Genomic DNA, 71,056 nt, shown 5'->3' with positions numbered 1-71,056 from the left:
GGTCGGTGGGGTCCTCTCTCTCTCCTGTAGAGTGTAAGCTCTTATGGTCAGTGGGGTCCTCTCTCCTGTAGAGTGTAAGCTCTTATGGTCAGTGGGGTCCTCTCTCTCCTGTAGAGTGTAAGCTCTTATGGTCAGTGGGGTCCTCTCTCCTGTAGAGTGTAAGCTCTTATGGTCAGTGGGGTTCTCTCTCTCCTGTAGAGTGTAAGCTCTTATGGTCAGTGGGGTTCTCTCTCTCCTGTAGAGTGTAAGCTCTTATGGTCAATGTGGTCCTCTCTCTCTTGTAGAGTGTAAGCTCTTATGGTCAGCGGGGTCCTCTCTCTCCTGTAGAGTGTAAGCTCTTATGGTCAGTGGGGTCCTCTCTCTCCTGTAGAGTGTTAGCTCTTATGCTCAGTGAGGTCCTCTCTCTCCTGTTGAGTGTAAGCTCTTATGGGCAGTGGGGTCCTCTCTCTCTCCTGTAGAGTGTAAGCTCTTATGATGAGTGGGGTCCTCTCTCTCCTGTAGAGTGTAAGCTCTTATGGTGAGTGGGGTCCTCTCTCTCCTGTAGAGTGTAAGCTCTTATGGTCAGTGGGGTCCTCTCTCACTCCTGTAGAGTGTAAGCTCTTATGGTCAGTGGGGTCCTCTCTCTCCTGTAGAGTGTAAGCTCTTATGGGCAGTGGGGTCCTCTCTCTCTCCTGTAGGGTGTAAGCTCTTATGGTCAGTGGGGTCCTCTCTCTCTCATGTAGAGTGTAAGCTCTTATGGTAAGTGGGGTCCTCTCTCTCCTGTAGAGTGTAAGCTCTTATGGTCAGTGGGATCCTCTCTCTCCGGTAGAGTGTAAGCTCTTATGGTCAGTGGGGTCCTCTCTCACACCTGTGGAGTGTAAGCTCTTATGGTCAGTGGGGTCCTCTCTCTTCTGTAGAGTGTAAGCTCTTATAGTCAGTGAGGTCCTCTCTCTCCTGTAGAGTGTAAGCTCTTATGGTCAGTGGGGTCCTCTCTCTTCTGTAGAGTGTAAGCTCTTATGGTCAGTGAGGTCCTCTCTCTCCTGTAGAGTGTAAGCTCTTATGGTCAGTGGGGTCCTCTCTCTCTCCTGTAGAGTGTAAGCTCTTATGGTCAGTGGGGTCCTCTCTCTCCTGTAGAGTGTAAGCTCTTATGGTCAGGGGGGTCATCTCTCTCCTGTAGAGTGTAAGCTGTTATGGTCAGTGGGGTTCTCTCTCTCCTGTAGAGTGTAAGCTCTTATGGTCAATGTGGTCCTCTCTCTCCTGTAGAGTGTAAGCTCTTATGGTCAGCGGGGTCCTCTCTCTCCTGTAGAGTGTAAGCTCTTATGGTCAGTGGGGTCCTCTCTCCTGTAGAGTGTAAGCTCTTATGGTAAGTGGGGTCCTCTCTCTCCTGTAGAGTGTAAGCTCTTATGGTCAGTGGGATCCTCTCTCTCCGGTAGAGTGTAAGCTCTTATGGTCAGTGGGGTCCTCTCTCACTCCTGTGGAGTGTAAGCTCTTATGGTCAGTGGGGTCCTCTCTCTTCTGTAGAGTGTAAGCTCTTATGGTCAGTGAGGTCCTCTCTCTCCTGTAGAGTGTAAGCTCTTATGGTCAGTGAGGTCCTCTCTCTCCTGTAGAGTGTAAGCTCTTATGGTCAGTGGGGTTCTCTCTCTCCTGTAGAGTGCAAGCTCTTATGGTCAGTGGGGTCCTCTCTCTCCTGTAGAGTGTAAGCTCTTATGGTCAGGGGGGTCATCTCTCTCCTGTAGAGTGTAAGCTCTTATGGTCAGTGGGGTCCTCTCTCTCCTGTAGAGTGTAAGCTCTTATGGTCAGTGGGGTCCTCTCTCTCCTGTAGAGTGTAAGCTCTTATGGTCAGTGGGGTCCTCTCTCTCCTGTAGAGTGTAAGCTCTTATGGTCAGTGGGGTCCTCTCTCCTGTAGAGTGTAAGCTCTTATGGTCAGTGGGGTTCTCTCTCTCCTGTAGAGTGTAAGCTCTTATGGTCAGTGGGGTTCTCTCTCTCCTGTAGAGTGTAAGCTCTTATGGTCAGTGGGGTCATCTCTCTCCTGTAGATTGTAAGCTCTTATGGTCAGTGGGGTCCTCTCTCTCATGTAGAGTGTAAGCTCTTATGGTCAGTGGGGTCCTCTCTCTCCTGTAGAGTGTAAGCTCTTATGGTCAGTGGGGTTCTCTCTCTCCTGTAGAGTGTAAGCTCTTATGGTCAGTGGGGTTCTCTCTCTCTCCTGTAGAGTGTAAGCTCTTATGGTCAGTAGGGTCCTCTCTCTGTTGTAGAGTGTAAGCTCTTATGGTCAGTGGGGTCCTCTCTCTGCTGTAGAGTGTAAGCTCTTATGGTCAGTGGGGTCCTCTCTCTCCTGTAGAGAGTAAGCTCTTATGGTCAGTGGGGTCCTCTCTCTCATGTAGAGTGTAAGCTCTTATGGTCAGTGGGGTCCTCTCTCTGCTGTAGAGTGTAAGCTCTTATGGTCAGTGGGGTCCTCTCTCTCCTGTAGAGTGTAAGCTCTTATGGTAAGTGGGGTCCTCTCTCTCCTGTAGAGTGTTAGCTCTTATGGTCAGTGAGGTCCTCTCTCTCCTGTAGAGTGTAAGCTCTTATGGTCAGTGGGGTCCTCTCTCTCCTGTAGAGTGTAAGCTCTTATGGTCAGCGGTCTCCTCTCTCTCCTGTTGAGTGTAAGCTCTTATGGGCAGTGGGGTTCTCTCTCTCTCCTGTAGAGTGTAAGCTCTTATGATGAGTGGGGTCCTCTCTCTCCTGTAGAGTGTAAGCTCTTATGGTCAGTGGGGTTCTCTCTCTCTCCTGTAGAGTGTAAGCTCTTATGGTCAGTGGGGTCCTCTCTCTCCTGTAGAGTGTAAGCTCTTATGGTCAGTGGGGTCCTCTCTCACTCCTGTAGAGTGTAAGCTCTTATGGTCAGTGGGGTCCTCTCTCTCCTGTAGAGTGTAAGCTCTTATGGGCAGTGGGGTCCTCTCTCTCTCCTGTAGAGTGTAAGTTCTTATGGTCAGTGGGGTCCTCTCTCTCCTGTAGAGTGTAAGCTCTTATGGTCAGTGGGGTTCTCTCTCTCCTGTAGAGTGTAAGCTCTTATGGTCAGTGGGGTTCTCTCTCTCCTGTAGAGTGTAAGCTCTTATAGTCAGAGGGATCCTCTCTCTCCTGTAGAGTGTAAGCTCTTATGGTCAGTGGGGTTATCTCTCTCCTGTAGAGTGTAAACTCTTATGGTCAGTGGGGTCCTCTCTCTCCTGTAGAGTGTTAGCTCTTATGCTCAGTGAGGTCCTCTCTCTCCTGTAGAGTGTAAGCTCTTATGGTCAGTGGGGTCCTCTCTCTCCTGTAGAGTGTTAGCTCTTATGCTCAGTGAGGTCCTCTCTCTCCTGTAGAGTGTAAGCTCTTATGGTCAGTGGGGTCCTCTCTCTTCTGTAGAGTGTAAGCTCTTATGGTCAGTGGGGTCCTCTCTCTCCTGTAGAGTGTAAGCTCTTATGGTCAGTGGGGTCCTCTCTCCTGTAGAGTGTAAGCTCTTATGGTCAGTGGGGTCCTCTCTCTCCTGTAGAGTGTAAGCTCTTATGGTCAGTGGGGTTCTCTCTCTCCTGTAGAGTGTTAGCTCTTATGGTCATTGAGGTCCTCTCTCTCCTGTAGAGTGTAAGCTCTTATGGTCAGTGGGGTCCTCTCTCCTGTAGAGTGTAAGCTCTTATGGTCAGTGGGGTCCTCTCTCTCCTGTAGAGTGTAAGCTCTTATGGTCAGTGGGGTCCTCTCTCCTGTAGAGTGTAAGCTCTTATGGTCAGTGGGGTTCTCTCTCTCCTGTAGAGTGTAAGCTCTTATGGTCAGTGGGGTTCTCTCTCTCCTGTAGAGTGTAAGCTCTTATGATCAATGTGGTCCTCTCTCTCCTGTAGAGTGTAAGCTCTTATGGTCAGCGGGGTCCTCTCTCTCCTGTAGAGTGTAAGCTCTTATGGTCAGTGGGGTCCTCTCTCTCCTGTAGAGTGTTAGCTCTTATGCTCAGTGAGGTCCTCTCTCTCCTGTTGAGTGTAAGCTCTTATGGGCAGTGGGGTCCTCTCTCTCTCCTGTAGAGTGTAAGCTCTTATGATGAGTGGGGTCCTCTCTCTCCTGTAGAGTGTAAGCTCTTATGGTCAGTGGGGTTCTCTCTTTCTCCTGTAGAGTGTAAGCTCTTATGGTCAGTGGGGTCCTCTATCTCCTGTAGAGTGTAAGCTCTTATGGTCAGTGGGGTCCTCTCTCACTCCTGTAGAGTGTAAGCTCTTATGGTCAGTGGGGTCCTCTCTCTCCTGTAGAGTGTAAGCTCTTATGGGCAGTGGGGTCCTCTCTCTCTCCTGTAGGGTGTAAGCTCTTATGGTCAGTGGGGTCCTCTCTCTCTCATGTAGAGTGTAAGCTCTTATGGTAAGTGGGGTCCTCTCTCTCCTGTAGAGTGTAAGCTCTTATGGTCAGTGGGATCCTCTCTCTCCGGTAGAGTGTAAGCTCTTATGGTCAGTGGGGTCCTCTCTCACACCTGTGGAGTGTAAGCTCTTATGGTCAGTGGGGTCCTCTCTCTTCTGTAGAGTGTAAGCTCTTATAGTCAGTGAGGTCCTCTCTCTCCTGTAGAGTGTAAGCTCTTATGGTCAGTGGGGTCCTCTCTCTTCTGTAGAGTGTAAGCTCTTATGGTCAGTGAGGTCCTCGCTCTCCTGTAGAGTGTAAGCTCTTATGGTCAGTGAGGTCCTCTCTCTCCTGTAGAGTGTAAGCTCTTATGGTCAGTGGGGTCCTCTCTCTCTCCTGTAGAGTGTAAGCTCTTATGGTCAGTGGGGTCCTCTCTCTCCTGTAGAGTGTAAGCTCTTATGGTCAGGGGGGTCATCTCTCTCCTGTAGAGTGTAAGCTGTTATGGTCAGTGGGGTTCTCTCTCTCCTGTAGAGTGTAAGCTCTTATGGTCAATGTGGTCCTCTCTCTCCTGTAGAGTGTAAGCTCTTATGGTCAGCGGGGTCCTCTCTCTCCTGTAGAGTGTAAGCTCTTATGGTCAGCGGGGTCCTCTCTCTCCTGTAGAGTGTAAGCTCTTATGGTAAGTGGGGTCCTCTCTCTCCTGTAGAGTGTAAGCTCTTATGGTCAGTGGGATCCTCTCTCTCCGGTAGAGTGTAAGCTCTTATGGTCAGTGGGGTCCTCTCTCACTCCTGTGGAGTGTAAGCTCTTATGGTCAGTGGGGTCCTCTCTCTCCTGTAGAGTGTAAGCTCTTATGGTCAGGGGGGTCATCTCTCTCCTGTAGAGTGTAAGCTCTTATGGTCAGTAAGGTCCTCTCTCTCCTGTAGAGTGTAAGCTCTTATGGTCAGTGGGGTCCTCTCTCTCCTGTAGAGTGTAAGCTCTTATGGTCAGTGGGGTCCTCTCTCTCCTGTAGAGTGTAAGCTCTTATGGTCAGTGGGGTCCTCTCTCCTGTAGAGTGTAAGCTCTTATGGTCAGTGGGGTTCTCTCTCTCCTGTAGAGTGTAAGCTCTTATGGTCAGTGGGGTTCTCTCTCTCCTGTAGAGTGTAAGCTCTTATGGTCAGTGGGGTCATCTCTCTCCTGTAGATTGTAAGCTCTTATGGTCAGTGGGGTCCTCTCTCTCATGTAGAGTGTAAGCTCTTATGGTCAGTGGGGTCCTCTCTCTCCTGTAGAGTGTAAGCTCTTATGGTCAGTGGGGTTCTCTCTCTCCTGTAGAGTGTAAGCTCTTATGGTCAGTGGGATCCTCTCTCTCTCCTGTAGAGTGTAAGCTCTTATGGTCAGTGGGGTTCTCTCTCTCCTGTAGAGTGTAAGCTCTTATGGTCAGTGGGGTTCTCTCTCTCCTGTAGAGTGTAAGCTATTATAGTCAGTGGGATCCTCTCTCTCCTGTGGAGTGTAAGCTCTTATGGTCAGTGGGGTTCTCTCTCTCTCCTGTAGAGTGTAAGCTCTTATGGTCAGTAGGGTCCTCTCTCTGTTGTAGAGTGTAAGCTCTTATGGTCAGTGGGGTCCTCTCTCTGCTGTAGAGTGTAAGCTCTTATGGTCAGTGGGGTCCTCTCTCTCCTGTAGAGTGTAAGCTCTTATGGTCAGTGGGGTCCTCTCTCTCATGTAGAGTGTAAGCTCTTATGGTCAGTGGGGTCCTCTCTCTCCTGTAGAGTGTTAGCTCTTATGGTCAGTGAGGTCCTCTCTCTCCTGTAGAGTGTAAGCTCTTATGGTCAGTGGGGTCCTCTCTCTCCTGTAGAGTGTAAGCTCTTATGGTCAGCGGTCTCCTCTCTCTCCTGTTGAGTGTAAGCTCTTATGGGCAGTGGGGTCCTCTCTCTCTCCTGTAGAGTGTAAGCTCTTATGATGAGTGGGGTCCTCTCTCTCCTGTAGAGTGTAAGCTCTTATGGTCAGTGGGGTTCTCTCTCTCTCCTGTAGAGTGTAAGCTCTTATGGTCAGTGGGGTCCTCTCTCTCCTGTAGAGTGTAAGCTCTTATGGTCAGTGGGGTCCTCTCTCACTCCTGTAGAGTGTAAGCTCTTATGGTCAGTGGGGTCCTCTCTCTCCTGTAGAGTGTAAGCTCTTATGGGCAGTGGGGTCCTCTCTCTCTCCTGTAGGGTGTAAGCTCTTATGGTCAGTGGGGTCCTCTCTCTCTCCTGTAGAGTGTAAGTTCTTATGGTCAGTGGGGTCCTCTCTCTCCTGTAGAGTGTAAGCTCTTATGGTCAGTGGGGTTCTCTCTCTCCTGTAGAGTGTAAGCTCTTATGGTCAGTGGGGTTCTCTCTCTCCTGTAGAGTGTAAGCTCTTATAGTTAGAGGGATCCTCTCTCTCCTGTAGAGTGTAAGCTCTTATGGTCAGTGGGGTTATCTCTCTCCTGTAGAGTGTAAGCTCTTATGGTCAGTGGGGTCCTCTCTCTCCTGTAGAGTGTAAGCTCTTATGGTCGGTGGGGTTCTCTCTCTCTCCTGTAGAGTGTAAGCTCTTATGGTCAGTGGGGTCCTCTCTCCTGTAGAGTGTAAGCTCTTATGGTCAGTGGGGTCCTCTCTCTCCTGTAGAGTGTAAGCTCTTATGGTCAGTGGGGTTCTCTCTCTCCTGTAGAGTGTTAGCTCTTATGGTCATTGAGGTCCTCTCTCTCCTGTAGAGTGTAAGCTCTTATGGTCAGTGGGGTCCTCTCTCCTGTAGAGTGTAAGCTCTTATGGTCAGTGGGGTCCTCTCTCTCCTGTAGAGTGTAAGCTCTTATGGTCAGTGGGGTCCTCTCTCTCCTGTAGAGTGTAAGCTCTTATGGTCAGCGGTCTCCTCTCTCTCCTGTAGAGTGTAAGCTCTTATGGTCAGTGGGGTCCTCTCTCTCCTGTAGAGTGTAAGCTCTTATGGTCAGTGTGGTCCTCTCTCTCTCCTGTAGAGTGTAAGCTCTTATGATGAGTGGGGTCCTCTCTCTCCTGTAGAGTGTAAGCTCTTATGGTCAGTGGGGTTCTCTCTCTCTCCTGTAGAGTGTAAGCTCTTATGGTCAGTGGGGTCCTCTCTCTCCTGTAGAGTGTAAGCTCTTATGGTCAGTGGGGTCCTCTCTCACTCCTGTAGAGTGTAAGCTCTTATGGTCAGTGGGGTCCTCTCTCTCCTGTAGAGTGTAAGCTCTTATGGGCAGTGGGGTCCTCACTCTCTCCTGTAGGGTGTAAGCTCTTATGGTCAGTGGGGTCCTCTCTCTCTCCTGTAGAGTGTAAGTTCTTATGGTCAGTGGGGTCTTCTCTCTCCTGTAGAGTGTAAGCTCTTATGGTCAGTGGGGTTCTCTCTCTCCTGTAGAGTGTAAGCTCTTATGGTCAGTGGGGTTCTCTCTCTCCTGTAGAGTGTAAGCTCTTATAGTCAGTGGGATCCTCTCTCTCCTGTAGAGTGTAAGCTCTTATGGGCAGTGGGGTCCTCTCTCTCTCCTGTAGGGTGTAAGCTCTTATGGTCAGTGGGGTCCTCTCTCTCTCCTGTAGAGTGTAAGTTCTTATGGTCAGTGGGGTCCTCTCTCTCCTGTAGAGTGTAAGCTCTTATGGTCAGTGGGGTTCTCTCTCTCCTGTAGAGTGTAAGCTCTTATGGTCAGTGGGGTTATCTCTCTCCTGTAGAGTGTAAGCTCTTATGGTCAGTGGGGTCCTCTCTCTCCTGTAGAGTGTTAGCTCTTATGCTCAGTGAGGTCCTCTCTCTCCTGTAGAGTGTAAGCTCTTATGGTCGGTGGGGTCCTCTCTCTCTCCTGTAGAGTGTAAGCTCTTATGGTCAGTGGGGTCCTCTCTCCTGTAGAGTGTAAGCTCTTATGGTCAGTGGGGTCCTCTCTCTCCTGTAGAGTGTAAGCTCTTATGGTCAGTGGGGTTCTCTCTCTCGTGTAGAGTGTTAGCTCTTATGGTCATTGAGATCCTCTCTCTCCTGTAGAGTGTAAGCTCTTATGGTCAGTGGGGTCCTCTCCCCTCTAGAGTGTAAGCTCTTATGGTCAGTGGGGTTCTCTCTCTCCTGTAGAGTGTAAGCTCTTATGGTCAGTGGGGTCCTCTCTCTCCTGTGGAGTGTAAGCTCTTATGGTCAGCGGTCTCCTCTCTCTCCTGTAGAGTGTAAGCTCTTATGATGAGTGGGGTCCTCTCTCTCCTGTAGAGTGTAAGCTCTTATGGTCAGTGGGGTTCTCTCTCTCTCCTGTAGAGTGTAAGCTCTTATGGTCAGTGGGGTCCTCTCTCTCCTGTAGAGTGTAAGCTCTTATGGTCAGTGGGGTCCTCTCTCTCCTGTAGAGTGTAAGCTCTTATGGTCAGCGGTCTCCTCTCTCTCCTGTAGAGTGTAAGCTCTTATGGTCAGCGGTCTCCTCTCTCTCCTGTAGAGTGTAAGCTCTTATGGTCAGTGGGATCCTCTCTCTCCTGTAGAGTGTAAGCTCTTATGGTCAGTGTGGTCCTCTCTCTCTCTCCTGTAGAGTGTAAGCTCTTATGGTCAGTGGGGTCCTCTCTCTCCTGTAGAGTGTAAGCTCTTATGGTCAGTGGGGTCCTCTCTCCTGTAGAGTGTAAGCTCTTATGGTCAGTGTGGTCCTCTCTCTCTCTCCTGTAGAGTGTAAGCTCTTATGGTCAGTGGGGTCCTCTCTCCTGTAGAGTGTAAGCTCTTATGGTCAGTGGGGTCCTCTCTCTCCTGTAGAGTGTAAGCTCTTATGGTCAGTGGGGTCCTCTCTCTCCTGTAGAGTGTAAGCTCTTATGGTCAGCGGTCTCCTCTCTCTCCTGTGGAGTGTAAGCTCTTATGGTCAGTGGGGTCCTCTCTCTCCTGTAGAGTGTAAGCTCTTATGGTCAGTGTGGTCCTCTCTCTCCTGTAGAGTGTAAGCTCTTATGGTCAGTGTGGTCCTCTCTCTCCTGTAGAGTGTAAGCTCTTATGGTCAGTGGGGTCCTCTCTCTCCTGTAGAGTGTAAGCTCTTATGGTCAGTGGGGTCCTCTCTCTCCTGTAGAGTGTAAGCTCTTATGGTCAGTGGGGTCCTCTCTCTCCTGTAGAGTGTAAGCTCTTATGGTCAGTGTGGTCCTCTCTCTCTCTCCTGTAGAGTGTAAGCTCTTATGGTCAGTGGGGTCCTCTCTTTCCTGTAGAGTGTAAGCTCTTATGGTCAGTGGGGTTCTCTCTCTCCTGTAGAGTGTAAGCTCTTATGGTCAGTGGGGTTCTCTCTCTCCTGTAGAGTGTAAGCTCTTATGGTCAGTGGGGTTCTCTCTCTCCTGTAGAGTATAAGCTCTTATGGTCAGTGGGGTCCTCTCTTTCCTGTAGAGTGTAAGCTCTTATGGTCAGTGGGGTTCTCTCTCTCCTGTAGATTGTAAGCTCTTATGGTCACTGGGGTTCTCTCTCTCCTGTAGAGTGTAAGCTCTTATGGTCAGTGGGGTTCTCTCTCTCCTGTAGAGTGTAAGCTCTTATAGTCAGTGGGATCCTATCTCTCCTGTAGAGTGTAAGCTCTTATGGTCAGTGGGGTTCTCTCTCTCCTGTAGAGTGTAAGCTCTTATGGTCAGTGGGGTCCTCTCTCCTGTAGAGTGTAAGCTCTTATGGTCAGCGGGGCCCTCTCTCTCCTGTAGACTGTAAGCTCTTATGGTCATCGGTCTCCTCTCTCTCCTGTAGAGTGTAAGCTCTTATAGTCAGTGGGCTCCTCTCTCTCCTGTAGAGTGTAAGCTCTTATGGTCAGTGGGCTCCTCTCTCTCCTGTAGAGTGTAAGCTCTTATGGTCAGCGGTCTCCTCTCTCTCCTGTAGAGTGTAAGCTCTTATGGTCAGTGGGGTCCTCTCTCTCCTGTAGAGTGTAAGCTCTTATGGTCAGTGTGGTCCTCTCTCTCTCCTGTAGAGTGTAAGCTCTTATGATGAGTGGGGTCCTCTCTCTCCTGTAGAGTGTAAGCTCTTATGGTCAGTGGGGTTCTCTCTCTCTCCTGTAGAGTGTAAGCTCTTATGGTCAGTGGGGTCCTCTCTCTCCTGTAGAGTGTAAGCTCTTATGGTCAGTGGGGTCCTCTCTCTCCTGTAGAGTGTAAGCTCTTATGGGCAGTGGGGTCCTCTCTCTCTCCTGTAGGGTGTAAGCTCTTATGGTCAGTGGGGTCCTCTCTCTCTCCTGTAGAGTGTAAGTTCTTATGGTCAGTGGGGTCCTCTCTCTCCTGTAGAGTGTAAGCTCTTATGGTCAGTGGGGTTCTCTCTCTCCTGTAGAGTGTAAGCTCTTATTGTCAGTGGGGTTCTCTCTCTCCTGTAGAGTGTAAGCTCTTATAGTCAGTGGGATCCTCTCTCTCCTGTAGAGTGTAAGCTCTTATGGTCAGTGGGGTTATCTCTCTCCTGTAGAGTGTAAGCTCTTATGGTCAGTGGGGTCCTCTCTCTCCTGTAGAGTGTTAGCTCTTATGCTCAGTGAGGTCCTCTCTCTCCTGTAGAGTGTAAGCTCTTATGGTCGGTGGGGTCCTCTCTCTCTCCTGTAGAGTGTAAGCTCTTATGGTCAGTGGGGTCCTCTCTCCTGTAGAGTGTAAGCTCTTATGGTCAGTGGGGTCCTCTCTCTCCTGTAGAGTGTAAGCTCTTATGGTCAGGGGGGTCATCTCTCTCCTGTAGAGTGTAAGCTCTTATGGTCAGTGGGGTCCTCTCTCTCCTGTAGAGTGTAAGCTCTTATGGTCAGTGGGGTCCTCTCTCTCCTGTAGAGTGTAAGCTCTTATGGTCAGTGGGGTCCTCTCTCTCCTGTAGAGTGTAAGCTCTTATGGTCAGTGGGGTCCTCTCTCCTGTAGAGTGTAAGCTCTTATGGTCAGTGGGGTTCTCTCTCTCCTGTAGAGTGTAAGCTCTTATGGTCAGTGGGGTTCTCTCTCTCCTGTAGAGTGTAAGCTCTTATGGTCAGTGGGATCCTCTCTCTCTCCTGTAGAGTGTAAGCTCTTATGGTCAGTGGGGTTCTCTCTCTCCTGTAGAGTGTAAGCTCTTATGGTCAGTGGGGTTCTCTCTCTCCTGTAGAGTGTAAGCTATTATAGTCAGTGGGATCCTCTCTCTCCTGTGGAGTGTAAGCTCTTATGGTCAGTGGGGTTCTCTCTCTCTCCTGTAGAGTGTAAGCTCTTATGGTCAGTAGGGTCCTCTCTCTGTTGTAGAGTGTAAGCTCTTATGGTCAGTGGGGTCCTCTCTCTGCTGTAGAGTGTAAGCTCTTATGGTCAGTGGGGTCCTCTCTCTCCTGTAGAGTGTAAGCTCTTATGGTCAGTGGGGTCCTCTCTCTCATGTAGAGTGTAAGCTATTATAGTCAGTGGGATCCTCTCTCTCCTGTGGAGTGTAAGCTCTTATGGTCAGTGGGGTTCTCTCTCTCTCCTGTAGAGTGTAAGCTCTTATGGTCAGTAGGGTCCTCTCTCTGTTGTAGAGTGTAAGTTCTTATGGTCAGTGGGGTCCTCTCTCTGCTGTAGAGTGTAAGCTCTTATGGTCAGTGGGGTCCTCTCTCTCCTGTAGAGTGTAAGCTCTTATGGTCAGTGGGGTCCTCTCTCTCATGTAGAGTGTAAGCTCTTATGGTCAGTGGGGTCCTCTCTCTCCTGTAGAGTGTTAGCTCTTATGGTCAGTGAGGTCCTCTCTCTCCTGTAGAGTGTAAGCTCTTATGGTCAGTGGGGTCCTCTCTCTCCTGTAGAGTGTAAGCTCTTATGGTCAGCGGTCTCCTCTCTCTCCTGTTGAGTGTAAGCTCTTATGGGCAGTGGGGTCCTCTCTCTCTCCTGTAGAGTGTAAGCTCTTATGATGAGTGGGGTCCTCTCTCTCCTGTAGAGTGTAAGCTCTTATGATGAGTGGGGTTCTCTCTCTCTCCTGTAGAGTGTAAGCTCTTATGGTCAGTGGGGTCCTCTCTCTCCTGTAGAGTGTAAGCTCTTATGGTCAGTGGGGTCCTCTCTCACTCCTGTAGAGTGTAAGCTCTTATGGTCAGTGGGGTCCTCTCTCTCCTGTAGAGTGTAAGCTCTTATGGGCAGTGGGGTCCTCTCTCTCTCCTGTAGGGTGTAAGCTCTTATGGTCAGTGGGGTCCTCTCTCTCTCCTGTAGAGTGTAAGTTCTTATGGTCAGTGGGGTCCTCTCTCTCCTGTAGAGTGTAAGCTCTTATGGTCAGTGGGGTTCTCTCTCTCCTGTAGAGTGTAAGCTCTTATGGTCAGTGGGGTTCTCTCTCTCCTGTAGAGTGTAAGCTCTTGTAGTCAGTGGGATCCTCTCTCTCCTGTAGAGTGTAAGCTCTTATGGTCAGTGGGGTTATCTCTCTCCTGTAGAGTGTAAGCTCTTATGGTCAGTGGGGTCCTCTCTCTCCTGTAGAGTGTTAGCTCTTATGCTCAGTGAGGTCCTCTCTCTCTCCTGTAGAGTGTAAGCTCTTATGGTCAGTGGGGTCCTCTCTCTCTCCTGTAGAGTGTAAGCTCTTATGGTCAGTGGGGTCCTCTCTCCTGTAGAGTGTAAGCTCTTATGGTCAGTGGGGTCCTCTCTCTCCTGTAGAGTGTAAGCTCTTATGGTCAGTGGGGTTCTCTCTCTCCTGTAGAGTGTTAGCTCTTATGGTCATTGAGGTCCTCTCTCTCCTGTAGAGTGTAAGCTCTTATGGTCAGTGGGGTCCTCTCTCCTGTAGAGTGTAAGCTCTTATGGTCAGTGGGGTCCTCTCTCTCCTGTAGAGTGTAAGCTCTTATGGTCAGTGGGGTCCTCTCTCTCCTGTAGAGTGTAAGCTCTTATGGTCAGCGGTCTCCTCTCTCTCCTGTAGAGTGTAAGCTCTTATGGTCAGTGGGGTCCTCCCTCTCCTGTAGAGTGTAAGCTCTTATGGTCAGTGTGGTCCTCTCTCTCTCCTGTAGAGTGTAAGCTCTTATGATGAGTGGGGTCCTCTCTCTCCTGTAGAGTGTAAGCTCTTATGGTCAGTGGGGTTCTTTCTCTCTCCTGTAGAGTGTAAGCTCTTATGGTCAGTGGGGTCCTCTCTCTCCTGTAGAGTGTAAGCTCTTATGGTCAGTGGGGTCCTCTCTCACTCCTGTAGAGTGTAAGCTCTTATGGTCAGTGGGGTCCTCTCTCTCCTGTAGAGTGTAAGCTCTTATGGGCAGTGGGGTCCTCTCTCTCTCCTGTAGGGTGTAAGCTCTTATGGTCAGTGGGGTCCTCTATCTCCTGTAGAGTGTAAGCTCTTATGGTCAGTGGGGTTCTCTCTCTCCTGTAGAGTGTAAGCTCTTATGGTCAGTGGGGTCCTCTCTCTCCTGTAGAGTGTAAGCTCTTATGGTCAGCGGTCTCCTCTCTCTCCTGTAGAGTGTAAGCTCTTATGATGAGTGGGGTCCTCTCTCTCCTGTAGAGTGTAAGCTCTTATGGTCAGTGGGGTTCTCTCTCTCTCCTGTAGAGTGTAAGCTCTTATGGTCAGTGGGGTCCTCTCTCTCCTGTAGAGTGTAAGCTCTTATGGTCAGTGGGGTCCTCTCTCTCCTGTAGAGTGTAAGCTCTTATGGTCAGCGGTCTCCTCTCTCTCCTGTAGAGTGTAAGCTCTTATGGTCAGCGGTCTCCTCTCTCTCCTGTAGAGTGTAAGCTCTTATGGTCAGTGGGGTCCTCTCTCTCCTGTAGAGTGTAAGCTCTTATGGGCAGTGGGGTCCTCTCTCTCTCCTGTAGAGTGTAAGCTCTTATGATGAGTGGGGTCCTCTCTCTCCTGTAGAGAGTAAGCTCTTATGGTCAGTGTGGTCCTCTCTCTCTCTCCTGTAGAGTCTAAGCTCTTATGGTCAGTGGGGTCCTCTCTCTCCTGTAGAGTGTAAGCTCTTATGGTCAGTGGGGTCCTCTCTCCTGTAGAGTGTAAGCTCTTATGGTCAGTGTGGTCCTCTCTCTCTCTCCTGTAGAGTGTAAGCTCTTATGGTCAGTGGGGTCCTCTCTCCTGTAGAGTGTAAGCTCTTATGGTCAGTGGGGTCCTCTCTCTCCTGTAGAGTGTAAGCTCTTATGGTCAGTGGGGTCCTCTCTCTCCTGTAGAGTGTAAGCTCTTATGGTCAGCGGTCTCCTCTCTCTCCTGTAGAGTGTAAGCTCTTATGGTCAGTGGGGTCCTCTCTCTCCTGTAGAGTGTAAGCTCTTATGGTCAGTGTGGTCCTCTCTCTCTCTCCTGTAGAGTGTAAGCTCTTATGGTCAGTGGGGTCCTCTCTCTCCTGTAGAGTGTAAGCTCTTATGGTCAGTGGGGTCCTCTCTCTCCTGTAGAGTGTAAGCTCTTATGGTCAGTGTGGTCCTCTCTCTCTCTCCTGTAGAGTGTAAGCTCTTATGGTCAGTGGGGTCCTCTCTTTCCTGTAGAGTGTAAGCTCTTATGGTCAGTGGGGTTCTCTCTCTCCTGTAGAGTGTAAGCTCTTATGGTCAGTGGGGTTCTCTCTCTCCTGTAGAGTGTAAGCTCTTATGGTCAGTGGGGTTCTCTCTCTCCTGTAGAGTATAAGCTCTTATGGTCAGTGGGGTCCTCTCTTTCCTGTAGAGTGTAAGCTCTTATGGTCAGTGGGGTTCTCTCTCTCCTGTAGATTGTAAGCTCTTATGGTCAGTGGGGTTCTCTCTCTCCTGTAGAGTGTAAGCTCTTATGGTCATTGGGGTTCTCTCTCTCCTGTAGAGTGTAAGCTCTTATAGTCAGTGGGATCCTATCTCTCCTGTAGAGTGTAAGCTCTTATGGTCAGTGGGGTTCTCTCTCTCCTGTAGAGTGTAAGCTCTTATGGTCAGTGGGGTCCTCTCTCTCCTGTAGAGTGTAAGCTCTTATGGTCAGTGGGGTCCTCTCTCTCCTGTAGAGTGTAAGCTCTTATGGTCAGCGGTCTCCTCTCTCTCCTGTAGAGTGTAAGCTCTTATGGTCAGTGGGGTCCTCCCTCTCCTGTAGAGTGTAAGCTCTTATGGTCAGTGTGGTCCTCTCTCTCTCCTGTAGAGTGTAAGCTCTTATGATGAGTGGGGTCCTCTCTCTCCTGTAGAGTGTAAGCTCTTATGGTCAGTGGGGTTCTCTCTCTCTCCTGTAGAGTGTAAGCTCTTATGGTCAGTGGGGTCCTCTCTCTCCTGTAGAGTGTAAGCTCTTATGGTCAGTGGGGTCCTCTCTCACTCCTGTAGAGTGTAAGCTCTTATGGTCAGTGGGGTCCTCTCTCTCCTGTAGAGTGTAAGCTCTTATGGGCAGTGGGGTCCTCTCTCTCTCCTGTAGGGTGTAAGCTCTTATGGTCAGTGGGGTCCTCTCTCTCTCCTGTAGAGTGTAAGTTCTTATGGTCAGTGGGGTCCTCTCTCTCCTGTAGAGTGTAAGCTCTTATGGTCAGTGGGGTTCTCTCTCTCCTGTAGAGTGTAAGCTCTTATGGTCAGTGGGGTTCTCTCTCTCCTGTAGAGTGTAAGCTCTTATAGTCAGTGGGATCCTCTCTCTCCTGTAGAGTGTAAGCTCTTATGGTCAGTGGGGTTATCTCTCTCCTGTAGAGTGTAAGCTCTTATGGTCAGTGGGGTCCTCTCTCTCCTGTAGAGGGTTAGCTCTTATGCTCAGTGAGGTCCTCTCTCTCCTGTAGAGTGTAAGCTCTTATGGTCGGTGGGGTCCTCTCTCTCTCCTGTAGAGTGTAAGCTCTTATGGTCAGTGGGGTCCTCTCTCCTGTAGAGTGTAAGCTCTTATGGTCAGTGGGGTCCTCTCTCTCCTGTAGAGTGTAAGCTCTTATGGTCAGTGGGGTTCTCTCTCTCGTGTAGAGTGTTAGCTCTTATGGTCATTGAGGTCCTCTCTCTCCTGTAGAGTGTAAGCTCTTATGGTCAGTGGGGTCCTCTCTCCTGTAGAGTGTAAGCTCTTATGGTCAGTGGGGTTCTCTCTCTCCTGTAGAGTGTAAGCTCTTATGGTCAGTGGGGTCCTCTCTCTCCTGTAGAGTGTAAGCTCTTATGGTCAGCGGTCTCCCCTCTCTCCTGTAGAGTGTAAGCTCTTATGATGAGTGGGGTCCTCTCTCTCCTGTAGAGTGTAAGCTCTTATGGTCAGTGGGGTTCTCTCTCTCTCCTGTAGAGTGTAAGCTCTTATGGTCAGTGGGGTCCTCTCTCTCCTGTAGAGTGTAAGCTCTTATGGTCAGTGGGGTCCTCTCTCTCCTGTAGAGTGTAAGCTCTTATGGTCAGCGGTCTCCTCTCTCTCCTGTAGAGTGTAAGCTCTTATGGTCAGTGGGGTCCTCTCTCTCCTGTAGAGTGTAAGCTCTTATGGTCAGTGGGGTCCTCTCTTTCCTGTAGAGTGTAAGCTCTTATGGTCAGTGGGGTTCTCTCTCTCCTGTAGAGTGTAAGCTCTTATGGTCAGTGGGGTTCTCTCTCTCCTGTAGAGTGTAAGCTCTTATGGTCAGTGGGGTTCTCTCTCTCCTGTAGAGTATAAGCTCTTATGGTCAGTGGGGTCCTCTCTTTCCTGTAGAGTGTAAGCTCTTATGGTCAGTGGGGTTCTCTCTCTCCTGTAGATTGTAAGCTCTTATGGTCAGTGGGGTTCTCTCTCTCCTGTAGAGTGTAAGCTCTTATGGTCAGTGGGGTTCTCTCTCTCCTGTAGAGTGTAAGCTCTTATAGTCAGTGGGATCCTATCTCTCCTGTAGAGTGTAAGCTCTTATGGTCAGTGGGGTTCTCTCTCTCCTGTAGAGTGTAAGCTCTTATGGTCAGTGGGGTCCTCTCTCCTGTAGAGTGTAAGCTCTTATGGTCAGCGGGGCCCTCTCTCTCCTGTAGACTGTAAGCTCTTATGGTCATCGGTCTGCTCTCTCTCCTGTAGAGTGTAAGCTCTTATAGTCAGTGGGCTCCTCTCTCTCCTGTAGAGTGTAAGCTCTTATGGTCAGTGGGCTCCTCTCTCTCCTGTAGAGTGTAAGCTCTTATGGTCAGCGGTCTCCTCTCTCTCCTGTAGAGTGTAAGCTCTTATGGTCAGTGGGGTCCTCTCTCTCCTGTAGAGTGTAAGCTCTTATGGTCAGTGTGGTTCTCTCTCTCTCCTGTAGAGTGTAAGCTCTTATGATGAGTGGGGTCCTCTCTCTCCTGTAGAGTGTAAGCTCTTATGGTCAGTGGGGTTCTCTCTCTCTCCTGTAGAGTGTAAGCTCTTATGGTCAGTGGGGTCCTCTCTCTCCTGTAGAGTGTAAGCTCTTATGGTCAGTGGGGTCCTCTCTCACTCCTGTAGCGTGTAAGCTCTTATGGTCAGTGGGGTCCTCTCTCTCCTGTAGAGTGTAAGCTCTTATGGGCAGTGGGGTCCTCTCTCTCTCCTGTAGGGTGTAAGCTCTTATGGTCAGTGGGGTCCTCTCTCTCTCCTGTAGAGTGTAAGTTCTTATGGTCAGTGGGGTCCTCTCTCTCCTGTAGAGTGTAAGCTCTTATGGTCAGTGGGGTTCTCTCTCTCCTGTAGAGTGTAAGCTCTTATAGTCAGTGGGATCCTCTCTCTCCTGTAGAGTGTAAGCTCTTATGGTCAGTGGGGTTATCTCTCTCCTGTAGAGTGTAAGCTCTTATGGTCAGTGGGGTCCTCTCTCTCCTGTAGAGTGTTAGCTCTTATGCTCAGTGAGGTCCTCTCTCTCCTGTAGAGTGTAAGCTCTTATGGTCGGTGGGGTCCTCTCTCTCTCCTGTAGAGTGTAAGCTCTTATGGTCAGTGGGGTCCTCTCTCCTGTAGAGTGTAAGCTCTTATGGTCAGTGGGGTCCTCTCTCTCCTGTAGAGTGTAAGCTCTTATGGTCAGTGGGGTTCTCTCTCTCGTGTAGAGTGTTAGCTCTTATGGTCATTGAGGTCCTCTCTCTCCTGTAGAGTGTAAGCTCTTATGGTCAGTGGGGTCCTCTCTCTCCTGTAGAGTGTAAGCTCTTATGGTCAGTGGGGTCCTCTCTCTCCTGTAGAGTGTAAGCTCTTATGGTCAGCGGTCTCCTCTCTCTCCTGTAGAGTGTAAGCTCTTATGATGAGTGGGGTCCTCTCTCTCCTATAGAGTGTAAGCTCTTATGGTCAGTGGGGTTCTCTCTCTCTCCTGTAGAGTGTAAGCTCTTATGGTCAGTGGGGTCCTCTCTCTCCTGTAGAGTGTAAGCTCTTATGGTCAGTGGGGTCCTCTCTCTCCTGTAGAGTGTAAGCTCTTATGGTCAGCGGTCTCCTCTCTCTCCTGTAGAGTGTAAGCTCTTATTGTCAGCGGTCTCCTCTCTCTCCTGTAGAGTGTAAGCTCTTATGGTCAGTGGGGTCCTCTCTCTCCTGTAGAGTGTAAGCTCTTATGGGCAGTGGGGTCCTCTCTCTCTCCTGTAGAGTGTAAGCTCTTATGATGAGTGGGGTCCTCTCTCTCCTGTAGAGTGTAAGCTCTTATGGTCAGTGTGGTCCTCTCTCTCTCTCCTGTAGAGTGTAAGCTCTTATGGTCAGTGGGGTCCTCTCTCTCCTGTAGAGTGTAAGCTCTTATGGTCAGTGGGGTCCTCTCTCCTGTAGAGTGTAAGCTCTTATGGTCAGTGTGGTCCTCTCTCTCTCTCCTGTAGAGTGTAAGCTCTTATGGTCAGTGGGGTCCTCTCTCCTGTAGAGTGTAAGCTCTTATGGTCAGTGGGGTCCTCTCTCTCCTGTAGAGTGTAAGCTCTTATGGTCAGTGGGGTCCTCTCTCTCCTGTAGAGTGTAAGCTCTTATGGTCAGCGGTCTCCTCTCTCTCCTGTAGAGTGTAAGCTCTTATGGTCAGTGGGGTCCTCTCTCTCCTGTAGAGTGTAAGCTCTTATGGTCAGTGTGGTCCTCTCTCTCTCTCCTGTAGAGTGTAAGCTCTTATGGTCAGTGGGGTCCTCTCTCTCCTGTAGAGTGTAAGCTCTTATGGTCAGTGGGGTCCTCTCTCTCCTGTAGAGTGTAAGCTCTTATGGTCAGTGTGGTCCTCTCTCTCTCTCCTGTAGAGTGTAACCTCTTATGGTCAGTGGGGTCCTCTCTTTCCTGTAAAGTGTAAGCTCTTATGGTCAGTGGGGTTCTCTCTCTCCTGTAGAGTGTAAGCTCTTATGGTCAGTGGGGTTCTCTCTCTCCTGTAGAGTGTAAGCTCTTATGGTCAGTGGGGTTCTCTCTCTCCTGTAGAGTGTAAGCTCTTATGGTCAGTGGGGTTCTCTCTCTCCTGTAGATTGTAAGCTCTTATGGTCAGTGGGGTTCTCTCTCTCCTGTAGAGTGTAAGCTCTTATGGTCAGTGGGGTTCTCTCTCTCCTGTAGAGTGTAAGCTCTTATAGTCAGTGGGATCCTATCTCTCCTGTAGAGTGTAAGCTCTTATGGTCAGTGGGGTTCTCTCTCTCCTGTAGAGTGTAAGCTCTTATGGTCAGTGGGGTCCTCTCTCTCCTGTAGATTGTTAGCTCTTATGCTCAGTGAGGTCCTCTCTCTCCTGTAGAGTGTAAGCTCTTATGGTCAGTGGGGTCCTCTCTCCTGTAGAGTGTAAGCTCTTATGGTCAGCGGGGCCCTCTCTCTCCTGTAGACTGTAAGCTCTTATGGTCATCGGTCTCCTCTCTCTCCTGTAGAGTGTAAGCTCTTATAGTCAGTGGGCTCCTCTCTCTCCTGTAGAGTGTAAGCTCTTATGGTCAGTGGGCTCCTCTCTCTCCTGTAGAGTGTAAGCTCTTATGGTCAGTGGGGTCCTCTCTCTCTCCTATAGAGTGTAAGCTCTTATGGTCAGTGGGGTCCTCTCACTCCTGTAGAGTGTAAGCTCTTATGGTCAGTGGGGTCCTCTCTCTCCTGTAGAGTGTAAGCTCTTATGGTCAATGGGGTCCTCTCTCTCCTGTAGAGTATAAGCTCTTATGGTCAGTGGGGTCCTCTCTCTCCTGTAGAGTGTAACCTATTATGGTCAGTGGGGTCCTCTCTCTCCTGTATAGTGTAAGCTCTTATGGTCAGTGGGGTCCTCTCTCTCTCCTGTAGAGTGTAAGCTCTTATGGTCAGTGGGGTCCTCTCTCTCCTGTAGAGTATAAGCTCTTATGGTCAGTGGGGTCCTCTCTCTCCTGTAGAGTGTAAGCTCTTATGGTCAGTGGGGTCCTCTCTCTCCTGTAGAGTGTAAGCTCTTATGGTCAGTGGGGTCCTCTCTCTCCTGTAGAGTGTAAGTTCTTATGGTCAGTGGGGTCCTCTCTCTCCTGTAGAGTGTAAGCTCTTATGGTCAGTGGGGTCCTCTCTCTCCTGTAGAGTATAAGCTCTTATGGTCAGTGGGGTCCTCTCTCTCCTGTAGAGTGTAAGCTCTTATGGTCAGTGGGGTCCTCTCTCTCCTGTAGAGTGTAAGCTCTTATGGTCAGCGGGGTCCTCTCTCTCCTGTAGAGTGTAGGCTCTTATGGTCAGTGGGGTCCTCTCTCTCCTGTAGAGTGTAAGCTCTTATAGTCAGCGGGGTCCTCTCTCTACTGTACAGTGTAAGGTCTTATGGTCAGTGGGCTCCTCTCTCTCCTGTAGAGTGTAAGCTCTTATGGTCAGTGGGGTCCTCTCTCTCCTGTAGAGTGTAAGCTTTTATGGTCAGTGGGGTCCTCTCTCCTGTAGAGTGTAACCTCTTATGGTCAGTGGGGTCCTCTCTCTCCTGTAGAGTGTAAGCTCTTATAGTCAGTGGGATCCTCTCTCTACTGTACAGTGTAAGGTCTTATGGTCAGTGGGGTCCTCTCTGTCCTGTAGAGTGTAAGCTCTTATGGTCAGTGGGGTCCTCTCTCTCCTGTAGAGTGTAAGTTCTTATGGTCAGAGGGGTCCTCTCTCCTGTAGAGTGTAAGGTCTTATGGTCAGCGGGGTGTTCTCTCCTGTAGAGTGTAAGCTCTTATAGTCAGTGGGATCCTCTCTCTCCTGTAGAGTGTAAGCTCTTATAGTCAGCGGGGTCCTCTCTCTACTGTAGAGTGTAAGGTCTTATGGTCAGTGGGCTCCTCTCTCTCCTGTAGAGTGTAAGCTCTTATGGTCAGTGGGGTCCTCTCTCTCTCCTGTAGAGAGTAAGCTCTTATGGTCAGTGGGGTCCTCTCTCTCCTGTAGAGTGTAAGCTTTTATGGTCAGTGGGGTCCTCTCTCTCCTGTAGAGTGTAAGCTCTTATGGTCAGTGGGATCCTCTCTCTACTGTAGAGTGTAAGCTCTTATGGTCAGTGGGGTCCTCTCTCTCCTGTAGAGTGTAAGCTCTTATGGTCAGTGGGGTCCTCTCTCTCCTGTAGAGTGTAAGCTGTTATGGTCAGTGGGGTCCTCTCTCCTGTAGAGTATAAGCTCTTATGGTCAGTGGGGTCTATCTCTCTATCCTGTAGAGTGTAAGCGCTTATGGTCAGTGGGGTCCTCTCTCTCCTGTAGAGTGTAAGCTCTTATAGTCAGTGGGGTCCTCTCTCTCCTGTAGAGTGTAAGCCCTTATGGTCAGTGGGGTCCTCTCTCTCCTGTAGAGTGTAAGCTCTTATGGTCAGTAGGGTCCTCTCTCTCCTGTAGAGTGTAAGATCTTATGGTCAGTGGGGTCCTCTCTCTCTCCTGTAGAGTGTAAGATCTTATGGTCAGTGGGGTCCTCTCTCTCTCCTGTAGAGTGTAAGCTCTTATGGTCAGTGGGCTCCTCTCTCTCCTGTAGAGTGTATGATCTTATGGTCAGTGGGGTCCTCTCTCCTGTAGAGTGTAAGCTCTTATGGTCAGTGGGGTTCTCTCTCCTGTAGAGTGTAAGCTCTTATGGTCAGTGGGGTTCTCTCTCTCCTGTAGAGTGTAAGCTCTTATGGTCAGTGGGGTCCTCTCTCCTGTAGAGTGTAAGCTCTTATGGTCAGTGGTGTTCTCTCTCTCCTGTAGAGTGTAAGCTCTTATGGTCAGTGGGGTCCTCTCTCTCCTGTAGAGTGTAAGCTCTTATGGTCAGCGGTCTCCTCTCTCTCCTGTAGAGTGTAAGCTCTTATGATGAGTGGGGTCCTCTCTCTCCTGTAGAGTGTAAGCTCTTATGGTCAGTGGGGTTCTCTCTCTCTCCTGTAGAGTGTAAGCTCTTATGGTCAGTGGGGTCCTCTCTCTCCTGTAGAGTGTAAGCTCTTATGGTCAGTGGGGTCCTCTCTCTCCTGTAGAGTGTAAGCTCTTATGGTCAGCGGTCTCCTCTCTCTCCTGTAGAGTGAAAGCTCTTATGGTCAGCGGTCTCCTCTCTCTCCTGTAGAGTGTAAGCTCTTATGGTCAGTGGGGTCCTCTCTCTCCTGTAGAGTGTAAGCTCTTATGGGCAGTGGGGTCCTCTCTCTCTCCTGTAGAGTGTAAGCTCTCATGATGAGTGAGGTCCTCTCTCTCCTGTAGAGTGTAAGCTCTTATGGTCAGTGTGGTCCTCTCTCTCTCTCCTGTAGAGTGTAAGCTCTTATGGTCAGTGGGGTCCTCTCTCTCCTGTAGAGTGTAAGCTCTTATGGTCAGTGGGGTCCTCTCTCCTGTAGAGTGTAAGCTCTTATGGTCAGTGTGGTCCTCTCTCTCTCTCCTGTAGAGTGTAAGCTCTTATGGTCAGTGGGGTCCTCTCTCCTGTAGTGTGTAAGCTCTTATGGTCAGTGGGGTCCTCTCTCTCCTGTAGAGTGTAAGCTCTTATGGTCAGTGGGGTCCTCTCTCTCCTGTAGAGTGTAAGCTCTTATGGTCAGTGTGGTCCTCTCTCTCTCTCCTGTAGAGTGTAAGCTCTTATGGTCAGTGGGGTCCTCTCTCTCCTGTAGAGTGTAAGCTCTTATGGTCAGTGGGGTCCTCTCTCTCCTGTAGAGTGTAAGCTCTTATGGTCAGTGTGGTCCTCTCTCTCTCTCCTGTAGAGTGTAAGCTCTTATGGTCAGTGGGGTCCTCTCTTTCCTGTAGAGTGTAAGCTCTTATAATCAGTGGGGTTCTCTCTCTCCTGTAGAGTGTAAGCTTTTATGGTCAGTGGGGTTCTCTCTCTCCTGTAGAGTGTAAGCTCTTATGGTCAGTGGGGTTCTCTCTCTCCTGTAGAGTATAAGCTCTTATGGTCAGTGGGGTCCTCTCTTTCCTGTAGAGTGTAAGCTCTTATGGTCAGTGGGGTTCTCTCTCTCCTGTAGATTGTAAGCTCTTATGGTCAGTGGGGTTCTCTCTCTCCTGTAGAGTGTAAGCTCTTATGGTCAGTGGGGTTCTCTCTCTCCTGTAGAGTGTAAGCTCTTATAGTCAGTGGGATCCTATCTCTCCTGTAGAGTGTAAGCTCTTATGGTCAGTGGGGTTCTCTCTCTCCTGTAGAGTGTAAGCTCTTATGGTCAGTGGGGTCCTCTCTCCTGTAGAGTGTAAGCTCTTATGGTCAGCGGGGCCCTCTCTCTCCTGTAGACTGTAAGCTCTTATGGTCATCGGTCTCCTCTCTCTCCTGTAGAGTGTAAGCTCTTATAGTCAGTGGGCTCCTCTCTCTCCTGTAGAGTGTAAGCTCTTATGGTCAGTGGGGTCCTCTCTCTCCTGTAGAGTGTAAGCTCTTATGGTCAGCGGTCTCCTCTCTCTCCTGTAGAGTGTAAGCTCTTATGGTCAGTGGGGTCCTCTCTCTCCTGTAGAGTGTAAGCTCTTATGGTCAGTGGGCTCCTCTCTCTCCTGTAGAGTGTAAGCTCTTATGGTCAGCGGTCTCCTCTCTCTCCTGTAGAGTGTAAGCTCTTATGGTCAGTGGGGTCCTCTCTCTCCTGTAGAGTGTAAGCTCTTATGGTCAGTGTGGTCCTCTCTCTCTCCTGTAGAGTGTAAGCTCTTATGATGAGTGGGGTCCTCTCTCTCCTGTAGAGTGTAAGCTCTTATGGTCAGTGGGGTTCTCTCTCTCTCCTGTAGAGTGTAAGCTCTTATGGTCAGTGGGGTCCTCTCTCTCCTGTAGAGTGTAAGCTCTTATGGTCAGTGGGGTCCTCTCTCACTCCTGTAGAGTGTAAGCTCTTATGTTCAGTGGGGTCCTCTCTCTCCTGTAGAGTGTAAGCTGCTATGGGCAGTGGGGTCCTCTCTCTCTCCTGTAGGGTGTAAGCTCTTATGGTCAGTGGGGTCCTCTCTCTCTCCTGTAGAGTGTAAGTTCTTATGGTCAGTGGGGTCCTCTCTCTCCTGTAGAGTGTAAGCTCTTATGGTCAGTGGGGTTCTCTCTCTCCTGTAGAGTGTAAGCTCTTATGGTCAGTGGGGTTCTCTCTCTCCTGTAGAGTGTAAGCTCTTATAGTCAGTGGGATCCTCTCTCTCCTGTAGAGTGTAAGCTCTTATGGTCAGTGGGGTCCTCTCTCTCCTGTAGAGTGTAAGCTCTTATGGTCAGTGGGGTCCTCTCTCTCCTGTAGAGTGTTAGCTCTTATGCTCAGTGAGGTCCTCTCTCTCCTGTAGAGTGTAAGCTCTTATGGTCGGTGGGGTCCTCTCTCTCTCCTGTAGAGTGTAAGCTCTTATGGTCAGTGGGGTCCTCTCTCCTGTAGAGTGTAAGCTCTTATGGTCAGTGGGGTCCTCTCTCTCCTGTAGAGTGTAAGCTCTTATGGTCAGTGGGGTTCTCTCTCTCGTGTAGAGTGTTAGCTCTTATGGTCATTGAGGTCCTCTCTCTCCTGTAGAGTGTAAGCTCTTATGGTCAGTGGGGTCCTCTCTCCTGTAGAGTGTAAGCTCTTATGGTCAGTGGGGTCCTCTCTCTCCTGTAGAGTGTAAGCTCTTATGGTCAGTCGTCTCCTCTCTCTCCTGTAGAGTGTAAGCTCTTATGATGAGTGGGGTCCTCTCTCTCCTGTAGAGTGTAAGTTCTTATGGTCAGTGGGGTTCTCTCTCTCTCCTGTAGAGTGTAAGCTCTTATGGTCAGTGGGATCCTCTCTCTCCTGTAGAGTGTAAGCTCTTATGGTCAGTGGGGTCCTCTCTCTCCTGTAGAGTGTAAGCTCTTATGGTCAGCGGTCTCCTCTCCCTCCTGTAGAGTGTAAGCTCTTATGGTCAGCGGTCTCCTCTCTCTCCTGTAGAGTGTAAGCTCTTATGGTCAGTGGGGTCCTCTCTCTCCTGTAGAGTGTAAGCTCTTATGGGCAGTGGGGTCCTCTCTCTCTCCTGTAGAGTGTAAGCTCTTATGATGAGTGGGGTCCTCTCTCTCCTGTAGAGTGTAAGCTCTTATGGTCAGTGTGGTCCTCTCTCTCTCTCCTGTAGAGTGTAAGCTCTTATGGTCAGTGGGGTCCTCTCTCTCCTGTAGAGTGTAAGCTCTTATGGTCAGTGGGGTCCTCTCTCTCTCTCCTGTAGAGTGTAACCTCTTATGGTCAGTGGGGTCCTCTCTCTCCTGTAGAGTGTAAGCTCTTATGGTCAGTGGGGTCCTTTCTCTCTCCTGTAGAGTGTAAGCTCTTATGGTCAGTGGGGTCCTCTCTCTCCTGTAGAGTGTAAGCTCTTATGGTCAGTGGGGTCCTCTCTCTCCTGTAGAGTGTAAGCTCTTATGGTCAGCGGTCTCCTCTCTCTCCTGTAGAGTGTAGGCTCTTATGGTCAGTGGGGTCCTCTCTCTCCTGTAGAGTGTAAGCTCTTATGGTCAGTGTGGTCCTCTCTCTCTCTCCTGTAGAGTGTAAGCTCTTATGGTCAGTGGGGTCCTCTCTCTCCTGTAGAGTGTAAGCTCTTATGGTCAGTGGGGTCCTCTCTCTCCTGTAGAGTGTAAGCTCTTATGGTCAGTGTGGTCCTCTCTCTCTCTCCTGTAGAGTGTAAGCTCTTATGGTCAGTGGGGTCCTCTCTTTCCTGTAAAGTGTAAGCTCTTATGGTCAGTGGGGTTCTCTCTCTCCTGTAGAGTGTAAGCTCTTATGGTCAGTGGGGTTCTCTCTCTCCTGTAGAGTGTAAGCTCTTATGGTCAGTGGGGTTCTCTCTCTCCTGTAGAGTGTAAGCTCTTATGGTCAGTGGGGTTCTCTCTCTCCTGTAGATTGTAAGCTCTTATGGTCAGTGGGGTTCTCTCTCTCCTGTAGAGTGTAAGCTCTTATGGTCAGTGGGGTTCTCTCTCTCCTGTAGAGTGTAAGCTCTTATGGTCAGTGGGGTCCTCTCTCTCCTGTAGATTGTTAGCTCTTATGCTCAGTGAGGTCCTCTCTCTCCTGTAGAGTGTAAGCTCTTATGGTCAGTGGGGTCCTCTCTCCTGTAGAGTATAAGCTCTTATGGTCAGCGGGGCCCTCTCTCTCCTGTAGACTGTAAGCTCTTATGGTCATCGGTCTCCTCTCTCTCCTGTAGAGTGTAAGCTCTTATAGTCAGTGGGCTCCTCTCTCTCCTGTAGAGTGTAAGCTCTTATGGTCAGTGGGCTCCTCTCTCTCCTGTAGAGTGTAAGCTCTTATTGGCAGTGTGGTCCTCTCTCTCTCCTATAGAGTGTAAGCTCTTATGGTCAGTGGGGTCCTCTCACTCCTGTAGAGTGTAAGCTCTTATGGTCAGTGGGGTCCTCTCTCTCCTGTAGAGTGTAAGCTCTTATGGTCAATGGGGTCCTCTCTCTCCTGTAGAGTATAAGCTCTTATGGTCAGTGGGGTCCTCTCTCTCCTGTAGAGTGTAACCTATTATGGTCAGTGGGGTCCTCTCTCTCCTGTATAGTGTAAGCTCTTATGGTCAGTGGGGTCCTCTCTCTCTCCTGTAGAGTGTAAGCTCTTATGGTCAGTGGGGTCCTCTCTTTCCTGTAGAGTATAAGCTCTTATGGTCAGTGGGGTCCTCTCTCTCCTGTAGAGTGTAAGCTCTTATGGTCAGTGGGGTCCTCTCTCTCCTGTAGAGTATAAGCTCTTATGGTCAGTGGGGTCCTCTCTCTCCTGTAGAGTGTAAGCTCTTATGGTCAGTGGGGTCCTCTCTTTCCTGTAGAGTATAAGCTCTTATGGTCAGTGGGGTTCTCTCTCTCCTGTAGAGTGTAAGCTCTTATGGTCAGTGGGGTCCTCTCTCTCCTGTAGAGTGTAAGTTCTTATGGTCAGTGGGGTCCTCTCTCTCCTGTAGAGTGTAAGCTCTTATAGTCAGCGGGGTCCTCTCTCTACTGTACAGTGTAAGGTCTTATGGTCAGTGGGCTCCTCTCTCTCCTGTAGAGTGTAAGCTCTTATGGTCAGTGGGGTCCTCTCTCTCCTGTAGAGTGTAAGCTCTTATAGTCAGCGGGGTCCTCTCTCTACTGTACAGTGTAAGGTCTTATGGTCAGTGGGCTCCTCTCTCTCCTGTAGAGTGTAAGCTCTTATGGTCAGTGGGGTCCTCTCTCTCCTGTAGAGTGTAAGCTTTTATGGTCAGTGGGGTCCTCTCTCCTGTAGAGTGTAACCTCTTATGGTCAGTGGGCTCCTCTCTCTCCTGTAGAGTGTAAGCTCTTATAGTCAGTGGGATCCTCTCTCTACTGTACAGTGTAAGGTCTTATGGTCAGTGGGGTCCTCTCTGTCCTGTAGAGTGTAAGCTCTTATGGTCAGTGGGGTCCTCTCTCTCCTGTAGAGTGTAAGTTCTTATGGTCAGAGGGGTCCTCTCTCCTGTAGAGTGTAAGGTCTTATGGTCAGCGGGGTGTTCTCTCCTGTAGAGTGTAAGCTCTTATAGTCAGTGGGATCCTCTCTCTCCTGTAGAGTGTAAGCTCTTATAGTCAGCGGGGTCCTCTCTCTACTGTAGAGTGTAAGGTCTTATGGTCAGTGGGCTCCTCTCTCTCCTGTAGAGTGTAAGCTCTTATGGTCAGTGGGGTCCTCTCTCTCTCCTGTAGAGTGTAAGCTCTTATGGTCAGTGGGGTCCTCTCTCTCCTGTAGAGTGTAAGCTTTTATGGTCAGTGGGGTCCTCTCTCTCCTGTAGAGTGTAAGCTCTTATGGTCAGTGGGATCCTCTCTCTACTGTAGAGTGTAAGCTCTTATGGTCAGTGGGGTCCTCTCTCTCCTGTAGAGTGTAAGCTCTTATGGTCAGTGGGGTCCTCTCTCTCCTGTAGAGTGTAAGCTCTTATGGGCAGTGGGGTCCTCTCTCTCTCCTGTAGAGTGTAAGCTCTTATGATGAGTGGGGTCCTCTCTCTCCTGTAGAGTGTAAGCTCTTATGGTCAGTGTGGTCCTCTCTCTCTCTCCTGTAGAGTGTAAGCTCTTATGGTCAGTGGGGTCCTCTCTCTCCTGTAGAGTGTAAGCTCTTATGGTCAGTGGGGTCCTCTCTCTCTCTCCTGTAGAGTGTAACCTCTTATGGTCAGTGGGGTCCTCTCTCTCCTGTAGAGTGTAAGCTCTTATGGTCAGTGGGGTCCTTTCTCTCTCCTGTAGAGTGTAAGCTCTTATGGTCAGTGGGGTCCTCTCTCTCCTGTAGAGTGTAAGCTCTTATGGTCAGTGGGGTCCTCTCTCTCCTGTAGAGTGTAAGCTCTTATGGTCAGCGGTCTCCTCTCTCTCCTGTAGAGTGTAGGCTCTTATGGTCAGTGGGGTCCTCTCTCTCCTGTAGAGTGTAAGCTCTTATGGTCAGTGTGGTCCTCTCTCTCTCTCCTGTAGAGTGTAAGCTCTTATGGTCAGTGGGGTCCTCTCTCTCCTGTAGAGTGTAAGCTCTTATGGTCAGTGGGGTCCTCTCTCTCCTGTAGAGTGTAAGCTCTTATGGTCAGTGTGGTCCTCTCTCTCTCTCCTGTAGAGTGTAAGCTCTTATGGTCAGTGGGGTCCTCTCTTTCCTGTAAAGTGTAAGCTCTTATGGTCAGTGGGGTTCTCTCTCTCCTGTAGAGTGTAAGCTCTTATGGTCAGTGGGGTTCTCTCTCTCCTGTAGAGTGTAAGCTCTTATGGTCAGTGGGGTTCTCTCTCTCCTGTAGAGTGTAAGCTCTTATGGTCAGTGGGGTTCTCTCTCTCCTGTAGATTGTAAGCTCTTATGGTCAGTGGGGTTCTCTCTCTCCTGTAGAGTGTAAGCTCTTATGGTCAGTGGGGTTCTCTCTCTCCTGTAGAGTGTAAGCTCTTATGGTCAGTGGGGTCCTCTCTCTCCTGTAGATTGTTAGCTCTTATGCTCAGTGAGGTCCTCTCTCTCCTGTAGAGTGTAAGCTCTTATGGTCAGTGGGGTCCTCTCTCCTGTAGAGTATAAGCTCTTATGGTCAGCGGGGCCCTCTCTCTCCTGTAGACTGTAAGCTCTTATGGTCATCGGTCTCCTCTCTCTCCTGTAGAGTGTAAGCTCTTATAGTCAGTGGGCTCCTCTCTCTCCTGTAGAGTGTAAGCTCTTATGGTCAGTGGGCTCCTCTCTCTCCTGTAGAGTGTAAGCTCTTATTGGCAGTGTGGTCCTCTCTCTCTCCTATAGAGTGTAAGCTCTTATGGTCAGTGGGGTCCTCTCACTCCTGTAGAGTGTAAGCTCTTATGGTCAGTGGGGTCCTCTCTCTCCTGTAGAGTGTAAGCTCTTATGGTCAATGGGGTCCTCTCTCTCCTGTAGAGTATAAGCTCTTATGGTCAGTGGGGTCCTCTCTCTCCTGTAGAGTGTAACCTATTATGGTCAGTGGGGTCCTCTCTCTCCTGTATAGTGTAAGCTCTTATGGTCAGTGGGGTCCTCTCTCTCTCCTGTAGAGTGTAAGCTCTTATGGTCAGTGGGGTCCTCTCTTTCCTGTAGAGTATAAGCTCTTATGGTCAGTGGGGTCCTCTCTCTCCTGTAGAGTGTAAGCTCTTATGGTCAGTGGGGTCCTCTCTCTCCTGTAGAGTATAAGCTCTTATGGTCAGTGGGGTCCTCTCTCTCCTGTAGAGTGTAAGCTCTTATGGTCAGTGGGGTCCTCTCTTTCCTGTAGAGTATAAGCTCTTATGGTCAGTGGGGTTCTCTCTCTCCTGTAGAGTGTAAGCTCTTATGGTCAGTGGGGTCCTCTCTCTCCTGTAGAGTGTAAGTTCTTATGGTCAGTGGGGTCCTCTCTCTCCTGTAGAGTGTAAGCTCTTATAGTCAGCGGGGTCCTCTCTCTACTGTACAGTGTAAGGTCTTATGGTCAGTGGGCTCCTCTCTCTCCTGTAGAGTGTAAGCTCTTATGGTCAGTGGGGTCCTCTCTCTCCTGTAGAGTGTAAGCTCTTATAGTCAGTGGGGTCCTCTCTCTCTCCTGTAGAGTGTAAGCTCTTATGGTCAGTGGGGTCCTCTCTCTCCTGTAGAGTGTAAGCTTTTATGGTCAGTGGGGTCCTCTCTCCTGTAGAGTGTAACCTCTTATGGTCAGTGGGCTCCTCTCTCTCCTGTAGAGTGTAAGCTCTTATAGTCAGTGGGATCCTCTCTCTACTGTACAGTGTAAGGTCTTATGGTCAGTGGGGTCCTCTCTGTCCTGTAGAGTGTAAGCTCTTATGGTCAGTGGGGTCCTCTCTCTCCTGTAGAGTGTAAGTTCTTATGGTCAGAGGGGTCCTCTCTCCTGTAGAGTGTAAGGTCTTATGGTCAGCGGGGTGTTCCCTCCTGTAGAGTGTAAGCTCTTATAGTCAGTGGGATCCTCTCTCTCCTGTAGAGTGTAAGCTCTTATAGTCAGCGGGGTCCTCTCTCTACTGTAGAGTGTAAGGTCTTATGGTCAGTGGGCTCCTCTCTCTCCTGTAGAGTGTAAGCTCTTATGGTCAGTGGGGTCCTCTCTCTCTCCTGTAGAGTGTAAGCTCTTATGGTCAGTGGGGTCCTCTCTCTCCTGTAGAGTGTAAGCTTTTATGGTCAGTGGGGTCCTCTCTCTCCTGTAGAGTGTAAGCTCTTATGGTCAGTGGGATCCTCTCTCTACTGTAGAGTGTAAGCTCTTATGGTCAGTGGGGTCCTCTCTCTCCTGTAGAGTGTAAGCTCTTATGGTCAGTGGGGTCCTCTCTCTCCTGTAGAGTGTAAGCTCTTATGGTCAGTGGGGTCTATCTCGCTATCCTGTAGAGTGTAAGCGCTTATGGTCAGTGGGGTCCTCTCTCTCCTGTAGAGTGTAAGCTCTTATAGTCAGTGGGGTCCTCTCTCTACTGTAGAGTGTAAGCCCTTATGGTCAGTGGGGTCCTCTCTCTCCTGTAGAGTGTAAGCTCTTATGGTCAGTAGGGTCCTCTCTCTCCTGTAGAGTGTAAGCTCTTATGGTCAGTGGGGTCCTCTCTCTCCTGTAGAATGAAAGCCCTTATGGTCAGTGGGGTCCTCTATCTCCTGTAGAGTGTAAGCTCTTATGGTCAGTGGGGTCCTCTCTCTCTCCTGTAGAGTGTAAGCTCTTATAGTCAGTGGGGTCCTCTCTCTCTCCTGTAGAATGTAAGCCCTTATGGTCAGTGGGCTCCTCTCTCTCCTGTAGAGTGTATGATCTTATGGTCAGTGGGGTCCTCTATCTCTCCTGTAAAGTGTAAGCTCTTATGGTCAGTGTGGTCCTCTCTCTCCTGTAGAGTGTAAGCTCTTATGGTCAGTGTGGTCCTCTCTCTCCTGTAGAGTGTATGATCTTATGGTCAGTGGGGTCCTCTCTCTCTCCTGTAGAGTGTAAGCTCTTATGGTCAGTGTGGTCCTCTCTCTCCTGTAGAGTGTAAGCTCTTATGGTTAGTGGTGTCCTCTCTCTCTCCTGTAGAGTGTAAGCCCTTATGGTCAGTGGGGTCCTCTCTCTCTCCTGTAGAGTGTAAGCCCTTATGGTCAGTGGGGTCCTCTCTCTCCTGTAGAGTGTAAGCTCTTATGGTCAGTGGGGTCCTCTCTCTCCTGTAGAGTGTAAGCTCTTATGGTCAGTGGGGTCCTCTCTCTCTCCTGTAGAGTGTAAGCTCTTATGGTCAGTGGGGTCCTCTCTCTCCTGTAGAGTGTAAGCTCTTATGGTCAGTGGGGTCCTCTCTCTCCTGTAGAGTGTAAGCTCTTATGGTCAGTGGGATCCTCTCTCTACTGTACAGTGTAAGCTCTTATGGTCAGTGGGGTCCTCTCTCTCCTGTAGAGTGTAAGCTCTTATGGTCAGTGGGGTCCTCTCTCTCCTGTAGAGTGTAAGCTCTTATGGTCAGTGGGGTCCTCTCTCCTGTAGAGTATAAGCTCTTATGGTCAGTGGGGTCTATCTCTCTCTCCTGTAGAGTGTAAGCGCTTATGGTCAGTGGGGTCCTCTCTCTCCTGTAGAGTGTAAGCTCTTATAGTCAGTGGGGTCCTCTCTCTCCTGTAGAGTGTAAGCCCTTATGGTCAGTGGGGTCCTCTCTCTCCTGTAGAGTGTAAGCTCTTATGGTCGGTAGGGTCCTCTCTCTCCTGTAGAGTGTAAGCTCTTATGGTCAGTGGGGTCCTCTCTCTCCTGTAGAGTGTAAGCTCTTATGGTCAGTGGGGTCCTCTCTCTCCTGTAGAGTGTAAGCTGTTATGGTCAGTGGGATCCTCTCTCTACTGTAGAGTGTAAGCTGTTATGGTCAGTGGGGTCCTCTCTCTCCTGTAGAGTGTAAGCTCTTATGGTCAGTGGGGTCCTCTCTCTCCTGTAGTGTGTAAGCTCTTATGGTCAGTGGGGTCCTCTCTCCTGTAGAGTATAAGCTCTTATGGTCAGTGGGGTCTATCTCTCTCTCCTGTAGAGTGTAAGCGCTTATAGTCAGTGGGGTCCTCTCTCTCCTGTAGAGTGTAAGCTCTTATGGTCAGTAGGGTCCTCTCTCTCCTGTAGAGTGTAAGCTCTTATGGTCAGTGGGGTCCTCTCTCTCCTGTAGAATGTAAGCCCTTATGGTCAGTGGGGTCCTCTATCTCCTGTAGAGTGTAAGCTCTTATGGTCAGTGGGGTCCTCTCTCTCTCCTGTAGAGTGTAAGCTCTTATGGTCAGTAGGGTCCTCTCTCTCCTGTAGAGTGTAAGCTCTTATGGTCAGTGGGGTCCTCTCTCTCCTGTAGAATGTAAGCCCTTATGGTCAGTGGGGTCCTCTCTCTCCTGTAGAGTGTAAGCTCTTATGGTCAGTAGGGTCCTCTCTCTCCTGTAGAGTGTAAGCTCTTATGGTCAGTGGGGTCCTCTCTCTCCTGTAGAATGTAAGCCCTTATGGTCAGTGGGGTCCTCTATCTCCTGTAGAGTGTAAGCTCTTATGGTCAGTGGGGTCCTCTCTCTCTCCTGTAGAGTGTAAGCTCTTATAGTCAGTGGGGTCCTCTCTCTCTCCTGTAGAGTGTAAGCTCTTATGGTCAGTGGGGTCCTCTCTCTCTCCTGTAGAATGTAAGCCCTTATGGTCAGTGGGATCCTCTCTCTCCTGTAGAGTGTAAGCTCTTATGGTCAGTGTGGTCCTCTCTCTCCTGTAGAGTGTATGATCTTATGGTCAGTGGGGTCCTCTCTCTCTCCTGTAGAGTGTAAGCTCTTATGGTCAGTGTGGTCCTCTCTCTCCTGTAGAGTGTATGATCTTATGGTCAGTGGGGTCCTCTCTCTCTCCTGTAGAGTGTAAGCTCTTATGGTCAGTGTGGTCCTCTCTCTCCTGTAGAGTGTAAGCTCTTATGGTCAGTGTGGTCCTCTCTCTCCTGTAGAGTGTATGATCTTATGGTCAGTGGGGTCCTCTCTCTCTCCTGTAGAGTGTAAGCTCTTATGGTCAGTGTGGTCCTCTCTCTCCTGTAGAGTGTATGATCTTATGGTCAGTGGGGTCCTCTCTCTCTCCTGTAGAGTGTAAGTTCTTATGGTCAGTGGGGTCCTCTCTCTCTCCTGTAGAGTGTAAGCCCTTATGGTCAGTGGGGTCCTCTCTCTCCTGTAGAGTGTAAGCTCTTATGGTCAGTGGGGTCCTCTCTCTCCTGTAGAGTGTAAGCTCTTATGGTCAGTGGGGTCCTCTCTCTCTCCTGCAGAGTGTAAGCTCTTATGGTCAGTGGGGTCTTCTCTCTCTCCTGTAGAGTGTAAGCTCTTATGGTCAGTGTGGTCCTCTCTCTCCTATAGAGTGTAAGCTCTTATGGTCAGTGGGGTCCTCTCTCTCCTGTAGAGTGTAAGCTCTTATGATCAGTGGGGTCCTCTCTCTCTCCTGTAGAGTGTAAGCTCTTATGGTCAGTGTGGTCCTCTCTCTCCTATAGAGTGTAAACTCTTATGGTCAGGGGGGTCCTCTCTCTCTCCTGTAGAGTGGAAGCTCTTATGGTCAGTGGGGTTCTCTCTCTCCTGTAGAGTGTAAGCTCTTATGTTCAGTGGGATCCTCTCTCTCCTGTAGAGTGTTATCTCTTATGGTCAGTGTGGTCCTCTCTCTCCTGTAGAGTGTAAGCTCTTATGGTCAGTGGGGTCCACTCTCTCCTGTAGAGTGTATGATCTTATGGTCAGTGGGGTCCTCTCTCTCCTGCAGAGGAGAGAGAGGACTTTTACAACATGTAAACTGAAAAACAATGTTTATTTGTTGTATTACTTTGGATCAGTAATTAAAAAATCCTGAGGATGTAACTTGGATACATTTCAATTTATTAACAGTCTATGAAAAAAATGAAAGTGTGCCAATAACGATGAGCAGTGTTGTATACAGTCATGGGCAAAGTGTTGACACCCTTTAATTTGTTCCAGAAAATGAAGTATTTATCCCAGAAAATTATTGCAATTACACGTGTTTTGTTATATACATGTTTATTTCCTTTGTGTGTATTGGAACAACACCAAAAGAAACAGAGCAAAAAAGACAAATTAGACATAATTTCACACAAAAAATCAGAAATGGGCTAAACAAAATGGATGGCACCTTTACAAATTTGGGGGCAAACAAATTAGTTTCAAGCATGTGATACTCGTTCAAACTCACCTGTGGCAAGTAACAAGTGTGGGCAATATGAAAATCACACCTGAAACCAGATAAAAAAATTGGAGAAGTTGACTCAATCCTTGCATTGTGTGTCTGTGTGTGTTACATTAAGCATGGAGAACAGAAAGAGGAGAAGAGAACTGTCTGAGGACTTGAGTAGCAAAATTGTTGAACGATATCAACAATCTCAAGATTACAAGTCCATCTTCAGAAATCTTGATGTTCCTTAATTAGTCCACAGTACGCAACATAATCAAAAACTTTACAACTCACGGCACTGTAGCTAATCTTCCTGGACGGCAGAGAAATATTGATGAAAGGTTGCTATGCAGGATAGTCCAAATGGTGGATAAGCAGCCCCAATCAAGTTCCAAAGAAACGCAAGCTGTCCTGCAGGCTCAGGGTGCATCAGTGTCATTGCAAACGATCCGTCAACATTTGAATGAAATGAAACACTATGGCAGGAGACCCAGAAGGACCCCACAATACCTACAGTCAAATATGGCGGAGGTTCAATGACGTCAAACATACTTCAAGAAGCACCAAGAAATGGATGGAAACAAAGTGCTGCAGACTTGTAGAGAGATCTTAAAATTACTGTTAGGAGAAGGCGCCTTCAAATTTGAGAGACCTGGAGCAGTTTTCAAAATAAGAGTGATCCAAAATTCCAACTGAGAAATGTTGATGGATATAGGAAATGATTGATTGCAGTTATTTATTCCAAAGGATGTGCAGCCAAATATTAAATTGAGGGTACCAACAATTTTATCTGCCCAGTTTTGGAGTTTTATGTGAAATGATGTCCAAGTTGCCTTTTTTTTCTGTATTTTTGTATTCTCCAAAATACACAAAGGAAATAAACTTGTATAACTAAATGATATCATCTTATAATTGTCTACACCGAGAAAGACGCACATGTCTCATATCTAATTAGTATGTAGGTAGGAATTTACCTGTCTGCGTTGATTCCTTATGATAATTTATAGTCTTCCAATGGTAAGAACTGTAAATAATTTCCTCTAATTGTAGAGTGTATGTCACAGAAAAAATATATAAATGTGTAAATTGATGTCAAATTACACAAAAATAATATTCAGAAAGTGACTACAAATTCATCCCTAATTATTTTTTAGCCATGAACTTTGTCTGACATATTAAAGGTGCAGCCTGGGGTCTACGGGAAAATCCAGAATAAGTTCCCTGTTTTGGTAACAAGTTTTACTATAATGGTCAGAAGGGCCCGTGATCAGTTATGATCGATGAAGGAAGTCGGTGAAAATGCACAGTTTTTCTGCAGTGACCACTACAGGAGAAGTGTGGTATTACATGGTGCCCATACAGATGGATAACATTCAATACGTTGCTGAGGACCCTTCTCTATAGGCCACATTGGTGGCCTGTGGCTACTGGACCAAAGCCCGGTGAATCTTCTTCTACCTGTTTGGTGGGAGCATGCAATGTGCCAACTAATAAGAATACGGTTTGCAGGGCTCTGTCCTGTGACCAATGGCTACCAACACAGACTTTGGACCAGATTCCTGCAAATCTTTTTTTGCCCAATTTTAGTGCACATGGAACTTTTACATGCCCTAATAGGACATGATTCTTTTGGCTAAAAATTACTAGTGGTATAAGATCAATGTGAATAACTAGAGGACTGCTTGTTAAAGAGCAAAGGACTAACTTGGGACAACTCTATTTACTGGATCTGTCATGACTTTTTTGGACATTTCATGATACACTGATGGGCATTTTTTGATTTGTATGGTTTAACCATCATCATTATATCCATTTTTTATTACGACTGACTTTGTATATGGGAACAACACCTCGAAGAGGTGCCCAAGTAGGGTCCAACACCATATATCAAGAGAAAATAAACTTATGCACTCAACTTTGCGGAATTTTATTTTTTAATGTAGTCATCAAATCAAACGTTTCGGCCACAATAGATGGCCTTCTTCAGTAACAATGTGCAGGATTAGAGATATGCGTGAATGACCGCATGTAAAAGTGTCCCACATCAGCACTGTAGCAGAGTGAATCTGCAGGGAAGCGAAATGTCCAAAGATCGGGTAACCGGTAATGCATGGAAGCCCAGGTGGGCGGCATGCCGGCGTGGCAGTCAGAGACGCAGTATCCATTGCTAGTCAAAGCTCATTCTGCTACGGTGCTGATGTGGGACACTTTTACATGCGGTCATTCACGCATATCTCTAATCCTGCACATTGTTACTGAAGAAGGCCATCTATTGTGGCCGAAACGTTTAATTTGATGACTACATTAAATCATAAAATTCCGCAAAGTTGAGTGCCTAAGTATATTTTCTCTTGACTTTGTATATGGGCCCATAAGAAGCCTGGTGTCCACAAACTCATAAACTTAAAAGTCTCCTCCAACTCAATAGTATGTTTGGACATCACATTTGGGAAAAAGGGACTACAACATGAAATCTCAGGATAAATGTTGAAAGAGTTTTTCTCACCAATAGTATTGATAGATCACCTGAGCAGCGTAGGCCTCCGAGTACTATTACGAGAATTTTGCCTCCGTGTCCAGCGGATCTGCGGAAAAGTGTAAGAAACACCGGATAGGCAAGTTGGGTGAAAATGGATTCAAAATGATGAAAGTTGAACATTTTTTGCTCAACATTGAGTTGTTCCAAAATTTTGCAACTTTTCAATGCTTTTACAAAACTTTTTTTTGCCGTAAAAGCTATGATGAATCGGGTTCTTTATTTGTAGCAGGCACAAACACAATCTATGTAATAGACATTTTCATTCTGACTGGAGTTCTCTATAAACGACATTTGTCAATCAGTAAAAATTTTCTTATCAACTTTTTCTCACGGTCTGTAATATTTCTAGAACATTTCAGCTTTACGGTACGGAGAACAGATGTAATATATTTCTGTTGCAAAGTCCTACGCATACAGTGCCTGAAGTTCAGTAAGACAAACTGCTCGTCTCTTACGTGTGAATATTTCAGACGAAGACTAAAAATTCCTAATATATTCCTAATACATTCAGGAGAAAAAAAAATGTAAGGACATGAGAGAATTTTATCTTCTATACCAAATGAGGTACAGATATAGATACAGCAGTGCTTGAAGGTTTGTGAACCGTTTCGAATTTTTCATATTTCTGCTTAGATTTGACCTTATAGTACATCATACATGTCCTAAAAATAGATTAAGAAAACTCCATCAAAAAATGAGTAAAAATAATATCACATGTCTGTGAGTGGTAAAAGTATGTGAACTGTTGCTTTCAGTATCTGGAATGACCTACTTGGCCAGTAGTAATTGCATCTAAATGTTTCCGGTAATTATTGATGAGTCCTGCAGAAATTTTAGCCTATTCCTCCCTACAAAACAGCTTCAGCTCTGTAATATTTTTTTTGGTTTTCTCCCATGATCTCCTCACTTTAGGTCCTTTCTCAACATTTCTATAGGTTAAGGTCAAGACTTTGACTTGGCCTTTCCAAAACTTTACCTTTACTCTTCTTTAACTAATTTTTGTAGAACAACATTTGTGCCTTGGACCGTTGTCTTGCTGCATGATCCACTTTCTTTGGAGATTGAACTCATGTACAGAAGTCCAAACATTTTACTCGCAGATAAATAAATATAGTTTGCTCCATCAATGATAGCAAGATATTCTAGCCCAGATGTAGTAAAACAGGCCCAAACCATGATACTACCACCGTCTTTCACAGATGGTGTGATGTTTTTATGCTGCAGTACAGTGTTTTTCTTTCTCCAAACATAATATTTTTCATTTGAAACCAAAAAAGTTCTTGTACATAAAACATTGGGTCAGATTGATCACCAGAAAAGTGTTTTGAAGTGATTTGAAAAGTCACAAAATATTTACACAATAGGGAGTTGTGCAATGGGGAACTTTTGTTTGATTCAGCTCCACCATAATGGGGTCAGCTGAGGAGGAGCAATTGTACCCAAATTTTGAACTCCAGACTTTGATTGGATCATCATTTCTGGCTCAGTGCAGAAAGGCATGCGACAATTATTGGGGTGTATATCTGATACCCTCCGGAAAACGGGATTCCAATGTATGCCCCGATGAGGTCACAGACTGTAATGGTGCCAGCAAAGAGAACGTGCGCTCTGCCATGCATCATTTTTGGGCATACAGTTGTGCTCAAAAGTTTAAATACCCCAACAGAAATGTTGCTTTCTTGGCCTTTTTTCAGAGAATATGAATGATAACACCAAAACTTTTTCTCAACTCGTGGTTTTAAATCATAATGACAACCCAAAACATCCAAATGACTCTGATCAAAAGTTCACATTCCCTGGTGATTTTGGCCTGATAACATGCAGAGAAGTTGACACTAATAGGTGTGAATGACTACTAAAGGTAACATCCTCGCCTGTGACCTGTTTGCTTGTAATCAGTGTGTGCGCATAAAAGCTGAGTGAGTTTCTGGATCCAGACAGACTCTTGCATCTTTCATCCAGCCACTGACATTTCTGGATTGTGAGTCATGGGGAAAGAAAAAGAATTGTCAACGGATCTATGGGAAAAGGTCGTTGAACGGTATAAAACAGGAAAGGGATACAAAAAGATATCCAAGGAATTGATAATGCCAGTCAGCAGCGTTCAAACTGTGATTAACAAATGGAAAATCAGGGGAGCGGTAAAAACAAAATCATGGTCAGGTAGACCGACAAAAATGTTGTCTACAACTGCCAGTAAAATTGTTCGGGATGCAAAGAAAAACCCACAGATAACATCATTTGAAATACAGGACTCTCTGAAAACTAGCGGTTTGGCTGTTTCAAGATGTACAATAAGGAGGCCCTTGAAGAAAAATGGGCTGCATGGTCGAGTCACCAGAAGAAAGCCATTACTGCGCAAATGCCACAAAGTATCTGTATCTTGCCTACAATATGCAAAACAGCACAGAGACAAGCCTGGAGACTTCTAGAACAAGATAAATTGGAGTGATAAGACCAAAATTGAACTTTTTGGCCACAACCATAAATGTTACATTTGGAGAGAGGTCAACCAGGCCTATGATGAAAGGAACACCATCCCTACTGTAAAGCACGGAGGTGGGTCGCTGATGCTTTGGGGATGTGTGAGCTACAAAGGCACAGGAAACTTGGTCTTCAATTCTTTCATAAATCCTGTTGACTGATGCATGGAAGAATTGAACTTTCTGGATGTGAATGTTACTGTGTTGACACATAGACACTGTTTTACTGTGACCAAAGCATAGCCTGTGGACAACATTTAAACCTCATAGCTACCAGATTTGCCTGAACTATGCCGATTTAGCAGTTTGGCTCCCAGCAAATTTACGGGCAACAAAGAGCTGGGGTTTAAGTAAACTCTTGGGAGTGAGCATCACATTTTTTATCACCAGCTGGATTGCGGATGACATTAGCTGTCTGTTGGGTAGAGAGGGAAGGACACAGTATCTTCAGGGGATTAACTGAGGTTAAATGGGAATATCAAAACCATTTTTAGATTTCTATGACAACCGAAAAAGGCAATCATGGTATGTCATAAATGAACTAAGATGAACTAGAATGTATGGAGACGTGGAATGTTAATTGTACTTTCCTATGCGCTCAATATATAGAGAGATTTTCTCCGAGGTTGCAAAATGAAGGACATTTATCTGATGCTATGACTGGTGATTCCTGATACTGAAGACCATAGAAGGCATCTGCTCATCTACTGAAGACTAAATCACTGCAACATGTTACTAGGCATAGAAGATTGTTAATGATGTTTTTCTATGTAATGAGACCACGTCTATGTCTATCAGTTATTAAGCAATCGTTAGCCAAATTACAAACATCGTCATATATTCATCAGAGCCTTGGTGGAACATTTTGTGAAGTCACGCAATGGCAATTTTCTATATTGAAAAAGTTTGCTTTTCCAACCCAGGCAATGTCCTCACTTGCCTCATTTTGAGTCATGTCTGGGTGGTCTCCTGTCACCTTCACGGCACGTATAAAGGCAAATCCAAATCTACTCCGATTGTGCCCTCTCCTCAGATTGCAAAATGTATATAAATCATACCCTAAACCAGTCAAAATACACTAGAGCGTGTCACCACCACTTTACTTTGCTTTCAACTGATTGTTCAAACTGGTAACAGGGAGCGAGGGCTGCGGTGGCCTCTTGATTAACGTTGATTACTTATATGTCTGTAGATGGTGACAGCGACCCCAGTGCTGATTGGCTGATTTTTTTGCAGACAAACCAATTAGAAACAGCTATGATATTATTTAGTAGATTAACCTTTTAGAAGGAGTGGTGTCCTCCACCTTTATCTAGACTGCATCAGAGACGTGGACATTTTATTCCATGGCCTATGAGTAACAATTTTCTGTCAGAAGAAAGGTTCACTATTCTGCTGGTGCAGTCACTGTGTACATACATTACATTACTGATCCTGAGTTACCTCCTGTATTATACCCCAGAGCTGCACTCACTATTCTGCTGGTGCAGTCACTGTGTACACACATTACATTACTGATCCTGAGTTACATCCTGTATTATACCCCAGAGCTGCACTCATTATTCTGCTGGTGCAGTCACTGTGTACATACATTACATTACTGATTCTGAGTTACATCCTGTATTATACTCCAGAGCTGCACTCACTATTCTGCTGGTGCAGTCACTGTGTACACACATTACATTACTGATCCTGAGTTACATCCTGTATTATACCCCAGAGCTGCACTCACTATTCTGCTGGTGCAGTCACTGTGTACATACATTATATTACTGATCCTGAGTTACATCCTGTATTATACCCCAGAGCTGCACTCACTATTCTGCTGGTGCAGTCAATGTGTACATACATTACATTACTGATCCTGAGTTACATCCTGTATATACTCCAGAGCTGCACTCACTATTCTGCTGGTGCAGTCACTGTGTACATACATTGCATTACTGATCCTGAGTTACATCCTGTATTATACCTCAGAGCTGCACTCATTATTCTGCTGGTGCAGTCACTGTGTACATACATTACATTACTGATCCTGAGTTACCTCCTGTATTATACCCCAGAGCTGCACTCACTATTCTACTGGTGCAGTCACTGTGTACATACATTACATTACTGATCCTGAGTTACATCCTGTATTATACCTCAGAGCTGCACTCATTATTCTGCTGGTGCAGTCACTGTGTACATACATTACATTACTGATCCTGAGTTACCTCCTGTATTATCCTCCAGAGCTGCACTCCCTATTCTGCTGGTGCAGTCACTGTGTACATACATTACATTACTGATCCTAAGTTACCTCCTGTATTATACTCCAGAGCTGCACTCACTATTCTACTGGTGCAGTCACTGTGTACATACATTACATTACTGATCCTGAGTTACATCCTGTATTATACCTCAGAGCTGCACTCATTATTCTGCTGGTGCAGTCACTGTGTACATACATTACATTACTGATCCTGAGTTACCTCCTGTATTATCCTCCAGAGCTGCACGCCCTATTCTGCTGGTGCAGTCACTGTGTACATACATTACAAAACTGATCCTGAGTTACCTCCTGTATTATACCCCAGAGCTGCACTCACTATTCTGCTGGTGCAGTCACTGTGTACATACATTACATTACTGATCCTGAGTTACATCCTGTATTATACCCCAGAGCTGCACTCACTATTCTGCTGGTGCAGTCACTGTGTACATACATTACATTACTGATCCTGAGTTACATCCTGTATTATACCTCAGAGCTGCACTCACTATTCTGCTGGTGCAGTCACTGTATACATACATTACATTACTGATCCTGAGTTATATCCTGTATTATACTCCAGAGCTGCACTCACTATTCTGCTGGTGCAGTCACCGTGTGCATACATTACATTACTGATCCTGAGTTACATCCTGTATTATACTCCAGAGCTGCACTCACTATTCTGCTGGTGCATTCACTGTGTACATACATTACTGATCCTGAGTTACATCCTGTATTATACCCCAGAGCTGCACTCACTATTCTGCTGGTGCAGTCACCGTGTGCATACATTACATTACTGATCCTGAGTTACATCCTGTATTATACTCCAGAGCTGCACTCACTATTCTGCTGGTGCAGTCACTGTGTACATACATTACTGATCCTGAGTTACATCCTGTATTATACTCCAGAGCTGCACTCACTATTCTGCTGGTGCAGTCACTGTGTACATATATTACATTACTGATCCTGAGTTACATCCTGTATTATACTCCAGAGCTGCACTCACTATTCTACTGGTGCAGTCACTGTGTACATACATTACATTACTGATCCTGAGTTACCTCCTGTATCTCTTTTTATTATAAAAGTACCAAACAAAACTTACAGGCAAAGCTTACAGACAAACTCAATAACAAAACAAATTATTTACAATGCCCAAAAAGTCCAATGTCCAGCAGATTTATACAAACAAAATGTTCCTCCATTTCATTAATACCCCCAGCAAGAGAAGAGACCTCAACCTATATCCTTTTTCCCCCTCATACACACATACCCATGCATTCATCCCTAGAAGAAAAAAAACAAGTTAGCCAACTGCCCTAAACAAAGTAAATAGGCCACCTGGCCGAAACTTATTCATATATTTTTATATATTTTTTTATTTTATATTTTTTTTAATAATTTTTATTTTTTTTATTTTTTTATAATTTTTTTTTTTATAATTTTTTCCTCTCCTAAACTATACCACCACCATTCCCCCAAAGGTCCCACGAAAGTTTGTGGCCTATCACACCAGGTCCCACGAGAGTTTGTGGCCTATCACACCAGGTCCCACCAAAGTTTGTGGCCTTTCCTATACAGCAAGGTCCGTAAAAGTTTATGGCCTTTTTTTTCCTCTTCTTGGCATCCCGCCGGACGTCCATTCTCCAAAACCCATTCCCCCACCCCCCAAGAAACCCCCCACCCCACCTAAACTAAATCTCCCTAGACGCATCATAGTGCACATGTAACATATATATACAACCTTATAATAACATATCAATAACAACATAATAATAATAACCAGTTCACACCTTAACCATGACCAAAGAACAGGCCCAAGTTCAATGCTTGCAAGCCCTATACCCAGGTTACCAATTACAAAACAAAAATCTGTAAGTGAGGGTTACAGCCCACCACCAGGAACTGGAGACCATAGAGGCTCTCACCCTAATCTACCGCACATCTCCCTGACCCTCCCTAACATCACAAAAGAGAAAATCCTGTCCCTATAGCCCTACCAATCTCTCCCTACCTGCCCCTATCTGTCCCTCACTGACCCTCACTACCAACCTAATACTAACTACCTGTCCCAAAAGACTGTCCCTATCTGTCCCTCCCTGTCCCTACACATCTATCTGACCCTACAAAATAAAAATAAAAAGATAAAAAAGACTAACTCAAAGCTATCACAGGCACACAGAACCTAACTCTCCCTAGGGCACATTAAAGGAGAAACCCCTCCATAGAAGAGAGGCCCTCCCTGCACCCAGCCTCTCAAACTCCAGCACGCGCACTTTTGCCAGGTCACCCAGGATGTTCCTAATCACCTCTTCCCCGGGGAGGACTTTCCGCTGAGTAGACACTAGACACCGTGCATTCCACGTGTGGAACCTAGTTACTAAACTAACTAAGAAAACAGTGCCCCGATCTCGGCCACCAAGGGACCTGAATGCCCCATAGGCCCACTCCGCATAGGAAAGGCCTGCCAGCCTGGGCCAGCCAATGGAAGCACCCACTCTGCTATAGACCTCTGTATTAAAGGGACACCGAAGCAGGAAATGCTCCATGCTTTCAAGCATGCCGCCACACTCCTCGCGGGGACAATCCCGGTCATCAGAGCGTCTGCACTTCAAGTTGTCCCTCACATACAGCTTCCCATGGAAGCAGCGCCAAGCCAAGTCCCAAAACTTCAAGGGGATCCGCTTAGAGTTCAATAACCCGAGCCCCACCTCCAGATCCCAGCTTGGGCAATCCCTGAGCGCCAGGGGCTTCTGAAAGTGGGTCAACAGGACCCTATTGTCAAGAAACCTTCTCAACATGGTCCTGATCTCCCACACTCCCAGACCCCACCGACGGATCACCTTCAGAACCAGGGTAGCGTAAGCCGGAAGATGCCCATGAGGTGTACGAAGGTCCTTCACCTGCCCTCCTGTCTCCCATTCCTGGAAGAAAGGCCGAAACCACCCCCTACAGGAGAATACCCACAGAGGAGCCCTCTCTAACCAGAGGTTGGCGATGTTTCCTTAAGAAAGGTGTTTACTAGAAACACCACTGGGTTGACCATACCCAACCCTCCTAGTCTCCTCGTGCGGTACGTGACCTCTCTCTTGATTAGGTTCAGCCTATTTCCCCATAATAATTGGAAAAACAGGCTGTAGACCCGTGTCCAAAGAGGCTCTGGCAAGATGCAGATGCTGCCCAGATATATTAGCAAAGGAAGCAAATAGCCCTTGGCAAGACTAACCCTTTCCCTTAGGGTCAAAGACCAACCCTTCCACTGATTCACCTTCTGAGCGGCAATCTTAAGTCTGCCCTCCCAGTTTTGCTGGGGATAGTCCCCCGGGCCGAAACTGATGCCTAATGTTTTTGCTGTGGCCTGAGGCCCTGGAAGGGTGTCCGGGAGATCAAAACTTGGATCTCCCCCTCCCAGCCAGAGACTCTCACCCTTGTCCCGGTTGATCATGGATCCGGATGCCACCGAGTAGCGTTCAACCTCAGACATCACCCAATCTGCCTCCTCTCTCGAGGATACAAAAAGGGAAACATCGTCAGCGTACTCCACTACCCTCAAGGCGGCCTCAGGATCCGCCTGGTCCATCCCGACTCCAACCAACGGTCCACGCTCCACCCTCCTTAAAAAGGGGTCGATCGCAAACACATATAACAGTGGGCTCAGAGGACAGCCCTGGCGGACACCAGACCTCACCTCAAAAGGGTGTCCGACCCAACCGTTCACGAGCGGAAAAGTCTCTGCCCCATTGTATAAAACTCTCAACCAATCAACAAACCTCCCAGGCAGACCATACCTCAGAAGGACGGACCAGAGGTACTCATGGTTAACCCGGTCAAAGGCCTTCGCCTGATCTAAGGACAGCAAGTACCCCTTCCAGTGACCTGCCCTGCCCTGCTCCACTGCCTCCTGGACACCGAGCACAGCACTAAATGTACTGCGGCCTGGAACAGAGCAGTGCTGGGCCCCCGAAAGGAGGCGGGGCACAAACTGCACCAACCGATTAAAAAGCAACTTTGCCAGAACCTTTCGGTCCGTATTGAGAAGCGCTATGGGACGCCAATTCTCAATACGGGACGAGTCTTTACCCTTTGACAGGATAATCAGGGCTGACTTCCTCATTGAACTGGGCAGAATGTCCGAGGAGAGACACTCATTAAATATCTCAGTCAAGATGGGGACCAAAGAGTCCTTAAAAGTCTTGTAGAACTCGGATGTTAAGCCATCCAGACCGGGCGACTTTTTGGGCCGGAGCCCATCAATCGCCCGTCTCACTTCCTCTTCGCTGATCGCTTCTGTCAAAACATGAAGAGAGGGGTCATCCCCTGGCTCAGGGATGGTTTCAGTCAGGAAAGCCGACATCTCATCTCGATCAGGATCCCTCCTCCCTAAGAGGTGGAAGTAGAAGGATCTGACCACCTCCAGGATCCCCGATTTGGATCTGTTCAAGGACCCCGTACTGTCAATCAGTCCTCTCACCATCTTACAATTCACTGACAACCTGCAGTTTCTGTAAGGGTCGGGTGAGCGGTACCTCCCGAAATCCCTCTCAAAAACCAAGGATGTGTGCCTATCATACTGGCACCCCTTGAGCAAGGTCTTCACCCTGGAGATTTCCTCTCGGTCCCCTCCAGCCGAGACGAGCTGCTCGAGTTTCCTCCCCAGCTCCCGATACAGGCGGTACCTGTTCAGGCCCCTGAGGCTCGAGAGCTGACGGAAGAACCCCGCGACCCTTCTTTTGAAGATCTCCCACCACTCAGACTTACTGCTACAAAGACCCAAGAGAGGTACCTGGCTCTGAAGAAATTCCTCAAAGGACTGTCTTACTTCCGCCTCTTCCAGAAGGGACGAATTCAGCTTCCATAGGCCTCTCCCCATCCGGGGGGTCTCTGTAACATTCAAAGTAAAGAAAATGAAACAGTGATCGGAGAACTCCACCTCAACAGCGGACACTGCAGAAGAGACGGCTTCCTCCTTTAAAAAAAACATATCTATCCTAGACCTACTGCTTCCCCTAAAAAAGGTGAAACCCCCGTGACCTGGGGTGTGCCGGATGTGGACATCCACCAGGCGAGCTTCGCTTACTATGCTATTCAAGGCTACGCTATCATAAGCCAGCCAATCTCCGGGGCCTCCCCTATCACGGAGTCTGGTTACAGTATTAAAATCCCCACCGAAGACCACCTGCCGGCTCGTAAAAAGATAGGGCTTGATCCTCAGGAACAGACATTTACGGTCCCACTTAGATTGCGGGCCATAGATATTGATGAGCCGAAGCTCCTGTCCCCTCATGAAGACGTCCAGGACCAAACATCTCCCCATTTCTACCTCAATCACCCGTCTGCATTCCACCTCCGCGGTCTTAAAAAGGACCGCTACCCCGCTATACGGCTCGGCCGCAAGAGACCAGTATGAGGGCCCACTCCTGCATTCCCTCTTTGCTTTATAGATGGACCCCAGGTCCGTTAGTCTGGTCTCCTGCAAAAATAAAATATCAGCCTCAACCCGGGTGAAAAAATCAAAGGCCGTAAATCTAGCCGTATCTGACTTTATGCTGGCCACATTAATTGATGCCAGAGTCAACGGGGTAGGTTCCGCCATCATGGGTGATTGAGTTAGATGGCCTGTTTTTTAACCGTACCCCCTGATTTCCTCTTCCCCTCTGAGGAGGAGCCCGACTCACCCCTCCTCTTTAAAGACACCGAGGTGTCCATATCCTCCTTTACAGCACTGGACTTCCCAGAAATAGATTCCTCGCCCCTGGACCCCGAGGTAGTCCCCCCACCCAGAGGAGTGTGAATCCCCCAGAGGACAGACCTCACCACTCCCCGAAGGCACCCCAGATGTTGCGTCCGGCCCCTCACCCCCGACCTCCGACACAGCAGAGTCATCGAGGGCTTGGAACCGATTGGAGAGGGGGATCAGAGGGGAGTCGGTGAGCCCTTCCGTAGGCACCCCAGTGGCCAGGAGGGGGGCTTAGATTTTTTAGCCTTGTTCTTCTTCTTCCGACTCTTACCGGTATGATTGTCACCCGTTTTTTTAGGCTGCTCCACCACCTCTTCATCCAGACTTTCATACTGGGAAGAGTTATCAGAAGCAGCCAACTCCTCCCTCTCCATCCTCCGGATCTCCTCGCTCACTGCCTTCTCCCCCAGGGCCTCAGAGGCTTCGGCTGCCGCGTCCAGGCTGGGGGCAGTCATCACCCCAGTTGCCTGAGGCTTATCCTGCCCCCTGCCCTTACGGCGCCTCACCTGTTGCCACTGGTGGGCAGATGTACCAGCCTCGCCTTTCCTCACTGACCCCTCAGCTCCCCTCAAGCCTCCACCCTCAGCCCCAGCAGAAGTTGCACCACCAGGGACCCCCCCGGGGCTCCCCCCCGCTGGGCCAGAGATGGTGCCGGAGAAGGAACGGGGGCAGCGGCTATACGGGTGACCTAGGTCACCACACAGGTGACACCTAATGTCACCACAGGCCGCGGCAAGATGGCCTACCCCGCCACACAAGGCACATTTCTGCACCTTGCAGCCTGCGCTGAAGTGGCGGGGATCACCGCACCTGTGGCAGACCTTCGGTTGCCCCTGGTAGAAGATCTGGATTCTGTCCCTCCCCAGAAATGCTGAGGAGGGGATGTGGGTGACCGTACCTCCTGAAACCTTCAACTTTACCATGAAGGTCCAGCCCCCTGACCAAATGCCAAACTCGTCCCTATTTTTCTTAGGGACCTCGGTGACTTCCCCATAACAGGAAAGCCACGTCATTATGTCGACCCCAGAGAGTGACTCGTTACTTGTCAGAACGGTCACCCTCTTTACACTATTTTGATGAGACACCGCCTGCACGGCAAAGTCTCGCCAGCCGGGCTCCCCCTTTGCCAGTTCAAAATTCGACCAGAAAAGCTCCAAGCCCTCTGGCCGAACAAAACTGACATCGAAGAAGGCGGTGCCAAATGGATGAATCAGGGCAAAGATGTCCGTTGCCCTGAAGTCCATCAAGGAGCTCCACAACCCTCGCCCTTGGCGGGCACGCTTCACTGCCCCTCCACCGAAGACGGACCACATTCCGCCTGGCCACCCCCTGCCCGACTGTCGGGAGGGACCAAACCGTTTCCCCTTCCCTTTTATCTTGGAAGGCAGCCAGGCCGTGTCTATCCAGCCAAAAAGCCAAGTCCACCACTCTTCCCTCTACTTCGATCGTCCGTTCTCCCTTTTTGAGGGCCTCCAGGAAACGGCGCCGCAAGACGTTATCCCTGAGGTCCAGAGGCGAGGAAACCCCTTGACTAGACCCCGAGGCTCCAGCCACCACCCCCGAATAACTCAGAGGACCTGTGGCTGGGGGGGGCAGATGGACCGGCCCCCTTCCCCCTTCTCCCACTATCATTAGACACCGTACTCACACTTGCCACGATATTCACACTTGCCACCTTAGATGCACTGCCACTCGCATCCTCAACCACAGACACTTCCATACCCGCACCCTCCTCATCCACTCCATCAGTCACCGCACTCTCACTCACATGCACACTGGGGTCAGTATTATTTTGCCTCACCTTTTGGGTATTTCCAGGTTTTATTTTCCCACTGCTACCGCCACCTACTGGTGGCATCTTCCCTGCTGGGGGGTTTGGAACACACAGTGCTGCTGTCCCTTTAAGAGTCCTGCTGCCATTGGGTTTAAGCAGCACTGTCTTACTTTCCACCACCGCAGGCACAGAACTTCCTCCCTCACTGGCAGGTAGGAAGTCAGGAGCAGACCCGCCTCCAGCTCCATCCTGCCTTGTGGCCGGAGCCCCCAACGCAGGTAAGCCCCCCGACACAGGGGACCCCACCAGGCAGGCGCCCTTGCTGCTGTCTGCTGCAGCTGCAGTTCCTGCACCATTGCTGACCGCAGCTAAGACCATTTTTTTTCCTTTTGCTTGGGAAGCCACGCCCCCAGCCTCCAGCCGCACAGCACAGCTATCCAAAGCTGCACCTGCATGGACAGCGGGTGCCGAGGAGGCCACGCCCCCTGAGAGCGGCCGCAGCGGGACCCCCAGAGCCGACCCAGAGCTGGATCCACCCTCAGGAATCCCCCCAGTGGTACCAGTCCCCTGAGGCACAGCACCCCCCACCACCACACCCTGGGCCACAAACAGCCTGGCCACAGCAACTCCAGCGGATGGCCCCAGGCTAGGCCACTCCCCTTCAGCATCCACCAGCGGCGGTGCCCCCAATGCAGGAGACCCCGACTTCACCGCAGAGCCAGCCAGGGGAGCTTCTACCATTTTCTTTTTATGAGCCTGCTCCGCTGGAGCCGCAGGCCCCTCAACCTTTACTTTACTAGGTGTCTGGGTCCCCAGAAGCGATCCAGCTTTAACGGATCCGTAAGTGGGGGACCCGGACACCCCAGCGCTCACCGCCGGAGATGCGGTCCCGGCTGTCACTCTCCTGCCCACCACTGGGCCACCCTCCACATCATGCTCCATATCAGACACATCACTACCCCCTCCGTTACCACAAACAGAGGCAGCGCCCTGCGTGTCATGGCCTGTAATCTCCCCGCTCCATCGCTGTGGACCCACAACAGAGGCCGAGCCAGGGTGCCGCACAGCGGGACCGGGGGGCCCCAGAGAGGGGGACATACACAAATTTCTGCACAGTAGATGTTTTCTGCTTATTCCTTTTTTTAGCCTTTCTCTTCATCCCCCTCCTGGTTGCCTCGTCCTCGCAGATCTCATTCCCGAACCTCAGCTGGTTAAAACGGACCGGGGACTCGATCTGCCGGATCTGCTGCATGACGAGGCAGCCCCCCTCACTGCTACTACTCCCACCATCCTCATCCTCCCCCTCGCTCCCGCTGTCCCCTGAAGGGCCAGAATCTGACGGGAGAGCCACCTGCTCGGGGGCTATCCCGCTATGCGACGCATGGAGATCTCTTACCAGGCCACCAGGTGGTGGGTAGGGCACGACCTCCTCCTAACATTCCTCTTCCTCATCATCCTCCTCCACCACCTCCTCCACCACCTGGCCGGAGCTCCGTGACCCCTCCAGAGCCCCACCGGCCATGGCTCTGAACCGGTCATCGTTCTCCAGCTATTCACGGAAGGGCCCGCTGCCATCCAGGATCTCACATCTCCGGCTTTCCAGGTCTTGTATGGATTTCTTGATCTTCTTGACCGCGGCGGATAGCTCGGCCTTCTTATTGCCGGAGGCCCTGTCTGACCTCTCCTTAGCTACCCTCAACTCCCCCCAGAGGGATTTTAGCTTCCTTGAGGTGTCCTCATACTCGCAGAGGTGTGCATGGACGCGGGAACCATAGACCAGGGCGGATTCTCTAGCCGCCTTGGTGCCCCAACCAAGAGGCACCGCTACAGCACCCCTGCTCGTACTAGGCCTACCTCCGGGGGAAGGAGCCGCCGCGGCCCCAGGGGTCCTACGGGTCTTCATGTTGGATCCTTGGCCAGATCTTGTGGCCCTAGCCGGAGTTGGAGTCCTCCCACCCCCCGCCGGCTTGGACCGGGAGGTGGGAGCCGGGGGCCCAGCCCCGGAGGCCAGTCCCAAAATGAGCCTTCTTTCCTGGGAAGGGGGCAGACAAAAAGTCCTGGATGGAAAACTTTACCTCCCTTCCCAGGAGCTCTCTCTAGGCAGCACACAGAGCACATGGCACACAGGCTCCGCCTCTTCCTGTATGACACTCCAGAGCTGCACTCACTATTCTGCTGGTGCAGTCACTGTGTACATACATTACATTACTGATCCTGAGTTACATCCTGTATTAGACCCCAGAGCTGCACTCACTATTCTGCTGGTGCAGTCACTGTGCACATACATTATATTACTGATCCTGAGTTACATCCTGTATTATTCTCTAGAGCTGCACTCACTATTCTGCTGGTGCAGTCACTGTGTACATACATTACTGATCCTGAGTTACATCCTGTATTATACTCCAGAGCTGCACTCACTATTCTGCTGGTGCAGTCACTGTGTACATACATTACATTACTGATCCTGAGTTACCTCCTGTATTAGACCCCAGAGCTGCACTCACTATTCTGCTGGTGCAGTCACTGTGTACATACATTACATTACTGATCCTGAGTTACATCCTGTATTATTCTCTAGAGCTGCGCTCACTATTCTGCTGGTGCAGTCACTGTGTACATACATTACATTACTGATCCGGAGTAACATCCTGTATTATTCTCTAGAGCTGCACTCACTATTCTGCTGGTGCAGTCACTGTGTACACACATTACATTACTGATCCTGAGTTACATCCTGTATTATACCCCAGAGCTGCACTCACTATTCTGCTGGTGCAGTCACTGTGTACATAGATGACTGATCCTGAGTTACATCCTGTATTATACTCCAGAGCTGCACTCACTATCCAGCTGCTGCAGTCACTGTGTACATACATTACATTACTGATCCTGAGTTACATCCTCTATTATACTCCAGAGCTGCACTCACTATCCTGCTGGTGCAGTCACTGTGTACACACATTACATTACTGATCCTGAGTTACATCCTGTATTATACCCCAGAGCTGCACTCACTATTCTGCTGGTGCAGTCACTGTGTACATACATTACATTACTGATCCTGAGTTACATCTTGTATTATACTCCAGAGCTGCACTCCCTATTCTGCTGTTGCAGACACTATGTACATACATTACATTACTGATCCTGAGTTACATCCTGTATTATACTCCAGAGCTGCACTCACTATTCTGCTGCTGCAGTCACTGTGTACATACATTACATTACTGATCCTGAGTTACCTCCTGTATTATACTCCAGAGCTGCACTCACTATTCTGCTGGTGCAGTCACTGTGTACATACATTACATTACTGATCCTGAGTTACATCCTGTATTATACCCCAGAGCTGCACTCACTATTCTGCTGGTACAGTCACTGTGTACATACATTACATTACTGATCCTGAGTTACATCCTGTATTATACTCCAGAGCTGCACTCACTATTCTGCTGGTGCAGTCACTGTACATACATTACATTACTGATCCTGAGTTACATCCTGTATTATACTCCAGAGCTGCACTCACTATTCTGCTGGTGCAGTCACTGTGTACATACATTACATTACTGATCCTGAGTTACATCCTGTATTATACTCCAGAGCTGCCCTCACTATTCTGCTGGTGCAGTCACTGTGTACATACATTACTGATCCTGAGTTACATCCTGTACTATACTCCAGAGCTGCACTCACTATTCTGCTGGTGCAGTCACTGTGTACATACATTACTGATCCTGAGTTACATCCTGTATTATACTCCAGAGCTGCACTCACTATTCTGCTGGTGCAGTCACTGTGTACATACATTACTGATCCTGAGTTACATCCTGTATTATACCCCAGAGCTGCACTCACTATTCTGCTGGTGCAGTCACTGTGTACATACATTACTGATCCTGAGTTACATCCTGTATTATACTCCAGAGCTGCACTCACTATTCTGCTGGTGCAGTCACTGTGTACATACATTGCATTACTGATCCTGAGTTACATCCTGTATTATACCTCAGAGATGCACTCATTATTCTGCTGGTGCAGTCACTGTGTACACACATTACATTACTGATCCTGAGTTACATCCTGTATTATACCCCAGAGCTGCACTCACTATTCTGCTGGTGGAATCACTGTGTACATACATTACATTACTGATCCTGAGTTACATCCTGTATTATATCCCAGAGCTGCACTCACTATTCTGCTGGTACAGTCACTGTGTACATACATTACATTACTGATCCTGAGTTACATCCTGTATTATACTCCAGAGCTGCACTCACTATTCTGCTGGTGCAGTCACTGTACATACATTACATTACTGATCCTGAGTTACATCCTGTATTATACTCCAGAGCTGCACTCACTATTCTGCTGGTGCAGTCACTGTGTACATACATTACATTACTGATCCTGAGTTACATCCTGTATTATACTCCAGAGCTGCCCTCACTATTCTGCTGGTGCAGTCACTGTGTACATACATTACTGATCCTGAGTTACATCCTGTATTATACCCCAGAACTGCACTCACTATTCTGCTGGTGCAGTCACTGTGTACATACATTACAATACTGATCCTGAGTTACATCCTGTATTATACCCCAGAGCTGCACTCACTATTCTGCTGGTACAGTCACTGTACATACAGTGGGGCAAAAAAGTATTTAGTCAGCCAGCAATAGTTCAAGTTCCACCACTTAAAAAGATGAGAGGCGTCTGTAATTTACATCATAGGTAGACCTCAACTATGGGAGACAAACTGAGAAAAAAAAATCCAGAAAATCACATTGTCTGTTTTTTTAACATTTTATTTGCATATTATGGTGGAAAATAAGTATTTGGTCAGAAACAAACAATCAAGATTTCTGGCTCTCACAGACCTGTAACTTCTTCTTTAAGAGTCTCCTCTTTCCTCCACTCATTACCTGTAGTAATGGCACCTGTTTAAACTTGTTATCAGTATAAAAAGACACCTGTGCACACCCTCAAACAGTCTGACTCCAAACTCCACTATGGTGAAGACCAAAGAGCTGTCAAAGGACACCAGAAATAAAATTGTAGCCCTGCACCAGGCTGGGAAGACTGAATCTGCAAGAGCCAACCAGCTTGGAGTGAAGAAATCAACAGTGGGAGCAATAATTAGAAAATGGAAGACATACAAGACCACTGATAATCTCCCTCGATCTGGGGCTCCACGCAAAATCCCACCCCGTGGGGTCAGAATGATCACAAGAACGGTGAGCAAAAATCCCAGAACCACGCAGGGGGACCTAGTGAATGAACTGCAGAGAGCTGGGACCAATGTAACAAGGCCTACCATAAGTAACACACTACGCCACCATGGACTCAGATCCTGCAGTGCCAGACATGTCCCACTGCTTAAGCCAGTACATGTCCGGGCCCGTCTGAAGTTTGCTAGAGAGCATTTGGATGATCCAGAGGAGTTTTTGGAGAATGTCCTATGGTCTGATGAAACCAAACTGGAACTGTTTGTTAGAAACACAACTTGTCGTGTTTGGAGGAAAAAGAATACTGAGTTGCATCCATCAAACACCATACCTACTGTAAAGCATGGTGGTGGAAACATCATGCTTTGGGGCTGTTTCTCTGCAAAGGGGCCAGGACGACTGATCCGGGTACATGAAAGAATGAATTGGGCCATGTATCGTGAGATTTTGAGTGCAAACCTCCTTCCATCAGCAAGGGCATTGAAGATGAAACGTGGCTGGGTCTTTCAACATGACAATGATCCAAAGCACACTGCCAGGGCAACGAAGGAGTGGCTTCATAAGAAGCATTTCAAGGTCCTGGAGTGGCCTAGCCAGTCTCCAGATCTCAACCCTATAGAAAACCTTTGGAGGGAGTTGAAAGTCCGTGTTGCCAAGCGAAAAGCCAAAAACATCACTGCTCTAGAGGAGATCTGCATGGAGGAATGGGCCAACATACCAACAACAGTGTGTGGCAACCTTGTGAAGACTTACAGAAAACGTTTGCATGTAAAGAAGCTGCGGAGACACCATCACGTGTTTCTCGACGCAAGCAGTGAATAGCCAGGCCTTTCCCCGGGAAGGAACAACCACGGGAAGGGCAGCATCCTATGAAGGAAAGCCACCTATGCCAAGCATGGTATCCATCCACAGACAGCTGTTTCGGGGTTTTTGCCCCTCATCAGTGTGGAGTAGGAATCTGGCTATTAGGAGCAGTGCCTAGTAAAAAGGCTATAAAGGCACAGATGATTGGCCTCGGGGAGACCAAAACATCCAACACTGCGGAGACACCATCACGTGTTTCTCAACGCAGTGATTCCAGAACACTGCCCCCATCCCTTATGGGAAATATGCAGATGCATGTAAAGAAGCTGCGGAGACACCATCACGTGTTTCTCGACGCAAGCAGTGAATAGCCAGGCCTTTCCCCGGGAAGGAACAACCACGGGAAGGGCAGCATCCTATGAAGGAAAGCCACCTATGCCAAGCATGGTATCCATCCACAGACAGCTGTTTCGGGGTTTTTGCCCCTCATCAGTGTGGAGTAGGAATCTGGCTATTAGGAGCAGTGCCTAGTAAAAAGGCTATAAAGGCACAGATGATTGGCCTCGGGGAGACCAAAACATCCAACACTGCGGAGACACCATCACGTGTATTCACTGCTTGCGTCGAGAAACACGTGATGGTGTCTCCGCAGCTTCTTTACATGCAACTGCATATTTCCCATAAGGGATGGGGGCAGTGTTCTGGAATCACTGCGTTGAGAAACACGTGATGGTGTCTCCGCAGTGTTGGATGTTTTGGTCTCCCCGAGGCCAATCATCTGTGCCTTTATATTACAGAAAACGTTTGACCTCTGTCATTGCCAACAAAGGATATATTACAAAGTATTGAGATGAAATTTTGTTTCTGACCAAATACTTATTTTCCACCATAATATGCAAATAAAATGTTAAAAAACAGACAATGTGATTTTCTGGATTTTTTCTTCTCAGTTTGTCTCCCATAGTTGAGGTCTACCTATGATGTAAATTACAGACGCCTCTCATCTTTTTAAGTGGTGGAACTTGCACTATTGCTGACTGACTAAATACTTTTTTGCCCCACTGTACATTACATTACTGATCCTGAGTTACATCCTGTATTATACTCCAGAGCTGCACTCACTATTCTGCTGCTGCAGTCACTGTGTACATACATTACATTACTGATCCTGAGTTACATCCTGTATTATACTCCAGAGCTGCCCTCACTATTCTGCTGGTGCAGTCACTGTGTACATACATTACATTACTGATCCTGAGTTACATCCTGTATTATACTCCAGAGCTGCCCTCACTATTCTGCTGGTGCAGTCACTGTGTACATACATTACATTACTTATCCTGAGTTACATCCTGTATTATACTCCAGAGCTGCCCTCACTATTCTGCTGGTGCAGTCACTGTGTACATACATTACATTACTGATCCTGAGTTACATCCTGTATTATACTCCAGAGCTGCACTCACTATTCTGCTGGTGCAGTCACCGTGTACATACATTACATTACTGATCCTGAGTTACATCCTGTATTATACTCCAGAGCTGCACTCACTATTCTGCTGGTGCAGTCACTGTGTACATACATTACATTACTGATCCTGAGTTACATCCTGTATTATACTCCAGAGCTGCACTCACTATTCTGCTGGTGCAGTCACTGTGTACATACATTACATTACTGATCCTGAGTTACATCCTGTATTATACTCCAGAGCTGCACTCACTATTCTGCTGGTGCAGTCACTGTGTACATACATTACATTACTGATCCTGAGTTACATCCTGTATTATACCCCAGAGCTGCACTCACTATTCTGCTGGTGGAATCACTGCGTACTTATAGTACTTACGTATGTACTGATTCTGCATTACAGCCTCTATTTTATTTCAGAGCTGCATTCACAATATTGGAAACAGTCCACAATCGTACATTTTTACCACCAACACTTTCCTCCCCTTGATTAAATAACACCATTCGTACAATTATGTGTTTTATTCTTAGGGCATCTATCACCCGTCTGGGGCTGCCACAGATTAATGATTTTTCTAAAACCTTCTGGGATGTGGGATCTCTCGCTCTTAGCTGCGGTATAAGCTGTTACTGAACCTCACCCGCTCTGTAATGTTACCGTCCAGCAGATCAGAAAGTCCGCACTTAATAATCGATATGTGGAATAATCCGCAGTCCGGGGCACATACTCTTATTAGATAGACACCCCAGACTGGGGATCCGTCCGACTTAGAGGTCACATTTATGTTCATGTGTGATGAGATTTTATTTAATTGTTTTAATCACTTTTACTATATTTAGCCGCCGGCACAATGATGGAGCGTATGAGTCACATCTGCAGCCCACGGGGTCCGCTATCATCTCTGCGGAGCGTCTTCATAACAATGTACAAGCATAAGAAAAACATCCAATATATCGGAGCGTTTTACATTCTGTAGACGCTTCTTCTCTTTGGTCGGAGAAATATTTTCTTATTCCCGTTGGACGTCATAACAGATCATTTGAACTGGCAGCAGAATGTCTCGGGCTCCTTCCACTTTTCCACTTCAAAGAAATTTTTAAAGCCCAATTGTCATATTTTAATAATGGGAAATCTGTCTTCACTGAACAAAGTGATGTAACAGTACAGGAATAATCCACACAGTGATGTAACAGTACAGGAATAATCCACACAGTGATGTAACAGTACAGGAATAATCCACACAGTGATGTAACAGTACAGGAATAATCCACACAGTGATGTAACAGTACAGGAATAATCCACACAGTGATGTAACAGTACAGGAATAATCCACACAGTGATGTAACAGTACAGGAATAATCCACACAGTGATGTAAAAGTACAGGAATAATCCACACAGTGATGTAACAGTACAGGAATAATCCACACAGTGATGTAAAAGTACAGGAATAATCCACACAGTGATGTAGCAGTGCATGAATAATCCACACAGTGATGTAACAGTACAGGAATAATTCACACAGTGATGTAACAGTACAGGAATAATCCACACAGTGATGTAGCAGTGCATGAATAATCCACACAGTGATGTAGCAGTGCATGAATAATCCACACAGTGATGTAGCAGTGCATGAATAATCCACACAGTGATGTAGCAGTGCATGAATAATCCACACAGTGATATAACAGTACAGGAATAATCCACACAGTGAGGTAACAGTGCATGAATAATCCACACAGTGATGTAACAGTACAGGGATAATACACACAGTGATGTAACAGTGCATGAATAATCCACACAGTGATGTAACAGTACAGGGATAATACACACAGTGATGTAACAGTGCATGAATAATCCACACAGTGATGTAACAGTACAGGGATAATACACACAGTGATGTAACAGTGCATGAATAATCCACACAGTGATGTAACAGTACAGGGATAATACACACAGTGATGTAACAGTGCATGAATAATCCACACAGTGATATAACAGTACAGGAATAATCCACACAGTGAGGTAACAGTGCATGAATAATCCACACAGTGATGTAACAGTACAGGGATAATACACACAGTGATGTAACAGTGCATGAATAATCCACACAGTGATGTAACAGTACAGGGATAATACACACAGTGATGTAACAGTGCATGAATAATCCACACAGTGATGTAACAGTACAGGAATAATCCACACAGTGATGTAGCAGTGCATGAATAATCCACACAGTGATATAACAGTACAGGAATAATCCACACAGTGAGGTAACAGTGCATGAATAATCCACACAGTGATGTAACAGTACAGAGATAATACACACAGTGATGTAACAGTGCATTAATAATCCACACAGTGATGTAACAGTACAGGGATAATACACACAGTGATGTAACAGTGCATGAATAATCCACACAGTGATGTAACAGTGCATGAATAATCCACACAGTGATGTAACAGTACAGGAATAATCCACACAGTGATGTAGCAGTGCATGAATAATCCACACAGTGATATAACAGTACAGGAATAATCCACACAGTGAGGTAACAGTGCATGAATAATCCACACAGTGATGTAACAGTACAGAGATAATACACACAGTGATGTAACAGTGCATTAATAATCCACACAGTGATGTAACAGTACAGGGATAATACACACAGTGATGTAGCAGTGCATGAATAATCCACACAGTGATGTCACAGTGCAGGGATAATACACACAGTGAGGTCACAGTACAGGAATAATCCACACAGTGATGTAACAGTGCATGAATAATCCACACAGTGATGTAACAGTACAGGAATAATCCACACAGTGATGTAGCAGTGCATGAATAATCCACACAGTGATATAACAGTACAGGAATAATCCACACAGTGAGGTAACAGTGCATGAATAATCCACACAGTGATGTAACAGTACAGAGATAATACACACAGTGATGTAACAGTGCATTAATAATCCACACAGTGATGTAACAGTACAGGGATAATACACACAGTGATGTAACAGTGCATGAATAATCCACACAGTGATGTAACAGTACAGGGATAATACACACAGTGATGTAACAGTGCATGAATAATCCACACAGTGATGTAACAGTGCATGAATAATCCACACAGTGATGTAACAGTACAGGAATAATCCACACAGTGATGTAGCAGTGCATGAATAATCCACACAGTGATATAACAGTACAGGAATAATCCACACAGTGAGGTAACAGTGCATGAATAATCCACACAGTGATGTAACAGTACAGAGATAATACACACAGTGATGTAACAGTGCATTAATAATCCACACAGTGATGTAACAGTACAGGGATAATACACACAGTGAGGTCACAGTACAGGAATAATCCACACAGTGATGTAACAGTGCATGAATAATCCACACAGTGATGTAACAGTACAGGAATAATCCACACAGTGATGTAGCAGTGCATGAATAATCCACACAGTGATATAACAGTACAGGAATAATCCACACAGTGAGGTAACAGTGCATGAATAATCCACACAGTGATGTAACAGTACAGAGATAATACACACAGTGATGTAACAGTGCATTAATAATCCACACAGTGATGTAACAGTACAGGGATAATACACACAGTGATGTAACAGTGCATGAATAATCCACACAGTGATGTAACAGTACAGGGATAATACACACAGTGATGTAACAGTGCATGAATAATCCACACAGTGATGTAACAGTGCATGAATAATCCACACAGTGATGTAACAGTACAGGAATAATCCACACAGTGATGTAGCAGTGCATGAATAATCCACACAGTGATATAACAGTACAGGAATAATCCACACAGTGAGGTAACAGTGCATGAATAATCCACACAGTGATGTAACAGTACAGGGATAATACACACAGTGAGGTCACAGTACAGGGAAAATAAAAAAAAAACCCACGATGTTCCAGCTCCAAAAGGTAAAATTTGACAAAGACCTTTCCGGTTGAAACGCGTAGCCAAACTAACGCAGGTCATGGTGTTGTCTTCATGGAGCTCATGATTTTTCATGTTTTTATATTTTCCCAATAAAGTTTGTTTATTTTACCTTTTGGAGCTGGACCATCGTGGTTTTTTTTTTCCATTGGTTCGCATCGTGTCAGGACTTGGTTCCGTGCTCTGCTGGATATGGTGAGCTGGCTTTTTTTCTTTTTTCTTTGCACAGGGAAAATAAACACAGTGATGTCACAGTACAGGGATAATGCACACAGTGATGTCACAGTACAGGGATAATATACGCTGTGACGTCACATTACAGAGATAATACACACAGTGATGTCACAGTACAGGGATAATATACGCTGTGACGTCACATTACAGGGATAATGCACACAGTGATGTCACAGTACAGGGATAATATACGCTGTAACGTCACATTACAGGGATAATGCACACAGTGATGTCACAGTACAGGGATAATATACGCTGTGACGTCACATTACAGAGGTAATGCACACAGTGATGTCACAGTACAGGGATAATATACGCTGTGACGTCACATTACAGAGATAATACACACAGTGATGTCACAGTACAGGAATAATATACGCTGTGACGTCACATTACAGGGATAATGCACACAGTGATGTCACAGTACAGGGATAATATACGCTGTGACGTCACATTACAGGGATAATGCACACAGTGATGTCACAGTACAGGTATAATATACGCTGTGACGTCACAGTACAGAGATAATAAACACAGTGATGTCACAGTGCAGGGATAATACACACAGTGATGTCACAGTGCAGGGATAATACACACAGTGATGTCACAGTGCAGGGATAATACACACAGTGATGTCACAGAACAGAGATAATAAACACAGTGATGTCACAGTACAGGGATAAGACACACAGTGATGTCACAGTACAGAGATAATAAACACAGTGATGTCACAGTACAGAGATAATAAACACAGTGATGTCACAGTGCAGGGATAATACACACAGTGATGTCACAGTGCAGGGATAATACACACAGTGATGTCACAGTGCAGGGATAATACACACAGTGATGTCACAGAACAGAGATAATAAACACAGTGATGTCACAGTACAGGGATAAGACACACAGTGATGTCACAGTACAGAGATAATAAACACAGTGATGTCACAGTGCAGGGATAATACACACAGCGATGTCACAGTGCAGGGATAATACACACAGTGATGTCACAGTACAGGGATAATACACACAGTGATGTCACAGTTCAGGTATAATACACACAGTGATGTCACAGTACATTGATAATACACAGTGATGTCACAGTGCAGGGATAATACACACAGTGATGTCACAGTGCAGGGATAATACACACAGTGATGTCACAGAACAGAGATAATAAACACAGTGATGTCACAGTTCAGGTATAATACACACAGTGATGTCACAGTACATTGATAATACACAGTGATGTCACAGTGCAGGGATAATACACACAGTGATGTCACAGAACAGAGATAATAAACACAGTGATGTCACAGTTCAGGTATAATACACACAGTGATGTCACAGTACATTGATAATACACAGTGATGTCACAGTGCAGGGATAAGACACACAGTGATGTCACAGTACAGAGATAATACACAGTGATGTCACAGTGCAGGGATAATACACACAGTGATGTCACAGAACAGAGATAATAAACACAGTGATGTCACAGTACAGGGATAAGACACACAGTGATGTCACAGTACAGAGATAATAAACACAGTGATGTCACAGTGCAGGGATAATACACACAGTGATGTCACAGTGCAGGGATAATACACACAGTGATGTCACAGTTCAGGTATAATACACACAGTGATGTCACAGTACATTGATAATACACACAGTGATGTCACAGTACAGAGATAATAAACACAGTGATGTCACAGTGCAGGTATAATACACACAGTGATGTCACAGTGCAGGTATAATACACACAGTGATGTCACAGAACAGAGATAATAAACACAGTGATGTCACAGTTCAGGTATAATACACACAGTGATGTCACAGTACATTGATAATACACACAGTGATGTCACAGTGCAGGTATAATACACACAGTGATGTCACAGAACAGAGATAATAAACACAGTGATGTCACAGTTCAGGTATAATACACACAGTGATGTCACAGTACATTGATAATACACACAGTGATGTCACAGTACAGGGATAATACACACAGTGATGTCACAGTACAGGGATAATACACACAGTGATGTCACAGAACAGAGATAATAAACACAGTGATGTCACAGTACAGGGATAATACACACAGTGATGTCACAGTTCAGGTATAATACACACAGTGATGTCACAGTACAGGGATAATACACACAGTGATGTCACAGTTCAGGGATAATACACACAGTGATGTCGCAGTTCAGGGATAATAAACAAATTAAAAGCCAATGGCGTAATCAGGTGAGAAGCAGAGGTAACATAAGCTCTATTACTGCCGGCTTTTCCCTGCACATCTGCTGTATCCGTAGATTTTCTTGGTTCCTTTTGGGAATTCTGCTTTTAAAGGAAAGAGAAAGGAAACAAAGGCTGAAATGGAAATGACACAGAGGCTGAGCTCCTGGATGGTTACAGCCATTAGAAGATAGCACAGATGCCCGGGGCCAGGAACTTTCCTGAGGAGCTAATATTCTCAGAAATATCTGCACAGTACTGCGGATCCAGCTGTGACTGATTAGCTGACGGCAGCTGGATTGTCACGTCACCCCACAGGGAGCGCCCGAAATATCCCGTCTGTGACTCGGCTCTAACAAGAACCACTCTCCAGAGGAAGCCAAGGCTCGAATGAGCGCCGAGCCCACTGCCAAATCCTCCGAAGACTTCAGGACGGACCAAAAACAACATAGATCATAAAATGTAAATCACAACTTAGAAGGCAACTCCAATAGTCTGGATTCTACGAGGCCATATCCGATAATCCGTCCCTGCACAAAGTGTTAATGGTTCTTATTAAAGGGGTATTCCAATGAAGTGCTGTGCCCTAAATGTCCAATAGGTGGAACCTTGTGAAAGATTTCTGTAATAGCAGATGAGCAGGGGCTACAGAGAGGTGGAGAAGAAGTGGAGAAATGGTCAACCGTGCCTGTGGGACATTTGTCACGAGAGGATATCCTATGTGTGTCATCTGTCCAGAAACACATGGCCAGATCGCTCCTATGTAGCTGAATTACAGGCTTGCTATGAGCGCCGACCACAGGGTGGCGCTCAAAGCAGGCCTGCATCAGTAACCATAGAGGTTTCAAGGAGACCTCTGGTTGTCATGCCGACGCATTGCTGACCCTCGATCACATAACGGGGGTCAGCGATGAGCGCATTTCTGGCCGGATGGCCGGAAGCGCATGTTAAATGCCGCTGTCAGCATTTGACAACGGCATTTATCTAGTTAATAGTGGTGGGTGGATCGCGATTCCACTCGCCGCTATTGCAGGCACATGTCAGCTGACATGTACCGGCTTTGATGAGGGCTCACCGCCGGACCCCGTATCAAAATGGGGGATCTGACCTTGGACGTACAATCCCGTCCGAGGTCAGAAAGGGGTTAAATTTTATGTTAGAGCGGTAGCCCCAATATATACGCTTAATGTTACATTTACAGGAGCCAAAGCAGATGCATACAAAAAAGTGTCACATCATCACGTGAAAGTCGGCCAATTACTGGTGTATATTAAAAGGATAACCGATGCCTGATAATGGGATAATGGAAGTGCTACAGATGGAGCATCCATCGGTGAGTTGCCAGATCTTGCATCAACTTTTGCTTTGCTCACGTTTCCTTATTAATTGAGTTGATTGGTGGGGAAGTACCATAAATGAACAGCAATCCTAAATGTAAAGAACATAGAAGACTTAGTTAACACTGTTTAGATCAAAAAGCATAAAAACCATGCGACCACGACAAGGTGATCCTACTCGGGACAGTCTTATCTCTCATATTAAAACTCGCTATGTGTAAGCAGCCCTTGAATGACATTCAGGGCTGGACTTAGTTAGTACAATTTCTCAGGATACTTTACCTGCCCCAGCAGAAGGAGGCACCGACAATATTCCATTACACAAGACTTACACTGTTGTGAATTCAGCTTTTGGGCTCCCTCCGGTGGTTGTAGAGGGTAATGCAGTTGTGCCTGGACTGCAGGAGTTGACAGGCGTATCTACTAATTGCAAAACTGACTGGGGTATATAGCTTTGCAGGATCCTTTAGTCAGTGCCAGTGGTCCATTGTTCTTGAAGGATTCACTTCCCTGCTGGTTTCTCCAGTTTGCTGTGTTTTTCTACAAAGATAAGTCCTGGCTTTGTTTTTGCTGTCCACCTGCAGTGGACCTTATAGTTCTGTGCATTTTCATGTTTTTGTCTTGTCCAGCTTAGTCTGTGAAGGATTTTTTGCAGCCTAGCTATTTCTCTGGAGATGCAGATATACCCCCCATGTCTTTAGTCAGATGTGGTGATCCGTATTTTCTGCGGTGGATATTTTCTAGTGTTTTTATACTGACCGCATAGTACTCTGTTCTATTCTTTCTTTTTAGCTAGTATGGCCTCCTATGCTAAAATCTGATTTCATATCTGCGTATGTTATTTCCCTCTCCTCTCACAGTCAATATTTGTGGGGGGCTATCTATCCTTTGGGGATTTTGTCTGAGGCAAGATAGGTTTCCTGTTTCTGTCTTTAGGGGTAGTTAGATCTTAGGCTGTGTCGAGGGGTCTAGGGAGTGTTAGGTACCCCCCACGGCTACTTCTAGTTGCGCTGCTAGGTTCAGGGTTTGCGGTCAGTACAGGGACCACCTTCTCCAGAGTCCATCTCATGCTGCTCCAAGGCCACCAGATCATAACATTACACCCAACCAAGAATCCCTATATGAAAGTACATCTATATATCACAGCCAATCAGGTTAAATTATCATAGCCTAAATAAAAGCAAAGGCAAGGAATGCAGCAGCTATTCTGCAGTGAATCTGGACAGTGAGAAGACGTCACAACCTAGTAAAAATAGGGATAAAAGCCATTAAACACTGATAACTGTACAGATATCATGTGTAATACGGCAACTCATAGTTGACCTCCCTGTAAGAATAACAACCCACTCAACATAGTGAAACGATTATTTATGGCGATCAGTAATTGGCAGAAAAAAAAGGCATGATTGTTTTTTTTTTCCATTAAATCCATAAAAAAAACGTTAACACAAAGTTATTGTTAAGATAAGTGTTTGGTGAAATGGCACTTAGAATAATTACAACTTATCTCGCAAAGAAAAAGTTCTCTTGTTTTGAAGCTGATGGAAAAGTAAAAAAAAAATGATGGCTGCTGCTGCTGTGATTGAATGAAAAAAACGACTAGTTGTGTGAACATGTGAATTACAAACATATGACATTGCGTATATTCACGTGTTACGTGTATGTGCGCATTTTATATATGTTTGTGTGGATGTGTGCATTGTGTTTGCATGTGTAATGTGTTAATACATGTATAACGTTTTAGCACGTGAATATTTATATGTTTGCCTAATGCAAATATGCGTGTAAAAGTGCACCCAGATGCACAAGTCCTGCACAACGCCACTTAGCTGTCAGCGCCTGCCCGTGCCCGCAGACATATATGGTCTATTGAATATTAGTAAGGCTGTGTGTTAAGGGTCGAGTTCCCGCCTCTGCACAGGGGGAATCACAGTGGAGTCTGCTCAGCAGAGACGTCGGTCCCAGCGTCTTGCTCAGTCTGACTCTGTGCAAAGGGTTACTGCTGCTTTTTCAGCTTCTGCCATTGAAGCCAGTGTAGGGCTGGGGCGAGCAGACGCTTTTGGGACTAAGTCCTGCTTTTCCCCTTCTGAGCATGCCCAGGGTAAGATCTCTCATTGGAGATCGAGGGTCACATGCTTAGATACTGCAGCAAGACCCATTGGTTCTCCAGGAAGGTCCTGAAGTTCCTCAGGCTCTGTGGCAGCCTCTCATTGGTCATTCTTGGAAGGTCCTGTATGTGCTGCAGCTATATAAGGTTCGCATGGCCGCACGGCCATGCGCTAGTATCAATTTATGTATGAGCTCAGCGCCAGTGTGGTCATGTTTGTATGCAGTCAGGGACCCGGCTGAAATAAGCCCCTAGAATGCTTGCACCTCCGGCGAGGAGTTTCATGCTTGCATTTGATTGCATCACCACTATCTACTCTACTAAGTAGCTGTGTTCCTCTGTGAGCCAAACAGGGCACAGCGTTATCTTTGCTAACAGACTCTGTGAAGTAACAAAGTCTGTTTATACTACTATATTGTACTGCCATATCTAGCAGCAGGTGCTTTCCTGCAAGGTGGATCCCGGGTTGCGACCGCACCAACTTGTTCAAATAAATATATATTTGGTGCGTTCCGCCAACCCTAACACTGTGTTTGCGTTAAAGGGAACCTGTCAGCCAATTTTGCTGGTATCACATACAGCCACTGCCTTTCAGGGCTTATCTGCAGCATTCTATAACGACCTGCAAGCGAAGAAAAAGAAGTTATATTATACTCACCCTGGAGGGCAGTCTGGTCCGGGTCCGGCGCCTCCCATCTTCTTGCAACACCGCCCTCCTGCTTCTTCATTGCTCCCCGGCATCGGCGCTCCTGCGCAGGTGTACGTCTCTGCCCTGTTGAGTTCAGAGTAAAGTACTGCAGTGCGCAGGCGCCGGGAAAGGTCAGAGGGGCCCAGCTCCTGCGCACTGCAGTATTTTACTTTGCCCTCAACAGCGCAGAGACATACGCCAGCGCAGGACTGCCGATGGTGCTTCAGTGTATTACCCCTCATCAGTATGAAATCTGATTTGGCTAGGTTAAAGGCTAAGACTGGGATATATGGGGTAAGGTTTCTCCTTGTGGAGAGTAACATGTCAGGTCTGGCACGCCAGTATGAGGAAACTTAAGACTGCAGACTGTGAGCCCTCGCGGGCAGGGTCCTCCCTCCTTCTGTACCTGTTAGTGTCTTGTTTTTTGCTCATGTGTAATGTATTTGTCTATATTTGCCCCCTTTTCACATGTAAAGTGCCATGGAATAAATGGCGCTATAAAAATGTACAGTAATAATAATAAACTTAAATGCCTGGGAAATTAAATATTCAAATTATCTCTTCAAAGAGCAAAAGGACTTGAACTCTAGTGACACCTACTAGAAGTAGCAATTGTACAAATCAATCCTACAAGTAGCCTCTCACATAGCCATATCAGATCTCATACCTTGCATTGTCTGCAAATTGAGATTCTGATTTGGCTTTTTTCTTAAGTCATACTGCAAGGCTCATTAAAGGGTTGATATTGACTTGTAGGATCGCTACTTCCAATAAGTGGTGCTAGAGTTCTAGTCCTCTTCCTCTCTGAAGAATTTGCATATTTAATTTCCCAGGGGAGCATGAACGGCGTTTAATAGTGATGAGCGAGTATACTTGTTACTCGGGTTTTCCAGAGCACGCTCAGGTGGTCTCCGAGTATTTGTTAGTGTTTGGAGATTTAGTTTTCATTGCCTCAGCTGAATGATTTACAGCTACTAGCCAGACTGAGTAGATGTGGGGGTTACCTGGTTGCTAGGGAATCCCCACATGCTCTCAGCCTGGCTAGTAGCTGTAAATCATTCAGCTGAGGCGATGAAAACTAAATTGCCGAGCAGTTACGAAAACCCGAGCAATGAGTATACTCGCTCATCACTAGCGTTTAAGTCTCCTCATACTGGCGTGCCATACCTGGCATGTCACTCTCCACAAGGAGAACCCTTAACCCTTAGACCACATTACACACACACACATATATATATGAAATATTCACATGCTAATATGCATAACTGTATATTACAAAAACATGAACACAAATCAAAGATACCCACATATCCATAGCACATGAATACACACAATGACATTTCCATGATCCACTTGTACAGTTGACCAGATGATTATTTTATTGTTCAATTATAGTTGTAACAGCTACAAATATTTTATATTTACTTCATGCTGGTGTATTTTTTTGGAAGGGCAGATGAGCCATAATTTACAACTTTTTTTTAAATACAATTTAGATCTTTAGGCAGAGAGGAGGAAATCTACACAGGGAGAAAGCAGAACGAACACAGCGGTGTCCTGAATGACAAAACATAAAGTGCTGTCGGTTAAAAAATACCGACTCCTGCACTGCTCAAAATGAAGAATGTCCTCCTCTGTGTACAGAGTTACTTGGTCACAGTACGTCTGTATGACTTTAGCACTACAGGGTGGTAGTATTCTGCACTATTACTTAGTCATTGTACAGTATATTGTACACTGCTCAAAAAAATAAAGGGAACACTGAAATACCACATCATAGATATCTCTGAATGAAATATTACAGTTGCAAATTTTTATTCATTGCATAGTGGAATGTGTTCAGAACAATAAAACATAACAATGATCATAACAATTATCAATGTAAATCACAATGAATAACCCACGGAGGTCTGGATTTGTAATGATACTCAAAATCAAAGTGGAAAATCAAATTACAGGCTGATCCAACTTCGGTGGAAATGTCTCATGACAAGAAAAAGATGCTCAGTATTATGTGTGGCCTCCACGTGCCTGTATGACCTCCCTACTGTAAAATGCCTGGGCATGCTCCTGATGAGGTGGCGGATGGTCTCCTGAGGGATCTCCTCCCAGACCTGGTCAAAAGCATCCGCCAACTCTTGGACAGTCTGTGGTGCAATGTGACGTTGGTGGATGGAGCGAGACATGATGTCCCGGATGTGCTCAATCAGATTCAGGTCTGGGGAACGGGCGGTCAGTCCATAGCTTCAATGCCTCCATCTTGCAGGAACTGCTGACACACTCCAGCCACATGAGGTCTGGCATTGTCCTGCATTAGGAGGAACCCAGGGCCAACCGCACCAGTATATGGTCTCACATGGGGTCTGAGGATCTCATCTCGGTACCTAATGGCAGTCAGGCTACCTCTGGTGAGCACATGGAGGGCTGTGCAGCCCTCCAAAGAAATGCCTCCCCACACCATTACTGACCCACTGCCAAACCGGTCATGCTGAAGAGTCTCCAGACTCTGTCATGTCTGTCACATGTGCTCAGTGTGGATCTGCTTTCATCTGTGAAGAGCACAGGGCGCCAGTGGCAAATTTGCCAATCTTGGTGTTCTGTGGCAAATGCCAAGCATCCTGCATGGTGTTGGGCTGTGAGCACAACCCCCATCTATGGACGTCGGGTACTCAGACCATCCTCATGGGGTCAGTTTCTAACCGTTTGTGCAGACACATGCACATTTGTGGCCTGCTGGAGTTCATTTTGCAGGGCTCTGGCAGTGCTCCTCCTGTTCCTCCTTGCACAAATGTGGAGGTAGTGGTCCTGCTGCTGGGTTGTTGCCCTCCTATGGCCCCCTCCATGTCCCCTGGTGTACTGGCCTGTCTCCTGGTAGCGCCTCCAGCCTCTGGACACTACACTGACAGACGCAGCAAACCTTCTCGCCACAGCTCGCATTGATGTGCCATCCTGGATGAGCTGCACTACCTAAACCACTTGTGTGGGTTGTAGAGTCCGTCTCATGCTACCACGAGTGTGAAAGCACAACCAACATTCAAAAGTGACCAAAACATCAGCCAGAAAGCATTGGTACTGAGATGTGGTCTGTGGTCCCCACCTGCAGAACCACTCCTTTATTGAGGGTGTCTTGATAATTGCTAATAATTTCCATCTGTTGTCTATTCCATTTGCACAACAGCATGTGAAATTGATTGTCGAACAATGTTGCTTCCTAAGTGGACAGTTTGATTTCACAGAAGTTTGATTTACTTGGAGTTATTTTCTGTTGTTTTTAAGTGTTCCCTTTCTTTTGAGCAGTGTATTTACAATGTATTACATTTGTATTTTCCCCGGTAAACTGAATCTTTGATGCCCAGTTATGCAGCACGGACTGGTGATGTTGGTGCAGCACAGAGATCTAGATGGAAGCATCAAGTCTGTAGCTACAGAATTGAAAGAGGAGGAGAAAAGGGGACTAGAGGAAACTCAGCACTGAGAAACTGGTAGTGCAGAGTTGAGTAGACTCAGTGATGCAGAATATTTGAACGCAGTTTGTTGCAAAGTCCGATACAGAGCTGGAAGCTGCACGGCAGGATTGATATAAAGCTGGCAGTGGTATCGCAGAGTTTACAAAGTGATAGCAAAGCCGATATTGTCTTAAAAGTTCAATACAGAGCTGGCAGTGGTATGGCAGAGATGACTCACTGATAGCAGTGCTGAGTTTGTC

The sequence above is a fragment of the Ranitomeya imitator genome, chromosome 1 (assembly GCF_032444005.1).
Source record: "Ranitomeya imitator isolate aRanImi1 chromosome 1, aRanImi1.pri, whole genome shotgun sequence".
In the NCBI taxonomy this organism is placed as follows: Eukaryota; Metazoa; Chordata; class Amphibia; order Anura; family Dendrobatidae; genus Ranitomeya; species Ranitomeya imitator.
This window is presented reverse-complemented; position numbering follows the sequence as displayed.